This window comes from Lonchura striata, chromosome 7 (genome assembly GCF_046129695.1).
Source record: "Lonchura striata isolate bLonStr1 chromosome 7, bLonStr1.mat, whole genome shotgun sequence".
Lineage (NCBI taxonomy): Eukaryota > Metazoa > Chordata > Aves > Passeriformes > Estrildidae > Lonchura > Lonchura striata.
This window is the reverse complement of record NC_134609.1, coordinates 37211230-37268457: the sequence shown is the minus strand read 5'-3', so window position 1 is coordinate 37268457 and position 57228 is coordinate 37211230. Positions and strand designations below refer to the sequence as shown.

Genomic DNA, 57228 nt, shown 5'->3' with positions numbered 1-57228 from the left:
GGCCCTGCCCGGCTCCCCGGCACTCACCTGGAGCTGTAGCTGCTGCCGTCCCCCCAGTGCAGGCGCTCGCCCCGTCTGCGCAGCCCGATCCAGTAATCGACGTTCCCGCGGAGGCAGAAGAGCAAATCCTGCCCAGGAGAGAGGAGTGGGAGCTGCCCCGGCCCCTCGGGGGGACCCGTGCCTGGGGCTGCCCCCGCTCCTTCCCTGCAAGGCCCCGGCACAGGGCTGCACCCCCAGCCCTACGAGCACCCAGCCCGGTCCAGGAGCACCCCCAGGCTCCCCTCAGCCTCCCCACACCGCCCGCAGCCCCTCACTCACCATGGCCTCATCCTGGAGAATGGCCAGGGAGGCCCCGAGCTCCGAGCACCGTTCCTGAGCCTGATCCCAGCTCCTGGAATCCCTTGACAAGTAGTAGCAGACCCCATTGGACCCAACCCAGCCAGGGGGACAGCACTGCAGAATCTCAGGTGTGACTGGAACCTGTGCTGCTGGAGGGGGAAGAGGAGAAGGTCTGAGGATTCCCCTCTGCAGGGAGCAGGGACCCCGCTCTGCCCCGAGGGGCTGGGCCCAGCCTGCTGCCCCTCCCTTACCTGACTGCACAGCCAAGGCCACCCCCAAAGCCAGCACCAGCACCAGGAGCAGCAGAATCAGCACCGCCGTGAGCACGGGACGGGAGCTGAACCACTCACCTGGAGCAGGAAAGAGCTGCTGGCTGCCAGAACCAGACCCGGCCCTGCAATCTGCTCACCCTGTGCCCAGGGAGCACAGCAGGGACCCCTCAGCCACTGTGCCCCTCACTCAGCTGGCAGCCAGAGAGCCAAGAGCCTGGGCACAGGCAGGGACACAGCTGTGGGGACAGCCAGGGACACAGCTGTGGGGACAGGCTGCAGCAGGAGAACTGCACAGCCTTGGGGGCAGCTGGGGCTCTTGGTTCCAGCCACTGGTGGGGCCCAGCAGAGCACAAGGCCTCTTCCAGACATCAGGAAACAGCCACACACCTGCCAGCCCTGGCCTTGGGAGGTGACACTGTCCCCTCCCGAGAGTCCACAGGGTGGCCCTGCACTCACCCAGGAATCTTCTGAGTGGATTCTGTGTTGCTGACCGGTTCTCCAGGGACTCATTCACCCCCCCATGGGTGGAGCAGAATTCACTCTCCTGCAGCTCACAGCCCTCATCTCTCTGCCAGGAACAAACAGCACCTTGCTCCCGATCCATCAGGAGTGCTGACAAAGCCTCTCGGAGATCGGCTCGGGAACAGCTTTACACCCGCGGTGGTGGCACCCTGAAAGGGACACGATGCGAGGTCACTGCTGGTGCCGGCCCCGCGGGACACCGAGGCTCAGCAGGGCGGTGCCGGCTCTGGCTGCGCTGTCCCCGCTCCCCAGGGCTGCGGCAGCAGCTGCGGAGACAAGCGCAGCCTCCGGGAGCTCTGCGCTCCCCGCAGCCCCGGCCCCTGTGGCTCTGCAGCCGCTGCAGCCCAGCTCCGTGCGGGACAGGCGCTGACAGCGCCGGGCAGCTGCCGGATGCTGCCGGCCCAGGGCAGATGCGGCTCGGAGCCCGCCTGCCCAGGGGCAGGAACCAGCAGCCCCGGGGGTTCACCATTGTCCCCCGCATGCCCTGCCCCGGCGGCTCGGAGCCCGGGGACACCGAGCGCCGGCACAGCCGCTCTGGCTCCCTGCCCGTGCCCGTGGAGCGGCTCCTGGCAGAGAGCGCAGCGCCGAGAAGCCTCGGCCCCGGAGCGGGCAGCGTGCGGCGCTTTCTGCCCCCGCTCGGCGCCCGCAGCGCTTTGGGCTCTGAGGCACGTTCGGGTTCATCCCGTGCCAGCCCCGAGCCGGGCACGGACACCGCCCGCCCGAGCAGCGGCCCCAGCCCGGTGCCGCACGGCCGGGAACTGTCCCGGGCACGGAGCAGCCGCCTCCGCCCGAGCGAGAGCAACCGGGACGAGCCATCGCTGCTGCGGGCCCGGCTCGTCCCCAGCTGTTGCGACCAGAACTGCTCATAGTAAAGTCAAGGGTAAGGAAGGAAAAACGGCCTTTGCATAGTACCCACAGATGTTTTATTCAGCCTCCCCGTAAGATGTTCAGGTCCCAGGCATACACACATGAAGGGGCCAGATTTTCCTCCCTCCCGAGGGACCGGAGATGCCCCGAGTCTCGGGGCAGTACAAAGATAAGGGTCAATCAGAGAATAAGGAGGGAGTGGCTCGGGGACATAGGAACAGACCTAGGAACAGGGGAAGGGGTCACTGGGGTCTTAACAGTTTTTTGAAGGAAGCTTCTTGTGTCTTCCCAATTTGAGAGGATGCCGCCCAGGGTGTCCACACTCCGCGATCCCAGCGCAGGGGGACCCGGCGGAACCCGGCACAAGGAACTCGCCAGAACCCCCCTGGCCCTCAGCGCGGCCCCTCCGCCCGCAGCGAGCCCCGAGCTGGGGCGGAACCGAGCGCGGGTCCCGCCGGGGCCGGAGCCGCCTCCGAGCTCCGCCGCCGCCTCGCCGGGCTCCGGGGCCGCCGCCGCTCCGCTCCCCGCCACACACAGCGGGTGCGGCCGCTGCCGCCGCCGATTTGAGCCGATTTGAGCCGATTTGAGCCGATTTGAGCCGATTTGATCAATCAGAGTCCGGGAGCGCTGCCCATCGCGGCTCGGCCGTTCTGCTCCCCGCTCCCCCGCGGTCCCCTCTCCCCGGCGCTCCCCGCCGCCTTCTCCGGGATCGGTTCCTTCACCGTTCTCTCAATGCGCGTCGCTGCCAGCCGGGATTCGGGGATCTGAACCCGAGTCCCTTTCACTCGGCTCAGCGCAATGCAAACCCTCTGCGGGTGTCGGGGCAGCCCCGCCGCATCCCGAGCCCCGTGCGGGGCCAGCTCGGCTTTCCCCGCGCGGCGCCGGCCCTCGCCTAAGCCCGGCTTTTCCCACCCCCGCCTGGCTCCGCTTTTCCCACCCCCGGCTGGCTCCGCTTTTCCCACCCCCGCCTGGCTCCGCTTTTCCCACCCCCGCCTGGCTCCGCTTTTCCCACCCCCGCCTGGCTCCGCTTTTCCCGGCGCGGCACGGCGGCTCCGGTTCTCCCCCGGGCGACCTCACTCCGCTGCTGTCCCTTCCCCGCTGCGGCGGGGCGAACCCCCCGGTATCTGCCGTAAGTTCTCTGACTGCCTCTGGTTACTGAAGCCTCACGCACTATGTTTTAGAATGCCTTAAAATATGTTGAAATGCTTTTTTAAGTTAATCTTGTAGTTTTCGTGGATTTCTCTGAGTATTGTTACTGGAGAGATTAAAGCAGTAAATGCAGTGCCTTTTTATTATTGTTATTTTGTGCAGCATAAAACATTCTAATTTCATTAACAGAAATGCTGATAACATTTACTATATGGTATTACAATACATCAAATGTCAAGAAGCTCCCGGTTTGTTGGGCAGTTTGACAAATTCTACATTGTTGTTGTTTCTTTTGGTACAGGCAATATTCACAAGATATTATTACCTTGTTTATAACTGGCTTTTCAAAATCTTTGACATATCTTTGTGTGAGTACCTACAAGACACGCGTCATTGTGGGATCTCTCTTTTCTGTTCTCCAGCTGCAGATGCCTCTCTTTGAACAGGCTGTCCACAGTCCTTCCCTGCTCTGCCTTCTCAGTCTTTAGTCCCTTCTCTCGTTTCAGCAGGTTTGCTATGCCTTGGCCCAGTGCTGTCTCATCATTCTCCTGGGCTTTCAGAGTTGCAGGATAAGATCTCTGGCCTTTGTGGAAAGCCTCATCTGAGCTGAGGCCCTGTGGACTTTACGGACCCTTGTGTGACACACATCCTTCCAGGACACGGCTGTCACCTGCTGAGGGCAAGGCTGCTTCTGCTCTTTGGGAATCAGATCCAGCCCCAGGAATTCCCACAGAAGCAGCCCAGCAGTGTGCTGTGTTTGGGGCATCTCATCACTGCTGCTGTTGAGAGACTTGGTTTTGGATATGTTAGGGAGACCCTCCCAATGAGGGTCTGGGCTCTGGCCAGAAAATTGCCAACAAACCCGGGTGTTTTCTGCCTCAAAACTATATTCAAGTCTCTCTGACTTGGCAATTTGACCCTATAACAATGTGACAGCTGGATCTATTTTTAAAGTGAGCTTGGACACCTTTCCTGAGAATGGCCATGCAGGTCCTGACTGACACAAGGTGTGGCAGCTGCTGCAGGCTCTGGGTGGTGGTGCAGTATTTAAGACATTGATAATCATCCAATTTCACGTGTCATTAATGACATGTATTATCTGACTTATTCTTGATTCTGCAAGTTTCTTGTTTCACTGCATATATTGTTCTGTTTTGATGTTCCCTTCATGTTCATACCAAGACACATGCATATTATTTTTGAAACAAAAAGAAAGGGGAACTGGCTCCTAACGAATGTCTAACTAATACAATATTTATACTAAAAGAATTTTAAAACACTTTTCTCTAAGTGTCACAGTGAGGGTGGCTGTGACAAACCTCTCTGGTTCCCTGACTTCAGGCAAGGGTGGTGAAAAGGAAAAGGAGCTGCTTTGATGGAGCTGCCTGCAAAGAACTTTAATAAAGGGTGAAAAATAACAAACGTGGAGAAGCCCTGCACCATACGAGGGGCAGGATCCAAAGACCTGAAACAAAGGGGGAAGCAACAATATATACACTTGGGGGTGGAACATTCTAGAACTATAACCATACAGGAGAAACAAGTAAGCAATAGGGGAGCAGAACTTTGGCAACTTATCACAATAACACCAAAGGCTTATGGGGAACTCTCAGGCTCTCCCTGAATTCAACAAATGATTCCCAGGGCCTGGAACTGACACCCGGCTCTTTTGGGGTAAAATCCAGCTGACTCTGGGTCACTGCTGGGCCAGTTCCCACATATGAGGATCTCCAGCAGAGTGTGCAATGGCAAGGCCGAGGTGATTTAGGAGCTGAGGGAGAAGGTGTGCAGGTGTTTATCACCAGCAGGTTTAAAGTGCTCACCCGTTCCTGTGATCAGACATCGGTGGGCTCCAAGAAAGCGAGGCCCAGTGAGAAGAGAGGTGACCCAGTCACCACTCAGCCCTCGTGGCCAGGACAGGAACAGAGGCAGCACTGCCAGGACGTGGCTGTGTCTGGAGACTTGGAGAGGCAGCTTGGCAACAGAGGCCTTCTGTCCTACAGTATTTACCACCATGGAACTGTGTTCCTGCTAACCCTCTTCAGCCATTCCCTGTTCCAGGCTTCCAGTGATGCCAAGGTAAACATTGCCAGCTGCTGGACTTCCTCCTGCCTAGGCAGCACGGCCCTGAGCTCCAGCCATGTTGACTATAGAGCAATGGTCATTTCTTTCCATTCCCTCAGGGACATTGGACAATATCTTTTTGTTCTCCCAAGCTCTTTGTCAGTGACATGATTGTACTTGAGATTACAAAATTGGAGTATTTTGTTGATTGTAACTTATCTTTCATCTGTCTTATCTTCTACCTAATAGATAATCAGTAATAACCTTAAAAAGATGTGTGGGAAATAGGACCGGGAAGGTGAGAGAGGAAGGAAAAAGGGAGGCAGCTGAGGCCTCTTCGGATTCAAACAGAAAAAGAAAAAAGGGAGGAGAAAGGAGGAGGAAAAAAGGACTGAGACTAAATTCCAACCCGGCACAGCCGCTCTGGCTCCCTGCCCGTGCCCGTGGAGCGGCTCCTGGCAGAGAGCGCAGCGCCGAGAAGCCTCGGCCCCGGAGCGGGCAGCGTGCGGCGCTTTCTGCCCCCGCTCGGCGCCCGCAGCGCTTTGGGCTCTGAGGCACGTTCGGGTTCATCCCGTGCCAGCCCCGAGCCGGGCACGGACACCGCCCGCCCGAGCAGCGGCCCCCGCCCGCAGCGAGCCCCGGGCTGGGGCGGAACCGAGCGCGGGACCCACCTGGGCTGGAGCCGCCTCCGCGCTCCGGGGCCGCCGCCTCGCCGGGCTCCGGGGCCGCCGCCTCGCCGGGCTCCGGGGCCGCCGCCTCGCCGGGCTCCGGGGCCGCCGCCTCGCCGGGCTCCGGGGCCGCCGCCTCGCCGGGCTCCGGGGCCGCCGCCTCGCCGGGCTCCGGGGCCGCCGCCTCGCCGGGCTCCGGGGCCGCCGCCTCGCCGGGCTCCGGGGCCGCCGCCTCGCCGGGCTCCGGGGCCGCCGCCGCTCCGCTCCCGGACAGATCCACCGGGCACGGCCGCTGCCGCCGCACGGTGCCCGCGGTGTCGGTGCGGGAGGATTTTGGCCGAGTGGAACAAACAGCGGCCGGGCACAGCGGGGTTGGGGAAAGGAGCACAGGGTTGGAGCCGGTTTGGGAGTGAGTGAGCGAAAAGCGCTCGGCAGCGAGCCCGCGGCAATCGGGAGGAGCTTGGCCGGGATCCGCGGCACTCAGGCCGTGTTTCCGGGGTCTGGAGTCACAGCTGGTGAATGAGGCCCCAGGGGGAATTCGTTGGGATTGTGGTTTGTAACTGGAGATGGGCTGGAGGGAGCTGTGCTGGTTGCAGGCGTCTTGTGCCATGGTGATCATGAAGTTACGGTGTTCTCAATATTTGGTGTTATCAGGAGGAACATCAATACAATTTTTGTACTGGGCTTCTGGACAGCACACTTTGGCCTATTTGGGAGACTTATTCAGAAAGTTCCTTGGGAATCAGCCCTTAAAACCAAAGGAGTCCAGGAAAGGTGGCATGCTTCAAAGCAGAGATCTTGAGGGCACAGAACCAGCCTGTCCCTGTGTGCCCAAAAATGAGACAATGAGGCAAATGTGCAGCCTGGATGGGCAATGAGGTTTTGAAGGAACTTAGGAATAAAAGGAGGTCGTATCGGCTTTGGAAGGATGGTCAGTGTCTTGGTTTGAAAAGACAGGAGTCTGTGAAGGATGGAAAGAGCCTCCTGTGAAATGGAAAAGGTAAACCCCCTCCCTCCGAAATACCACAATTTTTAAATTAAAAGGCTTTCAGGCAAAGATATGGGAATGTGAATAACAGTTCTTTAGTAGGAGAAAAATTAAATTTTATAAAAGTGGATTTAATACAAACAAAACTACTGATAGAGTCAGAAAGCTGACACCCTGAGGAGTCAGGGTGTTGGTAATAGTCCAGTTAAATGGTGGCTGCTCCTCCTGGAGTGGCAGATGAAATGCTGCTGAAGCGGTGATCAGTAGAAGGGTGGGGTTTTCTCTGAAGGTCTGGGGATGGAGTAGATGGGCCTGGTCTTCTTCTGGGGATTCAGTGGGGAAGAAGCTGCTCCTCTGGGAATCCAGCAGAGAAGAAGCTGCTCCTCTGGGAATCCAGGGAAGGGGCTGCTTTGGTGTCTTAAAAATGCTGATTTTATGCAGGTAAGGATGCTTGGCTCCTCCCTCTGGGTGGAGCATCTCACAATGGGATGATGGAACTTTACCAGTCATGCAGTGAGCCATTCAATGGCCATTAAGAGACGAGATCTCCCCGAGGGAGACATTGTTCTTGGAAGAGATAAGAAAACTACCCAGCCTCCAACAGATGGCAAATGGAATACATGCTAATCTTACAAGTCAGGACAAACACAAGCATATTTATGTCAGCTATTTATAAGTTTAAGTTAACAACAGAAATATAAACTATATAATTTTAACAAAGTTACTTTAACATGACAAATAAAGAATCCATTTTAATATTTGCAAAAAGCCAATACTATAATATATATCTATAACACAGTATTAATTTTTAATATTTCACCTGAAATCATTGTTTTCCAGTTGATTTTGATGTTGAAACCATTCAGTATAGCTGCTCTCCATACAAAGAAACATTTAGACATGTTTAATCTTACTGCCAGTAGAAGAGAATTTTCAATGATTTCTGCAGTTTGTTGTAGTAGTCCTAGAACTTGTGTGCTTCAGTAGTGTTCATCCAGCCACACTTCATGGAAAAACAGAATTTGCAAAAACAAAATGTTTCAAGTTTCATGTAAAGTGTTTCTATATTTTATGTTCTTGTGTGTGCCAGAGAAGATTTGGACTTAAAAGATGAAAATCTGTCTCTGTTAAAAAAAAAAGAGAGAAATTTTACTTCTGTGAAACCCAAATTTTACCTCAGATGTCTATGATTCCTTTCTTTATGTTTCTTTCCCCCTGAATGTGAATGCAATTTTCAGCAGCAGCTGGGCTGTGTGGGAAATGCTGTTGGGTGCTCACAAGAAAAGTTCCTCATGTTAGTGGCGGAGACCATGGTGAGGTTTCAGCATTTCCTTTGTCAGGTGGGGTCTGGAGGCCCTGAGGTGGCCTTGTCTCCTCCGAGATTTCGTGCCTAAGGAAGCAAAGGCTGATTGAATGTGCTTGATCCTCTCCTGTCTAATGGGGAGAAACAGCAAACAGCAGAGCTGGAATCGCCTTCTCTGCTCCTGATTTCTCCTGCCAACAGATCTCTTGGCTCTCCCGGGCCCAGAAGTCACTTTTCCTTTGGGATGGATGGCCTGAAGGCACCCCGGTGCTGCAGGGCAGCACTGCTTCACAAATCCTTTTGCCTTGGAAGCATCCTTCTGCCTAAGAGCTGGATTTGGAAATAGACAGTTGTAGTGAGGCCAGGGAGCTAACTCAGAAATGTCTGTAGGATCCCAAAGAAAAAGAGCCCCAGAAAAGAGTGCAGTTATTTTTATCACAAAGTTCCTAGCAGAAGTTTCTGGGCTCCAGGTGAGCCATGGAATAGTTTAGCAGCATCAGAAACAGCACATCCACTCCTGGCCAGCAGCTCTCAGCTCTTCCCATGGCACTGGCAGTGGTTTCTGTCAGGATGTTTTACCCAGCAGAAATCCAAGGTAACCACAGGCTGTGACTTTATTTCCCCATACAGTGAATCTTGCTGTAAGGTTCCCATTTAACTTCCTGCTAACCAGATGCAACTGCCTTTCTGCCTGTGGCTGTCCTCTCACAGCTGGGTCTCAAAGTCCAGAGATAAAATGCAGGAACTGTTACACCACAGGGATTCAGTTGCTCATAGAATCTCTAGCACTGCTGTAGAAAACTAAATATTTGCCTTGTAAAAGACAAATGTTATGTCAACACTGACAGCTGTACATCACAAAAAGATTTTCTGTTAGTCTGAACAAAAACTTCTTTATAAAACAGACTGTACATTGATGAGAATTATTTATTAGCAATTACAGTTGTTTTCTGTGAAAACCGCCATTCACTTGTGTTAAAATTTTAGAAGTTTAATAGTAATGAAAATAGTAATAAAAATTAGGACAATACAAGGCAATAAAAAGCAAAGAACTTCAGACGTCCGGGTGCCTTGCTCTCTGCCTCAAAGCACCCCTTGCTAACACAGGATTACCCCTCAGAGCAATAATCTCTTCCATATTCATATATCTCATACACGATTGAAACATTCCTTTCAAACTCGGGTGTTTCTGCTTAGTTTTAGCTTCCCCCCATCTTGTGAATCAATTTTCTTGGCTCCTCGAAGTCTAAGTGTTCCAGATAAGCAGGTAATAATTCTCTTGGAATCTTGGTGTCTTGTTGCTGTTATCTCTAGCCTAATGGGATATTGTGAAGAACTTCATTATTATCTTTTCCATTTCTTGCACTCATTACAAAAAATATCTTACATCACATATTTTAATATTATGCTATAGCCTAAAGACAGTATTTACCACACTACTTAAAAAAGATTAATACAGTACTACTTAAAAGATTAATACAGCATAAGTTTCCAACATAACACACATAATATGCATTTTAATACTTGTGAAAAGCCAATTATATAATGTGCATCTGTAACATTTTCCACTAAAATTTCCATGCATAACACAGACCCCTTTCAGTCTGAGAAGAAATCTGGATGAAAACTGTGTTTCAGAGTCACTGTCACCCCTGCAGAGAGGCCTGGAGCTTTCCTTACCCCATCCCAGGGGACTGTGAGCTGCCCTCCCCAGCAGCAGAGGCCACACGTGCCCTCCTCAGCTCAGAAGTCAAAGGTGCCCCTTGACAGAGCACGAGCTTCTAAGGCACTGGGGTAAGGAGTTGTTAGTTCCTAGCCCAGCATGCCATGGTGATGTGAGGGGTGAAAAATGCCACGTGTGCTGTGCACCAGCAGTGATGCTCAATCCATCTTTCCAGTGCTCTCCTTGGAGCTGGTCAGGCTCCTGGGGAAGACAGGCCAGCCAAAGGTGCTCAGTCTGGCCCTTGCAGGGTGAGGGGCAAGAAGCCAGAATCCAGCGTGGTCTCTTTGCCCTCTCCTGCAGCAGGATTTCTGAGAGGGACAGGACACGGTTTATATTTGGAGTGAAGGCTGAGCTGCCCCAGCCTCGGCCTCAGCCACGGCCTCAGTGAGGCCTTTGAAGCTGTGGCTCAGTCAGAAATTGGTCTGTGCACAGTGAGCAATTATGTTAAGGGGTAAGCAGAGAGCAATGGGCTTTCTGGCTGTGAGTTAGTATAGGCCTGCAGTGTGAAACTTTAACCACCTTAACACAAAGACAAACAATGTTTGCTTGCCAATGACAGTGTGCTCACAATTGTAAACTATATTGAAGTGTATATAAACGGCCATTTTATAAACAATAAACAGAAAACCTTTGATTAACCGCATTGGTTCGGATCTATGTCTGTCCTGTCTAGCTTGACGATCAATACGAGGTCTCTTGCATTATCTGGCACCACGAACAAGGGACTCGGGAGACCCCGATGAGTTCCCAAATCACCTTCATGGCAACGGGGGACTGTCTCCAAATCGTGTGAAAGATGGGACGGGGGACACAGATGGCTCTGGATACACGGCTCCGTGCATCCCACTGCTGTCCCTCCTCCAAAAACAGACGTAAATATGTATTTATATATATATATGTACATATACACCTGTGTTTGTGTATGTGTCACTACCCAGCTCTGCTGGCTGGAGCAGCTCCTGGCTCTCTGTGTACACTCTGCTCTCGTAAGGAGAAGAAGAAGAAGGAGAAGAATTTGCCTCTACCTATATATTTCCCAAAAGGTTGATGTAAAGTTGTGTGCAGTGATTTCCATCAAATTTAATAGTGTGAAGTTCCCATTAAATCCCCATAAACAGGGGTATCTGCAGTCACTGTGATCCACTGCTGTTCTAGCCCACGCTCCCCAAAAACTGCTGCCAGCAGAACGGGGCGCTAGGCCAAGTGCTAAACCTCTCTGGGACTGTGGTGCTTCCTCGGCCAGGCAGTTCCCTGTGCCAGCAGCGGTGGGTAACCACTGTAAGACTCAATTACCCTCTCAAATAATGACACACACGAGGCTGTGCTGTGCACGTTGCCTTCAGTGCTCAGCCCTCAGTGGGGAGGTCCCTTTCAGGTGCTGCTCAGCACTGAATGGGCTGTGCCAAGCGCAGAGCGAGAGCGGCTCACGCCAACAGAATGAAAGGCTGGGGAAAGAACCCAGAGACAGACTGCAGCATCCAGACTGGGTCAGAGATAACCAGAGAAGCTCAAAGGTTTCCCAGCAGTGGAGTCGAGCTTCCACCAGCTTGAAGATGAACTCACACATTAGGTGGGGAGATTGAACTGTATAGTTTATTAATGGAATTGTCCTGTTTTGTTAGATGAGAATTACAAGCATCTGTTGAGGGGAAGTACACAGGGAACCGTCAGAGGCATTGGAGAGGTTTCCTTAAGGACCAACAAGTAAAGTAGAACAAGAAATAGAGGGCAAGACCAGGTTGGCCCCTGTATTCCCCACTGAGAAGATTCCATAGCCCTGCTGTGGGCAGCAATCCCATAGGCATGGTAAGGTGGGGGCAAGAAACCACAGCAGAGCTCTGTCATTCCCCAGCTGCCTCTAAATACAACAGGGACTGGAAGGCAAGGCTGAGTTGGCCTCTGGACTCACCACTGAGATCCACCTGCCATGGGCAGCACCCCATAGGCACAGCAGATGGGGGTAAAAAAGCCATACCACAACTCAGTGGTGCCATTTGGACCATTCCAAGTAAGTGTGTCTAAAGAAACCCTGAGATGTTCTCCTTCTGTTCCACTGTCCTTGCCCATACCAACAGATGTTAGTGTGATTCATTAAAAATCAGAATTGAAAACAAGAGGTAATTTTTCAAGCCTCATGGTTCATAGGAAAGGAGAAGTGTGACTTGTTATAGATGACTCATGTGATGGGTGGCTCTCACAATGAAGAGATAGATATTATGTATATATTAGGAGAATTTTTGTAAATGTATAGAGCTGTTACTGTAACATGACCTCCCCCAGTCCCCTTTCCCCTGCCCCTGTAGCAGCCTCAGCAGCCAGGGCATTTGGGGAGGGCCGGCTTCTTACCAGGAGGGGCAACAGGACAGCACCTGAGCTGCAGTCGAGATGTAAGGAAGTGATCTGCACCAGTGCACGGCAGAGAAGGGGTTCACTGACACAACTCTGGGAGGGGCTGAGGGTATAAAAGGCAGAGCACCCATTTTGTAAATGTGCATGTGGCTGATAGCCCCAGAGAGCGCCAGCGTTGTAATTATTCCTTAGTATTGTATTTTTTTGCTATGGTTTAATGAGCATTTGAAATTTTAAAAGTGAGGGTCCTTTCTTGTGGGAACTCAAAATGTCTCTCAGACATTTTTAGAGGTTCCAGGCCGTGGTAAGACGCAGTCTGGACCCCGGCAGGCAGCTGGATTTAGCTGTGATTTCGAGTTTGAACCATGGAATGAATTACCAACTTTGAAGGTGGAACAAGCAGTCACAAAATGCTAGATAGTATAGTAAATGTAGTCACAAAGTAGAGGGAAAAATTCTTTAGTAGTGTACAGGGGGCTTTTAGTGCATGTACAGGCGGGTTTTTACTTTGTACATGGGGGTCAGAAGTTCTAAGATGGAGGAAAGTGGGCTGAACCCATCCTTCTTCTTTCTTCTTCCTTACCTCCATGTTCATGCTGATGTTGGCACTCACAGATTGGTTTAGAATAGAAAAACACTTGGTAACATAGGTAATAGGTATTGGGGAATAATTGTAAACATGTTATATGTAATATATCTTATAAAAGATAGCAGCAGCCCTGGGTGGGGGGGAGAGAAGAAGAAGACACTGGACAGTCAGGGTGTCAGGAGTGTGTGATTCTCTGCCTGGGCCGCTGACCAAAGGGCCGCAGCACGAGAACCTAATCTGTTAGATAACTAGCAATAAATCGTCTTGAGACCGAACAAGAAGAGGCTGCGGAGTTTTTCTTTGGGAACACGGGTTGGAGGAGAAGCTTTACCACCACACGAGACCCCAAACCAAACCCAGGGTTCTCACACTTTCTCACATCTTCCAAGGACCCTCCTAAAGTCTCAACTTCAGGCCAATTTGTGATGATTTCCAGGGAAATTTGCTTTCCCCAGTCAAGGTTGTTCTATAATGTTATAATTAGGGCTTTCACATTTATGTACTAACTTTGGCTTTTCAAGTTATTATTGACCACAAGAATCCTGATATACTACACATTGTAATTACTGCTTTTGATATAGTATAACCTGTCACTGTATGTTTGCAACATATAGCTTCTGTAAATAGGGCTGTAATAGATACCGTCTTAGAGCATAGAATAATAGAGACTGTGAAATGCTGAAATTATTGTTTCATGTAACTAACTCAGAAAATGATGCAAAAGAATTGATTTCCCATATTTGGGGACGTTCTTATCTGAAAGACACGATAATGGAATCAGAAACAAGACCACTGAAAAAAAAGAAGAATTATTGACCCTCATTATCAGGGAGTGAAAATACAAGAAGACAGAACCACAAGAAAACATAAAATATATTCATTTAATTAGACAAGATAGCATGAAGACAAGTCAAAGGTTAAAACCAAACAAAAGAACATGTTAATGTAAAGTCATAATATATAAACTTTTAAAATATTTATAAAATAATTTCTATGTCTATAAGAAAGGTATGTATAAAAACTTTTATAAGAAGGGTGAATAGAGAGCTGTGTTCCTCACATGTAATGAGGGCAATCCACTCACTCCAAGCAGCACCGCTGGCAGGATGCACTGCAGAGACTTTTCCCCTGAACACCCAGCCCGGCGCTGGCCCTGGGGATGGACAGGCACTGAGGTGACCCTGAGAGTCAGTGCAAGGCACAGGGTGCCGCTGAGGAAGGACAGCCCTGTGCTGGGCTCAGAGCTGAAGCTGGCACTGCCCAGCGTGGACAAGGTCCTTTCTGCAGCCCTGTCACAGGGCAGCTTGGGCCTTGCTGCAGACATACGGCTGCTCATTTGAGCAGTTCTCACTCCTCAATCTGTTCTCTGCCAGGAGCACACACGGGGAATTGCCAAAGACAGGAACCCTGCAGGGAGGAGCAGAGACAGCGCTGGTTCCCAGGGGAACACCTTGTGCCCCTGTCCCCCCAGGCCCTGCCCGGCTCCCCGGCACTCACCTGGAGCTGTAGCTGCTGCCGTCCCCCCAGTGCAGGCGCTCGCCCCGTCTGTGCAGCCCGATCCAGTAATCGACGTTCCCGCGGAGGCGGAAGAGCAAATCCTGCCCAGGAGAGAGGAGTGGGAGCTGCCCCGGCCCCTCGGGGGGACCCGTGCCCGGGGCTGCCCCTGCACGCCGGGGCTCCTTCCCTGCAAGGCCCCGGCACAGGGCTGCACCCCCAGCCCTACGAGCACCCAGCCTGGCCCAGGAGTGCCGCGCTCCCGCCCCAAATCCCTTTTCTCTCAGCCCCGGTTAGCTCGTCCTGTGGCGAGGGTGGGCGATTGAGGCACCCTCCGCCGCTCGCAGCTGGGGTTTGGAGAGTGCCTTTGTGGGTTCCGGGCAGCGCTAGCAAGCCTCGCGGTGGTAAATGAAGAGCGGATCCTGCTGGGGGCTAAGTCCGAGTTTATTGTAGCCCAACGGGGCCAAATATCCTAGAACGATGCCAGCCAACAGGAACAAGCACAAGGTGCTTGCACTGGCTTATAAACTGTAAGGGAGGGGGATCCAACGACCAATGGGGATAGGGATAGGGGGTGGCTCCGGGATGGGGGGATATGGTGGGGTCCAATGGGGGAAAGATATGGGGGGAGCCCCAGGTCCTCGCCCAATCACCCGGTGCCCTGAGTAGAAGCTTCTGGATGGATGGGAAGGGGCACCGAGTGATAGACAAGGCACCCGGGGGGGGTAAAATGCCTCTTTCAGGGTGACGGATAGATACTGGGAAGGCGGGAAGGGAGGACAAGGCGGGAAAACTGGGGATAAACCAAGTTGCACACGGGGGTACAAAGGAATAAACCAATACATAATACAGGGATAATAAAACATACAAATAACGCAACTCCACACAGGAGCACCCCCAGGCTCCCCTCAGCCACCCCACACCGCCCGCAGCCCCTCACTCACCATGGCCTCATCCTGGAGAATGGCCAGGGAGGCCCTGAGCTCCGAGCACCGTTCCTGAGCCTGATCCCAGCTCCTGGAATCCCTTGACAAGTAGTAGCAGACCCCATTGGACCCAACCCAGCCAGGGGGACAGCACTGCAGAATCTCAGTTGTGACTGGAACCTGTGGTGCTGGAGGGGGAAGAGGAGAAGGTCTGAGGATTCCCCTCTGCAGGGAGCAGGGACCCCGCTCTGCCCCGAGGGGCTGGGCCCAGCCTGCTGCCCCTCCCTTACCTGACTGCACAGCCAAGGCCACCCCCAAAGCCAGCACCAGCACCAGGAGCAGCAGAATCAGCACCGCCGTGAGCACGGGACGGGAGCTGAACCAATCACCTGGAGCAGGAAAGAGCTGCTGGCTGCCAGAACCAGACCCGGCCCTGCAATCTGCTCACCCCGTGCCCAGGGAGCACAGCAGGGACCCCTCAGCCACTGTGCCCCTCACTCAGCTGGCAGTCAGAGAGCCAAGAGCCTGGGCACAGGCAGGGACACAGCTGTGGGGACAGCCAGGGACACAGCTGTGGGGACAGGCTGCAGCAGGAGAACTGCACAGCCTTGGGGGCAGCTGGGGCTCTTGGTTCCAGCCACTGACGGGGCCCAGCAGAGCTCGAGGCATCTTCCAGACATCGGGAAACAGCCACACACCTGCCAGCCCTGGGCCTGGGATGTGACACTTTCCCCTCCCTAGAGGCCACAGGGTGGCCCTGCACTCACCCAGGCATCTTCTGAGGATCCTTTTGTGTTCATTATTGGTTGCTGATGTGCCCTGGGGACCCAGGGGCTCCCTCACACTCCCACCACTGCTGCAGAATCCATTCTCCACATCTTCACACTCACAAATGGCATCTCCCTGCTCATGCCAAGTGGCTTCTTGTGCTCCAGGCAGGTGTGGAACCCTGGCTGCTGGTCCCTCCTGGAGATGCTCGAGCTTCTTCACAACTCCATGAGTGCAGCACAATTCACCCTTCTCCAGCACACAGCCCTCATCTCTCTGCCAGGAACAAACAGCACCTTTCTCCCGATCCATCAGGAGTGCTGACAAAGCCTCTCGGAGATCGCCTCGGGAACAGCTTTACAGCCGCGGTGGTGGCACCCTGAAAGGGACACGATGCGAGGTCACTGCTGGTGCCGGCCCCGCGGGACACCGAGGCTCAGCAGGGCGGTGCCGGCTCTGGTCGCTGCTGCGGCCCCGGCTCGTCCCCAGCGATCCGGGCAAGGAGGAGAGCGCGGGCAGCCGCTCCCTCCGCGATCCCAGCGCAGGGGGACCCGGCGGAACCCGGCACAAGGAACTCGCCAGAACCCCCCTGGCCCTCAGCACGGCCCCTCCGCCCGCAGCGAGCCCCGAGCTGGGGCAGAACCGACCGCGTGTTCCGGCGGGGGTTGAGCGGTTTCATCCGTTTGAACTTTCCGCCAGAAGAAAGCAGCCCGTTCCAGCAAGGGGAGGGCGGAGCGAGCGGGGCGGTGCGGTCACGTCCCTGATGTCCCGTTAAACCCGCCCTACGGAATAGGGCCCCACGACGTTGAATCTGGTGAAGAACCGCAGCCCCGGGGAAGCTGCTTCTGGGGCTCTCAAGAGTGAATTCTGGCAGGGATTCCCGGGCCGGGCTGCACCTGGCCAGGTGCCCGGGCCAGCAAAGCCGCTCTGTGCCTCTCCTCCTGCCCCGGGCAGGCACAGAACACAGCAGGGAAGGCTCGAGGGTCGGGAAAAGGCCGGGGAGAGATCACTCACCGGTCACCGGAATAGGAGACACGGCTGGGGGAATTATCGGAATTTAGTATCGAACAAATCATCGCAAGAGCACGAGAGGTGGAGCAGCAGGGGTTCCAGCCTCGGAAGCAGGACTCTGCCCTCGGCCTCTCGCAGCTGCCCGAGGGGGATAAAGGATCCCCCGGGCCCCGAGCAGCGGCTCTGCCCCACCATGGGGATGTGTCCCCAGCCCAGCTCCGGGCCGGGCTCGGAGGGCCGAGCGCGGAGCAGGCGCTGAGCTGCTCCATGGAGCTTCCAGCCCCGCTGGGTGCGGCGGGCGCGGCACCGGCAGTGCCGGGCGTGCGGCGGCATCGCTCGGTGCTGGCGGCGTTTGCAGCGCCGAGGGATGGGCTGAGTCCGGCCCGGCAGCGCCAGCCCGTCGCTACCGAACTATTGCAGCTTCATGCCTGGTGCCTCTCTCCATGTTCCCTCCCAGTGTTCCAGGATCTCTTCCAGTGCTCCCAGCGGCAAAGCACTGGGGGCACTGCGTGGTCTGCTGCTGAAGAGGAGAGACTTGAGCTGCTGGGAGGGAAATCCCGACTTGGGAAAAGCATTTCCTGCCCCGGGGCCCGAGTCCCGGTCCCGCCAGCGGCGGAGGGGGCTGGGCTGAGAGCGGCCGCGCCCCGGGCACGACGAGTTCGCCGCTGCCGGGTTTTTCTCACGTCCCTCCCTTTTCCCGCAGCCTGAGCCTGTCCTTCGGCCGCGTTGGCAGAGCAGCCTCCCTCCGTCGTGCCGCAGAGCTGCCCTCGCTCCTTGCGAGGCGGGCTGGAAGATCGCCGGGCGGGCGGGGATGGCAGCGGCGGCTGCAGCCGGGAGAGCGGCGGGGCTGCCGCGGCTCCGCGCGGGGCTTCGGGCCCGGGCAGGGCTGAAGGGGACGGAGGCTGCGGAGACGCGCTTCGGGACGCCAGGCTTCTGCAGGTGGGGCTGAGGAAGCAGGAAGCTTTGCTGGTTGCTTAAATAAGGGAATTACCTTATTTGTACACAGGCAATACATTAGTGGTTCTGTGCTTCCTGTTTGTGCTACAAGCATTGTAGGGTTTGAGTTTAACTATACTTCAGAGAAGGTGAACTGGGAAGTATTATTTATAGTTGGAAACTGTTTTTGCACTTAAGTTTGTACATTTTTTAGGTTTTGTTTTGAAATATTATAAGAATTAGATTTGATTAGAGCTTTAAGGCTTTTATAAACGTCTTTGTCTCCCTGGGATATTTTTTGCTTGATTGTGTTTTTTAAAGCTTGTTTGATGTTGTGTAATAGGAGATAATATTGGTTTGTGTTTGAGCCGAGCTAGTGACGTAGGTAGAAGACTTGATTGGTTTTTCTTGTAGAACTAATTCTTTGGGGTCCTGTTTCTTTGTAGTAGCACTGAACAAAAAGTATTTTGAGTTTCTTAACTGCTTGAAAGATACTTGAGTTATTGGGGTTTTTATAACACAAACACAGTTGTATTGGTTATTTTAGTTTCTAACAAAACAGAGTTAACTGAGCAGTGTTTTATGATATTTGATTTTATTATCAGTCCCAATAGAGTGAAACATACAAAATATAGAACTCAACATTATTCTATTAAAAGCTAAGTAATTTCCTAATTACAGTACCATATAAATGTTTTTCAAGATATTAGCTTTTACCACACAATACGAATGTTACTTTAACACCAAGCACCTATACTTTTACCTCATATAGTCCTATTACAATGCATCTTTCAGAGTTCTAGTGCTCTAAAATATCTACCCATTTATAAAGCTATATTTTCAAACTTATTTCTAATTCAATTTCTTTCTCAACAATATCATCTCAATTCCATAGCTTTCCTAAGTCAACAAACCTTATCTCAATATTTGCCTCTGTGAACTTTCTATCAAATTGTAAAACTTGCTTACAAAGCCATTGCTCAGGCACAGAGCAGCGAAAGCTCGGAGCAGCGGCAGCCGGGTCTGAGCAGGGCAGGGAGAGGCGAGCTCAGGAGCGGCACCGAGCAGGGGGGACAGGGCCCGCGGGCACCGGGGGAATGAGGGCCCCGCTCGGGGGCTGCTCGCACAAGCACAGCCTCCCCCCACAGCACAGCAAGCGCCTCTGCGCTGGGCTGTGGCCGTGGCAGCGAATTCCCTTCCCCGAGGCAGCGGCTCCGACCCGTCCCGTCCTCTTCCAAAGCCGAGAGAGAGACACAGAGCCAGCAGCGCACAGACCCTGCTTCCCTGTCAGGTGCCTGCTGCCAAAAGTGGGATTCCTCCTCAGCATGTATCACCTGTTCCTCTTCCAAGAACAGTCCAAAAGTGCCACCTTCAGGCCAGTTCGTGATGATTTCCAGGAGCACAGGGCCATTTGGATTTCGCAGTTGAGCTTGTTGTGTAAGGAGGGCAATGCACTCACTGCAGGCAGCACCGCCGGCAGGATGCACTGCAGAGACTTTTGCCCTGAACACCCAGCCCAGCGCTGGCCCTGGGGATGGACAGGCACTGAGGTGACCCTGAGAGTCCGTGCAAGGCACAGGGTGCAGCTGAGGAAGGACAGCCCTGGGCTGGGCTCAGAGCTGAAGCTGGCACTGCCCAGCGTGGAGCAGGTCCCTTCTCGCCAGAACCCCCCTGGCCCTCAGCGCGGCCCCTCCGCCCGCAGCGAGCCCCGAGCTGGGGCGGAACCGAGCGCGGGTCCCGCCGGGGCCGGAGCCACCTCCGAGCTCAGGGGCCGCCGCCCCGCCGGGCCCTCAGGACCTCGCCACCCGCCGCCGCTCCGCTCCCGGCCGAAAGGTCTGACGCCTGAGTAAAGGAACCCCACGGACAGGGAACCCCTGTAGGGTGGAGCCGGTGTCGGTGTGGGAGGGTTTTTGGCCGTTCTCACCAGTCAAAAGTGGGAAAGCAGCGACGGGGCCCTTGGCCCGCGGAGGGAGCAGCCGGGGGGAGCCGAGCCCAGCCCCGGCTGCTGGAGATGGGCGGGCCGCGTACCGCGAGGGGCCGGGGCAGGACCGCGGCCCGCGGCGGGGGAGACGAGACCGCCCGCAGCAGCTCCCGGGGCCGCGGTTCTTCTCCCGCTTCTTCGCGCGGCTCTTTCGGGACAGGAGCCCCGGCGGCGCTCCCCCGGTGCAGAGCCTCAGGCAGATAGAATGGATCCCAGTTGTGGGCGATTTCCACCCGGTTTTGGTTTTGAATGGGAGGTTTCTTAAAAAGTGATGCAAAACTATTAGCTGTTAAAAGTTTAACGCTTCAGTGAAACACGCGTGTTTCAAACGAACAAAACTCGGGAACTCGTGTTTTTTATCTTGCGGTTAAGCCCAAGCACGGAGCGCGGACAGCTCAGAGCAGAGGCGGCCCCACGGCCCGTGCACCGTGACCCTGCAGCTCGAACTGAACCGGCAGAACCCAAAATCCAGCCCTGCAGCCGCTGCTGGCACAAACCAACCAAACAAAACACCCCAACATGTCAAAGAACAAGGTGAAATCATCAAAGTCACTAAAGAAGAAATTAAGTCACAAACAACAGCGATAAAGAAATACCTTCATCTTAAAGCTAAAAACGTTTTAGAAAAGTACGGAACAAAGACTTTTGTCCCGCCCGATAACTCTTAAAATTATAAAGGGCTAAAGAGTTCAAATTAATATGAAAAAAATGCCTCCAAACCAAAGTAAAGAAATATTAAAGTAACTATAATCCTACAAAACTTTAAACAAAAAGAGAGAAGACTAATAAAATACTGTGCCCCCAAGAAAACAGAAATGTCTGTTCCCAGAGATTAAAATAATTTCAAAAATAGATAATACACCTTTACCTTTAAACAACTCATCTTTAAAACAATACCCCATAAGTTAACATAGCCCATAAACAATCTGTAAAAGAACTTGTAAAAAATAAGAGAGACATCACAATTACAAGTTTCCCCAAGCAGCAACTATTGGCAAAAAAATTAAGAACCATAAAAACCTGTGTTTTTTTCCTTGTGGAGAAGTCTCCATAACATTAAGGAGAGAGACTTCTCTCCCTCCGTAATCTGAAAAAAAAACTATTTGAAAAGTAGTAAACTAACTAATATTTTAAGTTTTCTTCCTTTACATTACCAGTAAAAAGTTAAAAGGAAAAAAGTGTTCTAAATGTTTTCTTCTAATTACTTTCTTTTAATTACTGTAAATAAATTTCTCTTCATAGCCTTTTAAAAGTTTTAAACTTACTTTACCTTTCACCTAATCCTACCCCACAACAAAAAGTAAATACATTAGTAATTCCCAACACTAAACCCACCATGCTAATTTAGTACATTAAGCAAAAAATCTCAAAATCAGCGAACCAAAGCCAATACACCACCACCTGCTACTTCTCCCCTGGTGGGAGCCCAGGACATCCCTCTGGCTGCCCTGGCTGTCTCCAGACCCTGGCAGGGGCTGGGAGACCTTGGCACGAAGTCCAAAACACCCGTGGCTTTGATTTTAGCCCGTGGAAAAAACTGCCAACTTTGTGTGAAGATTTACAGGTCACAAGAGTTGAGTTAATGTAACACGGGGTAAAAAGCAGAAATTTGGGGTTTTTTAGAATGGGGTTGAGGAGGCAAGAGGGAGGAATTTCGATGTATCTTCTCCTCCTTCTTGTCCTCCATCTTTCACTGTGATGGTGACACTTTTATTGGTTTGGAGTAGAGACACACTGTCTAACATAGGTGATGGGTAGGAAATTAATGGTAAATAAAGTACACGAAGTTCATTATATAAAACGTTAACACCAGCCTAGGGGGCAGACAGAATGCTGCGGGATTTGTAATTTTCTCTTCTTCCCCCCCAGTTCCCCGTCCCTCCTTCGCACGCGTTCCCCCTTTTTTCCTGCGTTCCCTTCCCGGACAGACACAGCGGGCACGGTCCCTGGCACCGCAGTTTTAAAGCGGACGGCGGTGTGGGGGCAGCTTTTGGCCGATTTGATCAATGAGAGTCCGGGAGCGCTGCCCATCGCGGCTCGGCCGTTCTGCTCCCCGCTCCCCCGCGGTCCCCTCTCCCTGGCGCTCCCCGCCGCCTTCTCCGGGATCGGTTCCTTCACCGTTCTCTCAATGCGCGTCGCTGCCAGCCGGGATTCGGGGATCTGAACCCGAGTCCCTTTCGCTCGGCTCAGCGCAATGCAAACCCTCTGCGGGTGTCGGGGCAGCCCCGCCGCATCCCGAGCCCCGTGCGGGGCCAGCTCGGCTTTCCCCGCGCGGCGCCGGCCCTCGCCTAAGCCCGGCTTTTCCCACCCCCGGCTGGCTCCGCTTTTCCCACCCCCGCCTGGCTCCGCTTTTCCCTCCCCCGCCTGGCTCCGCTTTTCCCACCCCCGCCTGGCTCCGCTTTTCCCACCCCCGCCTGGCTCCGCTTTTCCCGGCGCGGCACGGCGGCTCCGGTTCTCCCCCGGGCGACCTCACTCCGCTGCTGTCCCTTCCCCGCTGCGGCGGGGCGAACCCCCCGGTATCTGCCGTAAGGTCTGTGACCGCCTCTGGTTACTGAAGCCTCACGCACCGTGTTTTAGAATGCCTTAAAATATGTTGAAATGCTTTTTAAAAGTTAATCTTGTATTTTTCGCGGACTCTGATTCCTCTGATTATTGTCACTGGAGAGATTCAAAGCTGTAAATTCAGTGCCTTGTTATCACTATGTGCAGCATTACATTATCTGATTTCATTAGCAGAAATGCTGATAGCATTTACCATATGGTATTACACTAAATACAATTTCGAGAAACTCCCGGATTGGTGGACAGTTTGCCAAATTCTACATTATTGTTTCTTTCAGTACAGTTGGACTTTAAAAGGTCTTACTAAATTCATAGTTCCAAAAAACTTGTGGCTACCATGAGTTTTTCTCACTGCTAAATTACACAGGATCAAGGTATTTGTCACTCTTTTATCATCCCTCCAGTAAATCCATCATGTTGTTATTTCAGCCACGGTCGGTTCACATTTTCCGTGCATTTTGGTATTAATAGCATCAGAATAAGTTACATTTCGTATTAGGTAGTGCTTTTAGTTCCTTTATGTTTTATTTGAAAATTATTTTAGTGTTGGTAAGATTAACCAAGTTAGATGTGAGTAATGTTATGTTTTCTTACTCACTGAGTTAATTTTGTTAAGAGTCATTTATGTCGAGGTGGATTTCTGTCAGGTTTGAGCGTTGCTGAGTTTGGACGAGGTCAAGTTTATTAAGATCAGATTTTATTCAGTGTTAAAGATGGTAACTAAGTTCTCTTAAATGTACCTCTGATTCTACTGAGGCGACATTGAATTACACTGCAATCAATTTTAAGTCCTAAGTTAATTTTGTTTAAATATGTTTCTTTACATTGCAAGGTATAGTTATTTTCTGCTAGAGATAAGTTGAGCCTCACTGAAACAGCTGTGATAAAACACTGGTGAACACCTGATTTTGGACAGAAGAGGATACAGTTTGTTGAGTCCTTGATCCCCTCGCAGATTCCAAAGGTGTCAGTGCTGCAGTGCCCAACAGGATCATTTATTGAGATCTCTTCTCTTTTATCTTCCATAGATAACACAGGAGAGTGGGTGCTTGTTCTACATTGTGGCTGTTATCCATTGTAAGCTGTTCGGTGTTTCGTTGTTATGGATACATGAATGCTAGAAGAATATTGTCTCAAATTCCTGACACAGTTACTATTGATACATTGGTTCCATAATGTGAATTCACTAATTTTATAACAGGCATGATTCATAAGATATGAGTACCTTGTTTATAACTGGCTTTTCATAAACTTTGACATATCTTTGTGTCATTACCTACGTGATGTGTCATTTTGGGATCTCTCTTTTCCTTTCCCACCTGTGTCGCCCCGATTCTTAAGATTTTCTAAAGCCTTCTGAGTTTACATTCTGTTAGAAAACTCTCACACAATTTTCTATAAACAACATATTGTTTTGCATTCCTTCATAGGGGTGGAGAAACTTGAAGTACTAGTAGTTTGTCCAATGTCTTAGGAGAGGTGGCACATTCACTCTCCAATCCACTGTCACCTTTGGAAAAGTATAAAAGTTGGATTCAGAAAATAAACCCTTCTTCTTTACCTTGCAAATAGCAGTGGCTGGCGTTGAGCTTTCGCGTTGTGTCCTATAGCAACACCCCCTGGCCCTCAGCGCGGCCCCAGCCCGCAGCGAGCCCCGAGCTGGGGCGGAACCGAGCGCGGGTCCCGCCGGGGCCGGAGCCGCCTCCGGGCTCCGGTGCCGCCTCGCCGGGCTCCGGGGCCGCCTCGCCGGGCTCCGGGGCCGACGCCGCTCCGCAGTGACACGAACACGGCTGCTGCGGCACCGACCCCTATTTATGATCTCTCAGTTTGGGGTGGGATGGGAGTCTGACTTTTTTGGTCAAGCACCGCAAGGGGAAGCGGCAATCACGGCACCGGGAGGAGTCGAGTCAGGAAACTTGGCGAGGGCTGCAGCGCGGGGGAGATTTTGGCAGCGAGACCGAGTCTGAGAAATGTGGAGAACTCCGCACAGCTGGAACAGGAACAGGGCGCTGCCCGGGCACAAAAATCACAGCCGGTGAAGGAGCCTGCCCGGAAAGGGACTTTGGTTGTTGTTGTTTGTAACTGGAGATGGGAGATGTGGAGGCGAGAGCTGTGCTGGTTGGAGGCCGCCTGTGCCATGGTGATCACGAAATTACAGTGTTCACCATCTTTTGTGATATCAGGAAGAACATCAATACAATTTTTACATTAGACTTCAGGAGGGCAGACTTTGGCCTATACAGGAGACTTATTCAGGAAATTCCTTGGGAAGCAGCCCTTAAAACCAAAGGAGTCCAGGAAAGGTGGCATGCTTCAAAGCAGAGATCTTGAGGGTATAGGAACAGCCTGTCTCTGTGTGCCAAAGATGAGACAATGAGGCAAATGTGCAGCCTGGATGGGCAATGAGGTTTTGAAGGAATTTAGGAATAAAAGGAGGGTGTATCATCTTTGGAAGGAGGGTCAAGCCTTTGTTCTCTTTTGGATACAGGAAGGAACTAAGTAACTGCAGGTGAGCATAAGGCAGAGGTGCTCAATGCCTTCTTTGCCTCATCCTTCAGTGGGAAGAGGGCTTGTCCTCAGCACAAGTGTCCTCCTGGGCTGGTAGATGGTGTCAGGGAGCAGAATGGGCCCTGTTCTCCAGGAGGAGGCAGTCAGAGAATTGATGAGCTGATGGATGTTCAGAAATGCATGGGCCCAGATGGGATCCACCCCAGGGGATGAGGGAGCTGGCAGATGAGCTTGGGAAGCCGCTCTCCATCATTTACCAGCAGCCCTGGCTCACTGGTGAGGTTCCAGGTGGCTGGAAGCTGCCCAGTGTGACACCATTGACAGCAAGGGTGGGAAGGAGGATCCTGGGAATTACAGGCCAGTCAGCCTGGCCTCAGTACCCAGTAAGGTCATGGGGCAGTTTATCTGGATTTCATCAGGCAGCACTTGCAGGATGGCCAGGGCATCAGACCCAACCAACAGGGCTTTAGGAGGGGCAGGGAATGTTTGACTGGTGGGGAAGATGAAATAGGAAAGCCGTATAGATATGATTGCCTGGCAAATGATTTGGAAAATACAGAAACTATAAGTGAGATTGAAATGAGAACAAGCTTTGAGATACCAAATTTTAGTTGCTAAACAACTAGAAAACAACAGTATAGCCAGTTGAAGGCAATCCCCCCTTCTGTTTGAACAATGCCCACTACCTACACACAGATCCAAGGGTCAAATGGAATATTCTGTCTCACCCTTCAAAAACGTATAGTTTATCCCATATCTGTAACCCTGAAGCATCAGGTATCTGTAACCCCATGGACCCAAGCTTATTCCAGCCCACTCTGAAGCCCCCTGATAAGGTGTACCCGGGGGACCAGACACCCTCTTGGAATCCTCTCCCTCCCCTTCTCTCTGCTCTCTTGGAATGCTCTCCCAGCCCTGAGCTTGAGCTCTCTCTCTATCTCTATCCCTATCTCAATTTCTGTCTCTTCCTCCCCCACTCTTTGGGGCCTGCCCTGACCTGCAGCTGGCAGCTCCAAGCAGGGCCCTCACAACCACGCCCTTTGCAATAAACCCGATATTCCAAGACCTGACTTCAGAGATCTCTCGTCTCCATCCGTCCCGACCGTGCAGGACACCAGCGCTCCCTACATTGGACCAGCCTGGTCTCCTTCCCTGACCCGGTGACCTCCTGGTGGATGCAGGACAGGCTGTGGATGTGTCTGTTTGGGCTCCAGCAAGGCCTTTGGCTCTGTCTCCCACAGCACACTCCTGGAAAAGCTGCAGCCCACGGCTGGGCCAGGAGCGCTCTGTGCTGGGCTCAGAACTGGCTGCATGGCCGGCCCAGAGAGTGGTGGAGAGGGTGCTGCACCCAGCTGGGGACTGGCACCAGTGGTGTCCCCCGGGGCTCTGTGCTGGGCCAGCTCTGTTCCCAGCTGGGCCCATGGATTTATGAACAGCAAAGCAGCTTAGCTTCTGTTTATTTTATTCTCTAGATCCTATTCCAGCAGCCACAAACCCATGCCTCAGTGCAGCTCCTTTAGAGACAAGGGCCCATCTCAACAAGCGGCTGCAGCCAGGGCAGGGCAGGACACATCACAAAGCTGGCAGTGCTCGGGGTCTGTCGGCCTTTGCAGCTCATGCAGGTAAAATGAATCCCAATTGTCAGCAATTCCCACCACCTGCTATTTCTCCCCTCTTTTCCTGCACGGATTTGAGAGCTTTCGGTTTCCTCCCACACAGCTGGAAAGCAAAATGCCCGCCTGCCCCATGGCATCCCCGCCGCCTTCCACCGCTCCAGCCTTGTTCCTCTTTCTCTCCCCTTTACTTTGCATCACTTTCTCCCTCCTCCTCCTCTCCCTGCCAGCTCGCAGCAAAGACATTTCCCCCCCTGGCTCCAGCTGCCTCCTCTCCCTCGGTCCCGTTTTACCCCTCTGAACTCCTGGAGCCGCCTGCCCGCGGAGCCGGAGCCGCCGTGGGGCTGGGAAATGGTGCAGGGAATTCTGGCAGGGATTCTGGGGCTGGGCTGGGCTGGGCCAGGACCCGGGGCCAGCAAAGCCGCTCTGTGCCTCTCCTCCTGCCCCTGGGCAGGCACAGGACACAGCAGGGAAGGCTCGAGGGGCTCAGAAAGGCAGCGAGAGATCTCTCGCCCATCATGGGCATAACAGGCCCAGACTGGGGAAACTGATTTTAATTGATTTTATTATCAAACAAACCAGAGCAAGGAAGTGAGAAGGGTGCCAAATCCTAAAAATGCACCTCCCCACGCTGTTCTCTCCTTCCTGGGTTCTACTTTATCCCCGATTCCCAGTTCCCTCCCTCCTCCCCACACGGTGGCACAGAGGGATGGGGATGTTTTGGTTTCAAAGGCAGGGGTCTGCTAAGGAAGGCAGGAGCCTCCCTTGCAATGGAAAATGTAAACCCTCTACCTCCAAACAATTACATTTTGAGATGAAGTGGTTATCAGGAAAAGATATGAGAATATAAAAAACAATCGGTTATTAATGTAAGAAACTACAACACCGCAGCCAAGTGTGAGCCGGCCCCGCCCGCAGCGCGGCCCGAGCGGACACAAACCCGGGCCCGGCCCCGCTCGGCCGCGGCACTTTCCCCGCGGCTGCAGTTCCGGGCACGGCCGGCAGGGGCGCTGGCGGCAGCCGGGTCTGAGCAGGGCAGGGAGAGGCGAGCTCAGGAGCCGGCACCGAGCAGGGGGGACAGGGCCCGCGGGCACCGGGGGAATGAGGGCCCCGCTCGGGGGCTGCTCGCACAAGCACAGCCTCCCCCCACAGCACAGCAAGCGCCTCTGCGCTGGGCTCCCGGGGTCGGTTGGATTTCCCATTGGAGCTTCTCGTGCCAGGAGGGCAATCACTCACTCCAGGCAGAACCGCTGGCAGGATGCACTGCAGAGACTTTTCCCCTGAACACCCACCCCTGTGTTGGCACTGGGGATGGACAGGCACTGAGGTGACCCTGAGAGTCCATGCAAGGCACAGGGTGCAGCTGAGGAAGGACAGCCCTGTGCTGGGCTCAGAGCTGAAGCTGGCACTGCCCAGCGTGGACAAGGTCCTTTCTGCAGCCCTGTCACAGGGCAGCTCGGGCCTTGCTGCAGACATACGGCCGCTCATTTGAGCACATCTCACTCCTGAATTTATCGTCAGCCAGGTACACACACGGGGAATTGCCAAGGACAGGAAGCCTGCAGGGAGGAGCAAGAGACAGCGCTGGTTCCCAGGGGAACACCTTGTGCCCCTGTGCCCCCAGGCCCTGCCCGGCTCCCCGGCACTCACCTGGAGCTGTAGCTGCTGCCGTCCCCCCAGTGCAGGCGCTCGCCCCGTCTGCGCAGCCCGATCCAGTAATCGAAGTTCCCGCGGAGGTGGAAGAGCAAATCCTGCCCAGGAGAGAGGAGTGGGAGCTGCCCCGGCCCCTCGGGGGGACCCGTGCCCGGGGCTGCCCCCGCACGCCGGGGCTCCTTCCCTGCAAGGCCCCGGCACAGGGCTGCACCCCCAGCCCTACGAGCACCCAGCCCGGCCCAGGAGCACCCCCAGGCTCCCCTCAGCCACCCCACACCGCCCACAGCCCCTCACTCACCATGGCCTCATCCTTGACAATGGCCAGGGAGGCCCCGAGCTCTGAGCACCGTTCCTGAGCCTGATCCCAGCTCCTGTAATCCCTTGACAAGTAGTAGCAGACCCCATTGTACCCAACCCAGCCACGGGGACAGCCCAGAACCAACTGCGGAGTCGCAGGTGTGACTGGAACCTGTGGTGCTGGAGGGGGAAGAGGAGAAGGTCTGAGGATTCCCCTCTGCAGGGAGCAGGGACCCCGCTCTGCCCCGAGAGGCTGGGCCCAGCCTGCTGCCCCTCCCTTACCTGACTGCACAGCCAAGGCCACCCCCAAAGCCAGCACCAGCACCAGGAGCAGCAGAATCAGCACCACCGTGAGCACGGGATGGGAGCTGAACCATTCACCTGGAGCAGGAAAGAGCTGCTGGCTGCCAGAACCAGACCCGGCCCTGCAATCTGCTCACCCCGTGCCCAGGGAGCTCAGCAGGGACCCCTCAGCCACTGTGCCCCTCACTCAGCTGGCAGCCAGAGAGCCAAGAGCCTGGGCACAGGCAGGGACACAGCTGTGGGGACAGCCAGGGACACAGCTGTGGGGACAGGCTGCAGCAGGAGAACTGCACAGCCTTGGGGGCAGCTGGGGCTCTTGGTTCCAGCCACTGACGGGGCCCACCAGAACTCGAGGTCTCTTCCAGACATCGGGAAACAGCCACACACCTGCCAGCCCTGGCCTTGGGAGGTGACACTGTCCCCTCCCTAGAGGCAATAGTGGGGTGCCTTGCTCACCAGGGAATATTCTGAGGTTCCTTTTCAGTACTTTGGTGATTGCTCTTCCATTCTCCAGGGGCTCCTTCTGAAGCCCATCAACAGAGCAGAATTCACCCTTCTCCAGCTCACAGCCCTCATCTCTCTGCCTGGAACAAGCAGCACCTTGCTCCCGATCCATCAGGAGTGCTGACAAAGCCTCTCGGAGATCGGCTCGGGAACAGCTTTACACCCGCGGTGGTGGCACCCTGAAAGGGACACGATGCGAGGTCACTGCCGGTGCCGGCCCCGCGGGACCCCGAGGCTCAGCAGGGCGGTGCCGGCTCTGGCTGCGCTGTCCCCGCTCCCCAGGGCTGCGGCAGCAGCTGCGGAGACAAGCGCAGCCTCCGGGAGCTCTGCGCTCCCCGCAGCCCCGGCCCCTGTGGCTCTGCAGCCGCTGCAGCCCAGCTCCGTGCGGGACAGGCGCTGACAGCGCCGGGCAGCTGCCGGATGCTGCCGGCCCAGGGCAGATGCGGCTCGGAGCCCGCCTGCCCAGGGGCAGGAACCAGCAGCCCCGGGGGTTCACCATTGTCCCCCGCATGCCGTGCCCCGGCGGCTCGGAGCCCGGGGACACCGAGCGCCGGCACAGCCGCTCTGGCTCCCTGCCCGTGAACGGCGGAACCCGGCACAAGGAACTCGCCAGAGCCCCCCTGGCCCTCAGCGCGGCCCCAGCCCGCAGCGAGCCCCGAGCTGGGGCGGAACCGAGCGCGGGTCCCACCTGGTCCGAGCCGCCTCCGAGCTCCGGTGCCGCCTCGCCGGGCTCCGGGGCCGCCGCCGCTCCGCTCCCGGGCCGTCACCGCTCGGGGCCGCCGCCCCCGCCTCATCGTTGTGGGCGGGGCTTTGGCATTTTGACCAATCAGCGCGGGGAGCGCGTCCCGGGGCGCGAGTGGCGCGAGGGGCGGGGGGAGCGGAGCGGTCGCGATCGCGATCCGCGGTTTCCGTTTTGTTCTTGTGTCACGACGTGGTTACTGGAGTAGAATTGTACTAATAAGAAGAGGAGCCGCGTGGGAGGAAGTTTCTTCTGGGTCTCAAAACTGTGAATTACTGCGGAGATTCCTGGGCTGGGCTGCGGCACAGGCAGTGCCGGGCGTCCGGCGGCGTCGGAGGTTCCCTGTCAATTTAGATCCCTTAATTATGTATAAGGAGGGTCTCCCCTCAATGTAATCCCGAATAAAAAGTGAATCAAGGGGGATTTCCCTCAATTTCGCCTCTGAAAATGAGGGGAAACAGGGAAATGCAGTTTCCTCTTCACATTCCCTCAACAAAGACGATTCTGCGGCCTTTGGACATCATTCCGTCTGTGAAGGTCCCTTCAAATGGAGGGTCCCCCTCGATGGAATTCTTACAATGGCACGTAAAGAGGTTTCCTCTCAAAGGAAGCCCTTTGAGACTAGGGACAGCCGTGTTTGCCGTCAAATGAAACCTAAAGCTGATGAAAATGGAGCTCTTTCCCTCATTTCAAACAGTACAATAAAGGTATTCCCCTTCCATTCAAACATAGAAAACATGGGAAATGGTGATTGCCTGTCTAGGGAGGCACCCTATATAACGAAACAGGTGTGTTTTCCTTCAAGGGCACAAGTGTCCCTGGCATGGGGCACCTGGGAATGGAAAAGCTCGGTGCTGGGGTGGACATGGCAACACCTGGCCTCCCATCCAGCTACAAGAAAGCAATCTCCACCGATAAACGGCAAAGAAGAGCTGCCTGAGAGACTTTGGGAGGGACCAGGGCAGGCTGATGCACCCCCAGGGTAATAAAAGACCGAGCATCGATTTCGAAGAGGAACCGGCCACGTGGTTTCCACGAGAGCAGTTCCCAGCACTGCAAATTTTTCCTTATGTAGTCCTTTTGTTGTATTTTTTGGTAAAGTTTAAATAAGCCTTTCAAATTTTCAAAGTGAGCAGTTGTCTTTCACTTTCTTTTATTTTCTTTTTTCTTTTTTTTTTTCTTTCTTTCTTTTCTTTCATTTCCTTCTTTCTTCCTTGTCTCGCTAATTGGGGATTTGTGTCGGGAGAGCCTGTCTATCCTGACTGTCAAGGAGGAAGGCTCTGTCTACATTTTGTGGTTAGACTACAACCGAGATCAAGTAGGAAGTCCCCAAAGAGAAAAGGAGGAAATAATACAAAAACGTCAAACACTACCTTCCTTCCTATCTCTTTCTCTGTGATTACTCATTTTCAACCTGCTCTTGTGCCATACCGTTGGGTAGTACTAAAACGGCATTACTGCGGTCACTTTTACTTTATCCTCTGTGAGAGGACACAAAGCTGGCAGAGCTTTGCTGTGCTTCTGCTCCTCCCTCCTCTCCCTGAAAAAGCCCAGTCTTACTAACAGTGCAACTAACAGCGCTCTGGTCCTGCCACAGGCAGTTTCCTGTGTGTGACTGGGCTTGAAATGTGACAGGAAATATCTGAAACACAGATTCATTTCTTTAACTTTACCTGAACTCACTGTTTCCCCATTGATTTTGATGTTGAAACCATTCAGTGTAGCTACGCTTCATACAAAATAACCTTTAGACAAGTTTACTTTTACTGCCAGTAGGAGAGAATTTTCAGTAATCGCTGCAGTCTGTAGCAGTAGTCTCAGTATTTGTGTGCTTCGGGAGTTGCGCTTTGGAATAGGAGGAAAGTTTCTGTAGCACCACTGAGAAGCTGAACGCGCCTCTGTGAAACGCACGTGTTAAATCAAAGAGGAAAACCCCAGGAACCTGCTCCTTCTTCTGCAGCCGGCGAGGAGGTGGCGACCCCGGCCACAGCCCCCGGCTCAGCCCGGCCGGGCCGGGCAGCGCTGGCCCGGGATAAGCCCCTTGTCCCAGGATAAACCCCTTGTTCCGGGATAAGCCCCTTGTCCCGGAATAAGCCCCTTGTCCCGGGCTGAGCCCCTTGTCCCGGGCTGAGCCCCTTGTCCCGGGCCGGGCCCGCATCAGCCCCGCTCGGGCCGGGCCGGGCCAGCAGCTGCCGGGCAGGAGGGCGGGGGAGGCTGCAGAGCCAAAAGCAGAGCGGGCCGGGGCTGTTGCCAAAAAATCCCTCCCGCAGCGGGCTGAGAGCACAAACCCTGCAGCGGCAGAGCGCAGAGGAGCCCTGGAGCGGGAATCTAACACGGGAAAAGGAGACACAAACCATGGAAACCGAACCGGACACTGTCCCAGCCGCGCCTTCCTGCCACAAGCTATCAGCAAAACAAATGGATCCAAAACAAAATGTTAAACCCTTTCCATCCTTCAATCACCCTCGTGTAAAAAATACTACAAGATACAAGCATATTAAAAAAACCCATCAAAATCAGTAAGGAAGTTAAATCCCCAATAAAAATGGGAAAATACCTTAATTTAAAAACTGAAATCCTCTGATAAACTGTGAAGAAAAAGCCCCATTTTTCCTATAACACATGAAACTATAAAAAATGAAGGTATTCAAATAATATTAAATAAAAATCTCCATACTAAAATAAACAAATATTAAAATAACTGTAATCCCATAAAAAGTTTAAACAAACAAAGAGAGAAAAATAATGCTATACTTCAGAAAAAAAAAAAAAGAACCTCTGTTTCCAGAGATGAAAATAATTTACAAACAAATAATAAAAATTTTACCTTTAATCAACTCATCTTTAAAACAATACCCCATAGATCAATATAATTCATCAACAAAATTTAAAAAAGCTTATAAAAATATGAAAGACTTCATGATGGCAAAGTTCCTCAAAGAACTAGTATTCCTAGTAAAAATAAAAACCACAAAAACCTGTTTTCTTTCCTTTTATAAAGAAGTCTCTATAAATTTAATAAAAAAGACTTCTCTCCCTAAAAAAACTTAAAAAAAACATTTAAAAACTAATAACCTGACAAAAATTTTTAAATTTAGTTTCTTTACATTATCATTTAAAAAAAAAAGCTGTAAAGATACTTTTTCCTTTAGTTACTTTCTATAAAATTTTCTTTATACCCTTCAAAAGTTTTAAACCTACTTTACCTTTCTCACAATCCTATCTCACAACAAAAAATAAATACCTTAGTAATTAATCAACACTAAAACCCATCGCACTCATCAACACAGTAATTAAAACATCTCAAAATTTTAAAAATCTGAAATTAACAAACCAAAACCTCTGTTGTAGTGCTCATCCAGCCACACTTCATGTACAAATAGAATTCCCAAAAAAACCAAATGTTTCATGCTTGATGCAAAGTGTTTCTATATTTTGTGTTATTTTGTTTGCCAGAGAAGATTTGAGCTTAAAAGATGAAAATCTGCCTCTGTTGAAAACAAAGAGAAATTTTACTTCTATGGAACTCTAATTTTACCTCAGATGTCTATGATTCCTTTCTTTATGTTTCTTTCCCCCTGAATGTGAATGCAATTTTCAGCAGCAGCTGGGCTGTGTGGGAAATGCTGTTGGGTGCCCACAAGAAAAGTTCCTCATGTTAGTGGCGGAGACCATGGTGAGGTTTCAGCGTTTCCTTTGTCAGGTGGGGTCTGGAGGCCCTGAGGTGGCCTTGTCTCCTCCGAGATTTCGTGCCTAAGGAAGCAAAGGCTGATTGAATGTGCTTGATCCTCTCCTGTCTAATGGGGAGGAACAGCAAACAGCAGAGCTGGAATCGCCTTCTCTGCTCCTGATTTCTCCTGCCAACAGATCTCTTGGCTCTCCCGGGCCCAGAAGTCACTTTTCCTTTGGGATGGATGGCCTGAAGGCACCCAGGTGCTGCAGGGCAGCACTGCTTCAGAAATCCTTTTGCCTTGGAAGCATCCTTCTGCCTAAGAGCTGGATTTGCAAATAGACAGATGTAGTGAGGCCAGGGAGCTAACTCAGAAATGTCAGTAGGATCCCAAAGAAAAAGATCCCCAGAAAAGAGTGCAGTTATTTTTATCACTAAGTTCCTAGCAGAAGTTTCTGGGCTCCAGGTGAGCCATGGAATAGTTTAGCAGCATCAGAAACAGCACATCCACTCTTGGCCAGGAGTTAGGGTTAGTGTTAGCAGATAACCCTAAAACTCCTCCCGTGGCACTGGCAGTGGTTTCTGTCAGGATGTTTTACCCAGCAGAAATTGAAGGTAACCACAGGCTGTGACTTTATCTGCCTATACAGTGAATATTGCTGTAAGGTTCCCATTTAACCTCCTGCTAACCAGGTGCAGCTGCCTTCCTGCCTGTGGCTGCCCTCTCACAGCTGGGTCTCAAAGGCTTTGTTACACCACAGGGATTCAGATGTTCATAGAATCTCTAGCACTGCTGTAGAAAACTGAATCTATGCCTTGTAAAAGTGAACCTTAGGTCAGCACTGGCAGCTGTACATCAGAAGGTGATTTTCTGTCTGACTGAACCAAAACTTCTTTAGAAAACAGGAGACCTTACATGGATCAGAATTATTTATTAGAAATTACAGTTGTTTTTCACTTCAATTTCCATGCCAAACACAGGCACCTTTCCCCCTTTCAGTCTGAGAAGAAATCTGGATGACAACTGTGTTTCAGAGTCACTGTCACCCCTGCAGAGAGGCCTGGAGCTTTCCTTTCCCCATCCCAGGGGACTGTGAGCTGCCCTCCCCAGCAGCAGAGGCCACACGTGCCCTCCTCAGCTCAGAAGTCAAAGGTGCCCCTTGAGAGAGCACGAGCTTCTAAGGCACTGGGGTAAGGAGTTGTTAGTTCCTAGCCCAGCATGCCATGGTGATGTGAGGGGTGAAAAATGCCACGTGTGCTGTGCACCAGCAGTGATGCTCAATCCATCTTTCCAGTGCTCTCCTTGGAGCTGGTCAGGCTCCTGGGGAAGACAGGCCAGCCAAAGGTGCTCAGTCTGGCCCTTGCAGGGTGAGGGGCAAGAAGCCAGAATCCAGCGTGGTCTCTTTGCCCTCTCCTGCAGCAGGATTTCTGAGAGGGACAGGACACGGTTTATATTTGGAGTGAAGGCTGAGCTGCCCCAGCCTCGGCCTCAGCCACGGCCTCAGTGAGGCCTTTGAAGCTGTGGCGCAGTCAGAAATTGGTCTGTGCACAGTGAGAAATTATGTTAAGGGGTAAGCAGAGAGCAATGGGCTTTCTGGCTGTGAGTTACTATAGGCCTGCAGTGTGAAACTTTAACCACCTTAAGACAAAGACAAACAATGTTTGCTTGCCAATGACAGTGTGCTCACAATTGTAAACTATATTGAAGTGTATATAAACGGCCATTCTATAAACAATAAATAGAGAAGGTTTGATTAACCGCATTGGTTCGGATCTATGTCTGTCCTGTCTAGCTTGACGATCAATACGAGGTCTCTTGCATTATCTGGCACCACGAACAAGGGACTCGGAAGACCCCGATGAGTTCCCAAATCACCTTCATGGCAACGGGGGACTGTCTCCAAATCGTGTGAAAGATGGGACGGGGGACACAGATGGCTCTGGATACACGGCTCCGTGCATCCCACTGCTGTCCCTCCTCAGACAGACCTAAAAAACAGACCTAAATATATATTTATATATATATATGTACATATACACCTGTGTTTGTGTATGTGTCACTACCCAGCCCTGCTGGCTGGAGCAGCCCCTGGCTCTCTCTGTACACTCTGCTCTCATAAGGAGAAGAATTTGCCTCTATGTATAAGTTTCCCAAAAGGTTGAGGTAAAATTGTGTGCAGTGATTTCCATCAAATTTAATAGTGTGAAGTTCCCATTAAATCCCCATAAACAGGGGTATCTGCAGTCACTGTGATCCACTGCTGTTCTAGCCCACGCTCCCCAAAAACTGCTGCCAGCAGAACGGGGCACTAGGCCAAGTGCTAAACCTCTCTGGGACTGTGGTGCTTCCTCGGCCAGGCAGTTCCCTGTGCCAGCAGTGGTGGGTAACCACTGTAAGACTCAATTACCCTCTCAAATAATGACACACACGAGGCTGTGCTGTGCACGTTGCCTTCAGTGCTCAGCCCTCAGTGGGGAGGTCCCTTTCAGGTGCTGCTCAGCACTGAATGGGCTGTGCCAAGCGCAGAGCGAGAGCGGCTCACGCCAACAGAATGAAAGGCTGGGGAAAGAACCCAGAGACAGACTGCAGCATCCAGACTGGGTCAGAAATAACCAGAGAGGCTCAAAGATGTCCCAGCAGTGGAATCGAGCTCCCACCAGCTTGAAGATGAACTCACACTTTAGGTGGGGAGATTGAACTGTATCATTTATTAATGGAATTGTCCTGTTTTGGTAGATGAGAATTACAAGCATCTGTTGAGGGGAAGTACACAGGGAACCGTAAGAGGCATTGGAGAGGTTTCCTTAAGGACCAACAAGTAAAGTAGAACAAGAAATAGAGGGCAAGACCAGGTTGGCCCCTGTGTTCACCACTGAGAAGGTTCCATAGCCCTGCTGTGGGCAGCAATCCCATAGGCATGGTAAGGTGGGGGCAAGAAACCACAGCAGAGCTCTGTCATTCCTCAGCTGCCTCTAAATACAACAGGGACTGGAAGGCAAGGCTGAGTTGGCCTCTGGACTCACCACTGAGATCCACCTGCCATGGGCAGCACCCCATAGGCACGGCAGATGGGGGTAAAAATCCATACCAGAACTCAGTGGTGCCATTTGGTCCATTCCAAATAAGTGTGTCTAAAGAAACCCTGAGATGTTTTCCTTCTGTTCCCACTGTCTTTGCCGACATCAACTGATGTTAGTATGACTAGTGAATTTTTTTTTTTTAAAAGAGTAAATTATCAGAACTGAAAATGAAAGATAATTGTTCAAGACATATGATTCATAGGAAAGGAAAATTGTGGTTTGTTATAGATGAATGATGGGTGGCTCTCACAATGAAGAGATAGATATTACATGTACATTAGGAGAATTTTTGTAAATGTATAGTGCTGTTACTGTAATATGAGCTCCCCCAGCCCCCTTTCCCCTGCCCCTGTAGCAGCCTCAGCAGCCAGGGCATTTGGGGAGGGCCGGCTTCTTACCAGGAGGGGCGACAGGACAGCACCTGAGCTGCAGTCGAGATGTAAGGAAGTGATCTGCACCAGTGCACGGCAGAGAAGGGGTTCACTGACACAACTCTGGGAGGGGCTGAGGATATAAAAGGCAGAGCATCCATTTTGTAAATGTGCACGTGGCTGATAGCCCCAGAGAGCGCCAGCGTTGTAATTATTCCTTAGTATTGTATTTTTTTGCTATGGTTTAATGAGCATTTGAAATTTTAAAAGTGAGGGTCCTTTCTTGTGGGAACTCAAAATGTCTCTCAGACATTTTTAGAGGTTCCAGGCCGTGGTAAGACGCAGTCTGGACCCCGGCAGGCAGCTGGATTTAGCTGTGATTTCGAGTTTGAACCATGGCATGAATTACCAACTTTGAAGGTGGAACAAGCAGTCACAAAATGCTAGATAGTATAGTAAATGTAGTCACAAAGTAGAGGGAAAAATTTTTTAGTAGTGTACAGGGGGCTTTTAGTGCATGTACAGGCGGGTTTTTACTTTGTACATGGGGGTCAGAAGTTCTAAGATGGAGGAAAGTGGGCCGAACCCATCCTTCTTTTTTCTTCTTCCTTACCTCCATGTTCATGGTGATGTTGGCACTCACAGATTGGTTTAGAATAGAAAAACACTTGGTAGCATAGGTAATAGGTATTGGGGAATAATTGTAAACATGTTATATGTAATATATCTTATAAAAGACAGCAGCAGCCCTGGGCGGGGAGAGAGAAGAAGAAGACACTGGACAGTCAGCTTGTCAGGAGTGTGTGATTCTCTGCCTGGGCCGCTGACCAAAGGGCCGCAGCCCGAGAACCTAATCTGTTAGATAACTAGCAATAAATCGTCTTGAGACCGAACAAGAAGAGGCTGCGGAGTTTTTCTTTGGGAACACGGGTTGGAGGAGAAGCTTTACCACCACACGAGACCCCAAACCAAGCCCGGGGTTCTCACATCTGGCGTCCCTGGGTGGGCACCAGCAAGAAGATCAAAAAGAAACATCAAATAACCTCCAACCTTCATCAGCGGAGAAGAAAAAAAAACAAAAGAGAAAAGCAGAGCACACACTCGCCGCAAATTCCAAGAAGAGAGGGAGCGGACAGCTCGAGATAAGAACCTGACCTTCACTGAAACAACTCATCTCGGGGACTTTCCTGGGAGGAGACGACCCAGAAGCGTGCCTGGGATCTCTCACCTGTGACCTGCTGGACGGTGATCAGTGCCATCTCCGGACTGACCTCGAGCCGACACAGCTTTTGGTGAGAACGGTCAAAATTAAGAACATGGGGGGGGAATTCTCCCAAGAGGAAAAAGAAATAGTATCTGCCTTCCAGGGCATCATCTCTACCCATCTGGTGGAGATTGCTCGAAAGGAGTTGAAAGATTTATTGTTATGGGTGAGGTGTAACTTCCTACACTCAGATCCAGATTTATTGTATGAGCCAAATTTTTGGCAGGAAATTAATAAGCAATTATATTATCAGGCTATAAAAAATAATAAGCTTGTCGCAAAACTTTTACCTTCAGCAAGAACAGTTTTAGAGTCACTCTCACAATGCGGCAGCTCAAGCCAGGCAGCTACGGCTCCTGGTGACAAACGGGGGGGAACAGTCCGGCCAGCAGCTTGGGACAGCCCCTCTCCCCACAAGCACAGGACAAGCAGGATTGCTTCCTGTGGAAAATCAGGGAGATGATACCCCATCGCGTCCCGTGTCCCCGGGTTCTCACTGTTCCTCAGTTTCCCAAGAGTCCCTAAGCTCCTCCGACGCAGAAATTCCCCAGACGGAGGCGGGCGAGCCAGGCACAGCCGCGACCCTCAGTGGGAGGAAGGCATTGCCCAAGTCCAAACCCACGGTGGGGCGGCAGCGGCAGCGGCTCCGGTGGAGGAAGGTGCGAACGTGAGTGCAGAGCAGGGGGAGGAGGGAGAGGAAAGTGCTTTTGCATCTGCACAGGCTGGGAGTTCAAAACAGCCCGTGCAGAAGGCGAGGCCGGGGAGAGCGGATGGGGCGGGACGGATCGGGGCGAAAGCGGGGGGTGCGAGTGCGGCGGTGGTACGCTCGGAGCGCCCGGTGACGCGTTCAATGTCGAGAATCCGTGAGGCCGCAGAAGCGGCCGCCCAAGAGGTGCAGGAAGGCAGCTCCCTGACCGCGGCAGCCAGGGCTGCTGAGGAAGCGGCAGAGGGACAGCGGGAGGCGTTCCTCGCTGCAGCTCAGGCGGCGGGCACGCGCGCAAAGGTCGAGCAAAACCCGACAGCCACGGGTGGAGGGGATTTCTCACATTTCAAATGTGCGGGACAGGCACACAGGGGGTGGAGCCGGCGCACGCGGGCTGTGGGTGCTGGCACGGAGCCAGGAGACAGGCAAAGTGAGACGGAAACATCGGGGCCGGAATGGGAACAGGAGGGTGGATATGTCAGTCTTGGGGGGGATGGCAGTGACTCTGATTCGGAGGCGGTGCGGGGCGGAGCAAGGCCAAAGCATAGCCAGGGTCGGAGCAGGAGCGTTCACTCCCCTGAGATGACGCAGCAGGGATGGGGCATGGCCAGGAGGTAAACATTCCTCAGGGCACCGTTCCGTCACAATTCCCATGGCAACAGACAGCCCAAGCCCACAGCCAATCCCTGTCAGCTTCAGATATGACCAAATTAGGACAGTTGTTACAAGAGTCAGTTTCACCAACTGCAGGGATTGCAAATGTGAATCAGTTATTAGGAGAAATGCTCAAATGTTTATCGGAAGTGCAGATTGAAGAGCAGAGTGCGGTTCCCACCTCAGCTGGTCAGGCGGCAGCGCCATCTAGCGGCGGAACCACAACATTGCAACACGCTTCGCAGAACTTGTCCGGTCGAGGCACTGCGCCACCCAGTGGTGGGACTGTGACATTGCAGGACTTTTTTCCAGTTTCTTATAAGAAAAACTCCAGGGTGAAAAAGGTCACATCTGCACGGCAGCAGGAACCTCCACTGACACCGGAACAGTGCGGGACTCAGGACACTTCTGCTGAGGTGCAGCAACGGGATGAAACGATATGCATCACCGCTTCGGAGGGTGTCCCAGCTTGGACAATTCCTAAATCAAGGTCTGCCAAAATTTTGGGGCAGGGAGAGTCAATTTTAATATCAAAGGGGGTTGTTGAATTTCTTTTACGATATTTAAGCACAGCCTCGGAGTCATAGCCAGAACTGTTGGTTCATCTTCCAAAAATTTTCCAAATAATGCAGGGCAGTCGCGTGTTCTCCTCCACAGCAGATGCTTCACTTTTCTCCAGAGACTCTCAGCCTTCATCTTCGCAGATGCTGCAGACGCCGTTGGTATTGGTGAGTGCTGCTGCACCAGAACTGCAGCCATGGCAGATGACTCCACTCTACAGGCAAGTACCCACTGAATTTACAGCTTTGCAGAGTGCAAAAGTGGACTGGAAGGACATTCGAGCAGAGTTGGAGAAAGAGAAAGGTTTATTGCAGGGCTCGGGAAATATAATGATGCCGGTGAACTATGACACTCAGGGCCAAAACCCGAGATGGGAACACCTGCACCGTGGAGCAATCAAAGACTTAGCTAAGGCCATTCGGGACAATGGGTTGTCATCACCATATTTCAAGCAGATGTTAAAAAGTATTTTTGGAATGTATGACTTAACACCGTATGATCTTAAATATCTTGCAACGTCAGTTCTTACAGACACCCAAGCTCTCATGTGGCAGAAGGTGTGGAGGAGATCCATGGAGGAGCTGAGAGCCAGATACCAGGGCGGGCCGAATGCGAACCTCACCATGGTGCAGCTTGCTGGTGATCCTCCTGAGGATGATCCAACTCAACAGGCGGTGAGGCTCCCGTGTCACGTGCTCAGCGACATCAAAGAGGCAGCAGGGAGGGCAATTCTTCAGATTGCTCCAGCGGGGGTCCAGGACACCATCTACACAGAGATCAAACAGGGTCCTTCAGAGCCGTTTTCTTCATTCATGGATCATCTTTCCCAGGCGGTGGAGCGGCAGGTGACCGAGGAGGGAGCGAAACCACACCTGGTCAAAAGCCTCGCGTTCTCCAATGCCAATCTGGAGTGCAGACGGATCATCAGCATGATGCCGCACCAGGCCACCTTGGCAGACATGATCGAGGCGTGCAGCAAGGTGGGGACACCACAACATGTTGCTTCCATCATGGAGGAACACTTGGGGGATCGAATTGAAAAATGTGTTAGGGAAGCTCTTGCAAATTATACAAAGGGCAACTCCAGTGCAGAGAGACGGTGCTTTGGGTGTGGGACACAAGGACATATTAAAAGGAACTGCCCACAACTTGCAAAGCCCAACAAACCACCAGACCTTTGCCCTTGATGCAGGAGAGGGAAACATCTCGCAAGTGAGTGTCACTCACAGACAGATGTGGATGGGAAACTTCTTCCTATTCCGGGAAATGGGAAAAAGAGCACGAATCAACACCAGCGCGCTCAGACACAAATCCTGGCAGTGACACAGAACCAGCAGGAACAATCCTCAGGGAGCAACAAACAGAACCCCTCGGCAGAGCAATCTCCAAAATCCCCAGCGACCCAGACTCGGTACCACCCAGATTCCAATGCATCTTGGCAACCTCCAAACTGACATGTCTTTTGGACAATAGCCATGCAGTGATACCTACAGGTGTCACAGGGACTTCTTGGAAAAGGCAGGACTTTTTAATAATGGCCAGGGACAGAAGAACTATCCTTGGACTTGTTGTTTATCCATCTTTGATTTCAGCAAACCATAATGAGGAGCTGATGGTCACGGCAAAAACCTTGTCACCACCTCTGACAATTCCACAAAACACACCAATTGCTCGAGCTATGGCTTTGCCATCTCATCCAGAAAGGCAAGCCACGCTGGTGTTCAACAAACGGGACTCTTTTCCTGGTGATCAAGCAGAAGTGCATGCATCTTGGGTGAAACATTTGAGCCGGGTTCGACCCATTGTTACTTGTCAGTTGACTTGTAACGAAAAGACAATTGCTATTACAGGGATGCTTGACACAGGAGCGGATGTTACAGTTATTTCATACATTTTTTGGCCTCGGGAATGGGACTTGGTTGCACCTTTGGGTTCTCTCACAGGCATAGGGGGGAGTTCCCTGTGCATGCAGAGTGAGAATGCAATTGTTGTCACAGGTCCGGGAAAAAAGACAGCAGTTATCTGTCTTTTCATAGTGCAAAAGTCCATCACAGTATGGGGAAGGGACCTTTTGGCACAGTGGGGACTGAAATTAGAATTGGATTTTTAACAGGGGTCACTGTGGCACTCGCCACTTTGAAACTGACCTGGAAAACAAATGATCCTGTTTGGGTGGATCAGTGGCCCCTGGAGCAGAAAAAATTGAGTGCATTGAAAAAGTTGGTCCAAGAACAGCTGCAAAAGGGACACATCAAACCAACAGACAGCCCATGGAATTCCCCAGTGTTTGTCATTCGCAAGAAAACTTCAGGGTCTTGGAGACTGCTTCATGATCTCAGGAAAATCAGCGAGGTCATCGAGGACATGGGGCCACTGCAGCTTGGGCTTCCATCTCTCTCGATGATCCCGAGGGACTGGTCGCTTGTGATCATTGATCTCAAGGACTGTTTTTTCAGCATTCCGCTTCATCCAGAAGATGCTCCACGCTTTGCATTTTCTGTCCCAAGCATCAACAGAGAGGAACCTTTGCAGAGATATCACTGGACGGTTCTTCCTCAGGGACTCAAAAATTCTCCAAGCATTTGCCAATGGTATGTGGCCCAAGCCTTGCATCCAGCACGAGAGAAACATCCAAAAACAAAAATTATCCATTATATGGATGATTTGCTCATTGCAGCATCAACAAAACAGGACGTGCAAGAGGTTCGTGACTGTGTGATTGCGCAGGTGCAAAAAGCAGGACTGGAAATTAGTACACCAAAGGTACAGGAAATTGCACCTTGGAAATACCTGGGGTGGAAGATCATGAAACAAACAATAAGGCCACAGAAACTGGAAATCAACACAAAGGTCACCAATCTCCAGGACTTACAACAGCTTTTGGGGGAGATCAACTGGATGAGACCGATCCTGGGAATCACCAATGATGACATCTCGTCACTGCTCAACCTTTTGAGAGGGGACAATAACATCAAATCTCCCAGAACTTTGATGCCTGAAGCAAAAAGGGACCTTGAAAAGATCACAGACATAATTCAGCAGAGACAAGCACATCGCTTTGTAGAATCATTGCCTTTTCATTTAGCAGTGTTGGGGGAAAGAGCACAGTTATATGGGTTGGTTTTTCAATGGGATTTGTCTCAAATGGACCCTCTTTTGTTGATAGAGTGGGTTTTCTTAGCTTACAGGCCCTCAAAAACAATTCTCACAGATCTAGAAATGGTAGCACAGATTATTATTAAGGCAAGAACCAAGCTGCTGACAATGTCAGGCAGAGATTTCTCAGTTATTCATGTTCCTTTGAAAAAAGTGTATTTTGAATGGGCGATGCAGAAATCACAGGATTTTGCAATTGCTTTGTTAGGTTATCCGGGAATTTGTACTGTTCATTTTCTAGCTCACAGGATACTGAATGCGAAAGTAAGTTTCAGGGAAAAACCAAAAATAAGCCAGGAACCAGTGGATGGGGTAACAGTGTTCATTGATGGTTTGGGAAAAACTCATAAATCAGTAGTTACATGGCAAAATTCAAAAACAGGGGAGTGGAAATCAGACATAAAAATGGTACAGGGTTCACCACAAATTGTGGAATTGGCAGCAGTTGTCAGGGTTTTTCAATTGTTTCAGGAACTTCTCAATCTGTTCACAGATTCAGCATATGCTGCAAATGTGGTCAAACAGTTAGAGGGATCACTTTTGAAACACACTGACAATGAAATTTTATATTCATATTTGTCATGCATGAGGACAATTCTAGAAGGTAGAGAACACGAATATTTTGTTACACATATCAGGGCACACTCATCACTCCCAGGGTTCTTAGCAGAGGGAAATGCTCACGCAGACAGACTCACAATGACCATATCTCAAACACTGCCGGATATTTTTGAGCAGGCAAAATTGAGCCATGCATTTTTCCATCAGAATGCACAGGCATTGATGGAATCCTTTTGCCTTTCTAAAAGTCAGGCAGGGGAGATCATCAGTGCTTGTCCAGACTGTCAGCTTGTGCAGCCTCCTGCATCTACAGGAACTGTCAATCCAAGGGGATTGCAGAGTCTTCAGCTCTGGCAGGCTGATGTCACAAAATACCCATCCTTTGGGAGGCTCAAAAATATCCATGTTTCAGTAGACACATTTTCAGGAGCGATTTTTGCATCATTACATACAGGGGAGACCGCAGAACATGCCTGCAGACACTTTCTACAAGCATTTGCATCACTCGGGGTGCCAGAAGAAATAAAAACAGATAATGGTCCAACTTATACAGATAAAGTTCTTGACAAATTTCTGAAAAAATGGGGAGTGAAACACACTTTTGGTATTCCTTATTCTCCCTCAGGTCAAGCAATCATTGAAAGAACACATCACACCCTGAAATCCCTTTTGGATAAACAGAAAAAGGGAGAGGCAGGCTCAACACCTTATATGCGGCTGAGCAAAGCTCTGTATGTGTTGAATTTTTTAAATGGTTCATTCTCAGAGCCCACACCACCAATTGTTAGGCATTTTACAAACAGTGCACAAGCAAAGTTAAGGGAAAATCCTTTGGTTTTGATCAGAAATCCAGAATCAGGACAAATTGAAGGTCCATTTACATTAATAACTTGGGGCAAGGGTTTTGCTTGTGTTTCCACAGAGCGAGGACCGAAGTGGGTGTCGGCGAGGCACGTGAAACCTTTCTGGGTGCAGACGCAGGTGGACACGGACCCGAGGAGCAAAGAAGAGAGCACGCAGACAGAGGCAGACAAGGACGCTGCAGACGTCTCGTCGGACAACGATTGATTATTCAGAGACTTGGGTTTTTTTTTGGGGGAAATTAAGTGTTATTTGAGTATTGCTGTATTGCAGGGTTTTTCACAGAGGTTGGGGACATGGACATGGAGTTTAGACAGGTAGTGTTCATGTGTCTCATTCTCTTGTCTGTTGCTTTGGACAATGAGACAGACTTTCCCATGAAACAACCAAGGGAAAATGTGTGGGAAACTTTGGCAAAGGCAGCAGGTCTGGACAGTATTTGTCTGACTCATTGAAAGCCAGGGAAACCATTTTCAACATGTTTGGTAGGTGTGCCAGTGAAGGACTGGCCAATTCCAAAAAATATCCCTCCAAAGGTTTTGAAAACCTTTTCGGATCCTATGGAAGGGTGGCATGTTTGGACACAATACCTTCCTGTGGCTCACCTGGAACCCCCAGAGTTAGACATTTTTGGGTCAACAAAATGAAATACTGTATCAAATTTAATCCAGTGGGAGTGGCAAAGACAGATAATCATACAATAGATGTCACTCCAAATCAATCTTTTTATAAAAATGCATCATCCTAGTGCAATTACACCAAGATGACAAGCAAAGCATTCCTTCAGCACCCAGCCACTTCACCAAAGGGAGTGTTTTTTGCGGTGGTGTGTTTTTCTTTCATTTAATATTTGTTTAATATCTGTTTCCCCCCCCCCCCATCTCCAAGTGGTCAATCTTCCCTTTCCCTGCCCCTTTCCCTGGAACCTTCCCTGTCATGTTAGTTCTGCCCTAAACTCCTCCCCTGCTATTCCCTTAGTGGTTACTGTTCCTACACCCGTCCTCCTGAGTTCTGTATAAAACCTCTGCTCCCGCCCCCGAGGGGGTCTTGGGGCTCATGGAATAAAACCATCCCGTTCATCCCCCAAGTCCCGTGTCACCTTCGTCTGTCCCTGCGCGCCACGAACTGAACTGCAGAGCTTGCAGGGGAAAGCGGCCGCCCGTTCTCTTCCCTCACCGCCCAGCACGGCACGGCTCGGAGTGCCGCGGCGAGAGGAGCGCATGCCGCGCCACAACATATGGTAGCGAGAGGATGGTTCCCTCCTTCGTCTTGTAAAAAAACCAGGCAAATTCGTGGGGGCGCCCGCCTCACAGAAGAAGAAGGAGGGAAGAGGAAAATCTACGGCCGTAAAAGCTCTGCCGGATGCTATGAGAAGCTGAGCGCCGAGCGAAAAAGATTGAGGCTCCGGGACCTCTTTGTTCTCGCCATCTTCCCGCCCGGGAGCAGCCGCGCTGCACGGGCAGCCGGGCTGCAGAGCTTTTTGGCGGGCAGACTTACCCGAGGACACAGAGGGCGGTTTTGGCAGCGGCTCGGGGGAGCCCGAAGAAGGGCTGACCGAGAAGAGGTTCGTTCCGCGGTCAGCATCTGCAGCGAGACCACCGGAGGCTGATAGTGGCCGAAACCAAGGCTTCGGGGACGAGTCTTGGTTTAACGGGAACACCCAGGCCTCCGGAAGGGCCAAAACCGGGAAGGAACATCCCCAGTTTTTAGCGCGACTTTTCCATCGAGTCGAAGAGAAGATTCAAGCCATCTCCGTCCGAGCCTGCAAGGTAAGGTAGGGTACACGGGGTGGGGATTGCCCCGACGGGCGGCTGGGTCTGCCACTTTTTTTTTTGCGTTTTAACCCCTGTCTGCACCCAGACTGGGGCTGTAGCCGTGCATGTCCCTGGCAGGCGGGTGGGTTTTCCTTTTCTGGGGGAAGCTAGCACTGAGTGCTATTCTTCACCTAGTCTTCTGTGGGGACCTAGATTGGATCGCTTTTTCTTCTCCTCGAAAAAGTTGTCTTCTCTATCCTCCCCTCCCCATTCTGGGCTGGACGGAGGGGGTAGAAAAGACACCAGTAGGGAACAGCTAAGAGGGCGACACGTTAGCTATAGGAGAGTTGTTAAAAGAGACCCTTTACACCCACGCATTGCGCCGACATCCAGCTGCGTTGGGTCCCCCCCCCCCCCCCCCGCCCCTATAAATTTCCCCTTTTTGCTTCTGTGAAGCTCCCTATGCCCCCATCCCCTCGGACTTTCCTAAAACCCTTTCCTATCCTCCCTTGGGGATTGCTGTGGCCGAGCCGCCCCAAGTGCCCTGCCGGACACTCCTCAGGCCAAGTGCCCTGTACACGGCACCCCCTCCCAAGATGGCGCTGGCCACGCCGCTCGGGACCCATTTCCCGCCTTGACCCTTCTTTTCCACCCCTGGTTTCCCGCCAGTCCCATCTCTTTCCCAATAGCCCTGCACCGTCCCTGCACGAGGCTAGTCCCTATTGTGGGGAGGCGGGGTTGGATATTCCCCAATCCTTCTTCTGGCTCTTCCTCCGGGGGGAAGGTCGGGAGGGATCTTCTTCCAAGGAAATGGAGCCGAAACCCAGGACTGAGGATCCGTCATTTTGTCTTCCCCCTAAAATGGCGACACCCCGGTCCACCCCTTACCGATACCCCCTGTTAATCATGGCAATCACTAATTAAGTGATTGTCTGATTCCCCCATCCTATTCCTTAATGTACCCTACCCAATGTTCCTTTTTATTTAACTACGAATTCCTCTTTTTGCTTTTAATTATTTTTTGAATAATCTATTTGTTGAGTTATATTTTATAGAAAGAAATACCATCCCAGTTAATTAATACTCAAGATATTATGCCCACCTCGCAAACAAACATTCAAATTGAACAAACCACACCGTTATCCGCTGACTCTGCTTTAAGAGTTTAAGAAGCTGAACATCGCAAACGCCGTAACGAAGCAAGTTTTAAATCAGATGAAGTCACAAATCCTGCTGTGCTTTGTACCCTTAATTTGGACTTTCATTTAGGACAATTTTATATATTCCAGATGAAGTTTTTATATGTTTCATATGTTATAATCACAATTAGTTTATCATTTTTTGATGTCTTTCAATTTATGTTTTTTTTTAATAATATGTAATGTTACAATTTGATTTTATATTAAGTTGTTTTGTTATAATTATAATTAATTCAGTCTTTTCTAATATTTTTTGACCTAAAGGCTGTGTTTTTAACCATTATTGCTACAGGAATCGCATAACTAGTGTATCGCTTCAGGCTTGCTGCATTGCTGCGAAGTTTAAAAATTTATGAATTATATTTAGTTGATCTTTTATTATATTTAATTCCAATAATTCCATTTAATTATTTTATTTAAATTAGATAGTTGTAATTTTAATCATTCTAATTAAATTTTTTAGTTTAATTTCTGTCAATTATTTCATTCTATTTCAATAGTTTCAATTATTTACATTGTTTTAGATTGTTACTCAGAGCAGCAAAACAGCAAGTTTTGTACAGTCTTATGTCTGATTTAGGCTGTTACTACTCTTCCTGCCCTATAAATGCAATAATGTGTCTTTCATGTCCTTTAAGTAATTTACAAAGTTATCATATAATTTTACGTTGTATTAATTTGCTTAAACCACAGAATTCTCCTTCCTTTTGTAAAAGAAAAGAGGGAGATGTGGTGGTGTGTTTTTCTTTCATTTAATATTTGTTTAATATCTGTTTCCCCCCCCCTCATCTCCAAGTTCCCAATCCTCCCTTTCCCTGCCCCTTTCCCTGGAACCTTCCCTGTCATGTTAGTTCTGCCCTAAACTCCTCCCCTGCTATTCCCTTAGTGGTTACTGTTCCTACACCCGTCCTCCTGAGTTCTGTATAAAACCTCTGCTCCCACCCCCGAGGGGGTCTTGGGGCTCACTGAATAAAACCATCCCGTTCATCCCCCAAGTCCCGTTCAGCCCTCGTCGGTCCCCGCGCGCCACGAACTGAACTGCAGAGCTTGCAGGGGGAAGCGGCCGCCCGTTCTCTTCCCTCACCGCCCAGCCTGGCACGGCTCGGAGTGCCGCGGCGAGAGGAGCGCATGCTGCGCCACAACAGTTTTTGATTTGCGGGGACAGAGTTTGGCCTGCTATCCCTGCAAAAGTCAAGGGCGGCCCATGCAGCATTGGGGAGCTCTCATTAATAGCACCTGATTTGAAAACTTTAAAGGAACAGACACGCAGGAAAAAAAAATCCCTTGATCAATGTAGTCCAAATTGTGATGATGATGTTTATACCTGGGACAAGGCTCGGAGAATTGCAGTTGCAATTTTCTCACCCCAAACAGCATCGGGGGTGGCCTTGACACAATTGGACCACATAGCTTGCTGGTTGAGTAAACACAGTTGTGTCATTTCGTCTGCACTGAGTGACATGTTAACAGATATCAACAGTGCAAGACAAGCGGTGCTTCAAAACAGGGCAGCAATTGATTATTTGCTGCTGTCACATGGACACGGATGTGAAGAATTTGAGGGGATGTGCTGCATAAATTTGTCCGATCATTCAAAATCCATTAATGAAAATATAAAACAAATAGAAAGTAGTATCACCAAGTTGAAAAAAGTAACAGGGTCCTGGTGGGATGATTTCTTTAATCTTTTTGATCTCTCACCAGTGTGGAAAGAAATTTTGAAAGTAATATCTTACATTCTTATAGGGCTTGTAGTTCTTCTGCTTGTCATGCCATGCATTTTCATGTGTATTCGAAGGGCCTTGAACAAAGTGGCAAAGCACATGTTTTTGGTTCAAACAGGGAGGGGAGATGTGGGAACTCAAAATGTCTCTCAGACATTTTTAGAGGTTCCAGGCCGTGGTCAGACACAGTCTGGACCCCGGCAGGCAGCTGGATTTAGCTGTGATTTCGAGTTTCAACCATGGCATGAATTACCAACTTTGAAGGTGGAACAAGCAGTCACAAAATGCTAGATAGTATAGTAAATGTAGTCACAAAGTAGAGGGAAAAATTTTTTAGTAGTGTACAGGGGGGTTTTAGTGCATGTACAGGGGGGTTTTTACTTTGTACATGGGGGTCAGAAGTTCTAAGATGGAGGAAAGTGGGCTGAACCCATCCTTCTTCTTTCTTCTTCCTTACCTCCATGTTCTTGGTGATGTTGGCACTCACAGATTGGTTTAGAATAGAAAAACACTTAGTAACATAGGTAATAGGTATTGGGGAATAATTGTAAACATGTTATACGTAATATATCTTATAAAAGATAGCAGCAGCCCTGGGTGGGGGGGAGAGAAGAAGAAGACACCGGACAGTCAGGGTGTCAGGTGTGTGATTCTCTGCCTGGGCCGCTGACCAAAGGGCCGCAGCCCGAGAACCTAATCTGTTAGATAACTAGCAATAAATCGTCTTGAGACTGAACAAGAAGAGGCTGCAGAGTTTTTCTTTGGGAACACGGGTTGGAGGAGAAGCTTTACCACCACACGAGACCCCAAACCAAACCCGGGGTTCTCACACTTTCTCACATCTTCCAAGGTGTCCTGGGTTGTAAGATAAGCTTGTATTCCATTTGCCATCTGTTGAAGGCAAACGGGTTGGACAGGTTTTTGTTATCTCTCTCAGAGACAATGGTTTGCCCTGTAGAGGCAATGGTTTGTTTATACACCATTGACTGATCCAATGCAGGGCTGGTAAATGTAACACGGTGAGGGGTCCCACCCAGAGGGGGGAAGACAAGCACTCTATTGTTGTTTAAAGGGGTAGCTTTTTGGGGAGAGGAGGCAGCTCTCTGGGCGGGACTCCGAGAGAAGCAGCTCTCTTTTTTTTTTTTTTTTTTTTTTTTTTTTTTTTTTTTTTCTTCGCGGGATTCCCGGGAAAGCAGCTCTCTCTCGCTCTCTCTTCGGCGGCACTCACAGCGAAGCAGCCGGCGCGCGGAGGCGACGGCAGCGGAGCTCAGAGGCAACCCCGGCGCAGAGGAAGACCGGCCCCACTGCCACCAGATCTTCAGAGGAAAACTATACCCTTCTAAAGATCACCACTGCAGCTACAATTCATCAGTCACTGCAAGGGAAGCAATTGTCCCAGCGGAACTGATACTGGCACCCCTCAGGTTCTGGACTTTTTCTTTCACTGGTTTTGTTTGTACCGATTGCATTTGCCTTTTTAAATTGTTGTCTAGTTTTCTCCTAGTAAAGAATTGTTACTCCCACTCCCATATCTTTGCCTGAGAGCCTTTTAATTTAAAGATCCTGGTAATTCAGAGGGAGGGGGGTTTGCCGTTCTCCATTGCACAGGAGGCTTTGCCCTCTTTCACAGACTCCTGTCTTGTCGAACCAAGACAGAATTTGGCGCCCAACGTGGGGCTCGAGGGCATTGAGAGGGAAAAAGGATTAACAGTTCTTAAGTAATTTGTTTTTTTGTTGTGTGTAAAAACATCTTCAGCATCACCATGTGGTCTAGTTTACCTTGGTTTGGGTGGCATGTGATCGTAGCTATACTTTTCCCATTTGCAGACCCTTATCTAAAAATGGGTCCTATAACTAAGGCTACGGTGTCTGTTATCAAGTTTGGCTTCTGGGTTAATTGGGTGAGGAATTCATGGATCTTTAATTTCCTCTGGAAGGCAGGTACATGGATTCATAGCTATCACACGTTAACTGTATGTTTTTGGGGTTATTTTAATAACGGTACCTACTGCGAGGAAATAGCACTTGGGCAAACTTTCTCTCAACCTTTTAACCATCTTTTTGGGTCTGCTCCACCAGTTCTCAAAGGGTTAAGATCCTTTATAAGTGCTAATGATACCATACAATGGGTGGTGTTGCTGATAGTCCTTTTATATTTAGCATTCAGAGATAAGGGAAGATTAACCTGGATAACTACCCTCACACCTACACCACAGACTCGAGAGGCTGCTGCTCCAGAGCCTGACCCTGCCCCACAGCCCACCTCAGAAATGAACCGCCCAGATTGGGTGAGGGTTCTGGTTAAGGAGATACGAGAGATGCTGAAGGAGTGCATTTCCCCAGCTGGTGAGAAACCGGCCCTTTGCCTTGAGGAGGGACAGTCTAATAGTACAGCTGTGGAACCCACTAATGTTACAACTGTCCAGGTTCCAGCTGAACCACAAAGGTAGTCACGGTCAGCAGCAGTGGCCCCGGTAGAAACAAGGAAGTCTAAGGTGAAAGCAGAGCACCCTGCAGATAGGGACAGGAATGGAGGAACCTCACAACCCACAGGGGAGCCAGAGATTGCTATCATCACCGAGTCCCTGACGTACGAAAGTCTTCGCAATCTGCATAAAGACATTGTGCGACGAGGGCGTGAGGCTTATGCTACCTGGCTACTCCGGGTTTGGGATCTTATGAGTACAGGCGTGCAGCTGGACGGTGGTGAGGCAAAGAACTTAGGACCCTTGACCCAGGACTCGGGTATAAATCAAGTTTTTATAAGGGAACCAGGGTCCCTTTCTCTCTGGGAGCGGCTCTTAATGAGTGTCAGGGAGAGGTTTGTCCACAGAGAGAGAATGCAAGAGCACCATCATAGAATGCGCTGGAAGACCCTCGAGGAACGGATCCAACAGCTGAGGGAAGTGGCAGTAGTGGAGGTACTCTTTGGGAGGGATGGACGACACAATAATGACCCTGACAAGGTCAGGTGTACAGGACAAATGCTGTGGAGTCTGGCAAATCTTGGGCCATCTCAATACACCACCTTCATTGCAACAATCAATGCTGACGCCCACCGGGAGACAATAGGTTCTGTTGCCAACAAACTTAGGAATTATGAGAGTATGATTAATGGCCCAATGCAGGCTCATATCTCAGCTGTGATTAAGGAGTTTAAAGAGGAGATGAGGGAGGAGATAAGGAAGGTTAATACAGCACCCGTGAGAGTCACAGGCCCCAGAATCAGCGCCCAACAATCCCCAGCTAGAGAGAGAGGGTACACCCCAAGGGCTAATCTGTGGTTCTTCCTGCGTGACCATGGGGAAGACATGGGGAGGTGGGATGGGAAACCCACTTCTGTCCTGGCAGCACGGGTCCGTCAACTCAAGGAGGGAAACGCTAACCGGGGGAGTTCCACCAAAGTGAAGGTAGCCTCAACCTCCCGTGACCAAGCTTGTGGGTACGATCTGTCAGACCCCCTTGAAGGGACCTCTAGTATGTATGCCCAGGAAAGGAATGATAACCAGTGTTAGAGGGGCCCTGTCTCTAGCCAGGGAGAGGCACGGGAAAACCGGATCTTCTGGACAGTGTGGATCCGATGGCCTGGCACATCAGAGCCACAAAAATATGATGCTTTAGTTGATACTGGTGCACAGTGTACTCTGATACCATCGGGACATGTGGGGGCAGAGCCTGTTTCCATTGCTGGTGTGACAGGGGGATCACAACAATTGACTCTGGTGGAAGCCGAGGTGAGCCTGACTGGGAAGGAGTGGAAGAAACATCCTATAGTGACTGGCCCAGATGCTCCGTGTATCCTAGGCATAGACTTCCTCCGGAATGGATATTACAAAGACCAAAGGGACTAAGGTGGGCTTTTGGAATAGCCGCTGTAGAGGCAGAAGACATTAAGCAATTGAACACCTTGCCTGGACTGTCAGAAAACCCCTCTGCAGTAGGACTCCTAAGGGTGGAAGAACAACGCGTGCCAATTGCAACCTTGACAGTGCACCGCCGGCAGTATCGGACGGATCGAGATGCCGTGATCCCCATCCACAAAATGATTCGGGAGCTGGAGAGCCAAGGGGTGGTCAGCAAAACCTACTCACCCTTCAACAGCCCCATCTGGCCCGTGCGCAAATCTGACAAAGAATGGAGATTGACTGTGGACTATCGTGGCTTAAATGAAGTGACTCCACCGCTGAGCGCTGCTGTGCCGGACATGCTGGAACTCCAGTACGAGCTGGAGTCCAAGGCAGCAAAGTGATATGCCACCATTGATATTGCTAATGCGTTTTTCTCCATTCCTCTGGCAGCAGAATGCAGGCCTCAGTTTGCTTTCACCTGGAGGGGCGTGCAGTACACCTGGAACCGACTGCCCCAGGGGTGGAAACACAGCCCCACCATCTGCCATGGGCTGATCCAGGCTGCACTAGAAAAGGGTGAGGCCCCAGAACACCTGCAATACATTGATGACATAATTGTGTGGGGGAGCACAGTGGCAGAAGTGTTTGAGAAAGGTGAGAGGATCATCCAGATACTACTAGAAGCTGGCTTTGCCATCAAGAAGAGCAAAGTCAAGGGACCTGCCCGAGAGATCCAGTTCCTGGGAGTGAAATGGCAAGATGGACGGCGCCAGATTCCCACTGAGGTCATCAACAAGATCACAGCTATGTCCCCACCAACCAGCAAAAAGGAAACACAAGCTTTCCTGGGTGCCATAGGTTTCTGGAGAATGCACATTCCTGAGTATAGCCAGATTGTGAGCCCTCTTTATCTAGTTACCCGAAAGAAGAATGATTTCCACTGGGGCCCTGAGCAGCAACAAGCCTTCACCCAGATCAAGCAGGAGATCGCTCATGCTGTAGCCCTTGGCCCAGTCAGAATGGGACCAGAGGTCAAGAATGTGCTCTACTCTGCAGCTGGGAACCATGGGTTGTCCTGGAGCCTTTGGCAGAAAGTGCCTGGGGAGACTCGAGGCCGACCACTGGGATTCTGGAGCCGAAGTTACAGAGGGTCTGAAGCCAACTACACTTCCACAGAGAAGGAAATCTTGGCTGCCTTTGAAGGAGTTTAAGCCGCCTCGGAGGTAATTGGCACAGAAACACAACTCCTCCTGGCACCCCGACTACCGGTGCTGGGGTGGATGTTTAAAGGAAAGGTTCCTACTACCCACCATGCCACTGACGCCACATGGAGCAAATGGATTGCCCTCATCACTCAACGCGCCCGTATTGGAAACCTGAATCGCCCTGGGATTTTGGAGATAATTACGAACTGGCCAGAAGGTGAAAACTTTGGTCTCACTGATGATGAGGAGCAGGTACAAGTGACAAGGGCTGAAGAGGCTCCACCATACAACCAACTACCAGCAGAGGAGACCTGCTACGCTCCTTTCACTGACGCTTCCTGTCGCATTGTAGGGATGAACCGGAAGTGGAAAGCAGCCGTATGGAGCCCCACACGCCAAGTTGCACAAGCTACCGAAGGAGAAGGTGGATCGAGCCAGCTCGCCGAACTCAAGGCCGTTCAGCTGGCTCTGGACATTGCTGAAAGGGAGAAGTGTCCAAAGCTCTACCTTTATACTGATTCATGGATGGTAGCCAATGCTCTGTGAGGCTGGCTGGGAAGGTGGAGGAAGGCCAACTGGCAACGTAGAGGAAAGCCAATCTGGGCTGCTGATATATGGAAAGACATTGCCTCTCGGGTGGAAAAGCTGACGGTGAAAGTCCGTCATGTAGATGCCCATGTCCCCAAAAGTCGGGCTAATGAAGAACACCGAAACAACGAGCAGGTAGATCAGGCAGCAAAAATAGAGGTGTCAAAGATAGACTTAGATTGGCACCATAAGGGGGAGTTGTTCCTGGCTCGATGGGCTCATGATGCCTCAGGTCATCAGGGCAGAGATGCCACCTACAAGTGGGCACGAGACCGAGGGGTGGATCTAACCATGGACAGTGTTTCCCAGGTTATCCATGGCTGTGAGACGTGTGCTGCCATCAAACAGGCCAAGAGAGTGAAGCCCCTATGGTATGGTGGGTGGTGGTCCAAGTACAAGTATGGGGAGGCCTGGCAGATTGACTATATCACACTGCCCCAGACACGCCAAGGCAAGCGCTACGTGCTGACCATGGTGGAAGCCACCACTGGATGGCTGGAGACTTTCCCTGTACCTTATGCCACTGCCCGGAACACCATCTTAGGCTTGGAAAAGCAAGTCCTGTGGAGACACGGCACCCCTGAGAGAATTGAGTCTGACAACGGCACCCATTTCAAGAACAGCCTTATCAACACCTGGGCCAGAGAACATGGTATCGAATGGATCTATCATATTCCCTATCATGCTCCAGCTGCCGGCAAAGTTGAACGGTGCAACGGACTCCTTAAGACTACCCTAAAGGCACTTGGTGGGGGAACATTTAGAAACTGGGAAATTAACCTGGCAAAAGCAACCTGGATGGTTGTTGCAGTCATGCTGGCATGGTAGCGTGGAGGAAGGTTTTAGAAAGGCCTTGGGAATGGTAAACTGAGGAAAAGGATACATTCATGTCTGCCCCATTGTATTAGAAAGGCCTTGGGAATGGTAAACCGAGGTAAAAGATACATTTATGTATGCTCCACTGTTTCGGGAAAGTCCCGCTTCAGCATTCCTCTGTAGACCCCCTTCTCCCCACCCCTGAGCAGTTCCCATTGGACCTGGCCCCTGGGGTGGTTCTGATGTGCCTTAGCTGAACACTGTCTCTATTGTTTAAGACCTTATCTCTTAATTTTGCTGTATAAAACTGTATCTGGGCAATAGCCCAGGGCCTTTGGTCACTGCAATGCTTCAGGCAATACAATCTATCTGGACAAGCATACCATTGGTCTCTCTTGGTCTCTTTATCTCGAACCCTTGCGGCGACTGAGGCAGCGCTGCAGCTCGGACCGTGCTAACCCAGACGCTGCCTGGTGAGCCTAGGGCAGCGGGACCGAGGAAAATCCCGGCCCCGGAGGGGACAGCTAGCCGGAGGATCCCGGGGGGCCGGGGAGGGACGGGGGACAGTGCGAGGAACCCCCGAGAGCAAAGTGGCGGTTGAAAGAGAAGCAACAGATGGTCAACACCCGAGGGTCTGTCAATCGAGCTGGCCCTGCCCAGTCAGAACCTTTACACACAGTAGATGGAGATAAGGTCCCTGTAGTACATATGAAAGGTATTTTAGGGAAAACTCTTTGGATTAATCCCACCTCAGGCAAAGACCAACCCATTCGTGGGATTGTCTTTGCTCAAGGACCTGGTTACACTTGGTGGGTAATGCAGAAAGATGGGGAGACCCGCTGTGTACCACAGGGAAACTTGGTCTTAAGAGAGAACTGGGTGTAAGATTTCATGGTGTGCAGATGGAAATAGAATAAGGGGTGGATAATGTCCTAGGTTGTAAGATAAGCTTGTATTCTATTTGCCATCTGTTGAAGGCAAACCTGTTGGACAGGTTTTGTTATCTTTTCCAAGAACCGGTTTTGCTCCTAAGAGGTAATGGTTTGTTAGTGGGCCATTGACTGATTCAATGCAGGGCTGGTAA

The 57228-nt window shown here is 51.2% G+C and overlaps 1 protein-coding gene and 2 long non-coding RNA genes across 5 annotated transcripts in view; 1 reads left to right on the top strand and 2 right to left on the bottom strand.

Annotated features, from left to right (window-relative positions):
• Nucleotides 1-1279, bottom strand: part of LOC144246635 (C-type lectin domain family 2 member B-like) — an 8191-nt gene extending 6912 nt beyond the window's left edge. The window contains exons 1-4 of one of the 3 annotated variants that reach the window (XM_077784805.1): nt 1068-1279; nt 591-689; nt 319-488; nt 28-128 (exon numbers count right to left, since the gene is read on the bottom strand). In XM_077784805.1, coding sequence (XP_077640931.1) covers nt 28-128; nt 319-488; nt 591-689; nt 1068-1215 — 518 coding nt within the window. In that variant the 5' untranslated portion in view covers nt 1216-1279. Of the gene's footprint in view, nt 1-27; nt 129-318; nt 690-1067 lie in introns of all 3 variants that reach the window. The other 2 variants (XM_077784803.1, XM_077784804.1) reach the window with 2 other exon arrangements.
• Nucleotides 1280-17691: 16412 nt separating this feature from the next.
• On the top strand, nt 17692-46097 carry LOC144246580 (uncharacterized). Its single transcript, XR_013340236.1, has 2 exons — nt 17692-17971; nt 45072-46097. It is a non-coding gene; the product is annotated as an uncharacterized LOC144246580 (long non-coding RNA).
• Nucleotides 28730-29378, bottom strand: LOC144246579 (uncharacterized). Its single transcript, XR_013340235.1, has 3 exons — nt 29342-29378; nt 28865-28963; nt 28730-28762 (listed from the first exon to the last, which is right to left on the bottom strand). It is a non-coding gene; the product is annotated as an uncharacterized LOC144246579 (long non-coding RNA).
• Nucleotides 46098-57228: the final 11131 nt, after the last annotated feature.